The sequence below is a fragment of the Buteo buteo genome, chromosome Z (assembly GCF_964188355.1).
Source record: "Buteo buteo chromosome Z, bButBut1.hap1.1, whole genome shotgun sequence".
Taxonomy (NCBI): Eukaryota; Metazoa; Chordata; class Aves; order Accipitriformes; family Accipitridae; genus Buteo; species Buteo buteo.
In genome coordinates this window covers 47,342,672-47,414,760 of record NC_134204.1, presented here as the reverse complement: position 1 = coordinate 47,414,760, position 72,089 = coordinate 47,342,672, and the positions used below count along the sequence as shown (strand labels likewise).

The window sequence follows — 72,089 nt, the reverse complement described above, 5'->3', positions numbered from 1 at the left end:
TTATAGCAAACAGCAATGCTTGCTCTCCAGCCTCATGCTAACTCTTTACAGGCCACTTCATCAAACATGGCACTTCCCAGCAAAATAGGCATCTGTTGCCACAAGTTCACGCATGTGCCCTCTCTATAGGCGGCCACATTCGGGCAGCGGGAAGTCCCTCAATGAGAAATACTTATCAAATGTCTCACAGGCCCCAGAGCCATTAGAGCTTTCTCTCCTCACAGTTGACTCCAAAACTAAAACAAATGGTGCAACCCATGACTTGCCTCCGTGGCTTCACCCCTGCAATCACTCCAGCCTCCAGCACTCCTTGGGGCATGCTCCTGATAAGGACCCCAGGTCGGGGGAGCAGCGTGGCAGTGGGGGGCTGCCTCCTCTGCAGCCAAGAGCCCCCGGAGCTGGAGCTCCACAGCCCAGCACAGGTCTGCAGGGGGATGCTGCCATCTGCCCTTAACACCCTTCCCTTTTAAACGAAGTGATTGTTTTTTGCACAAAAGGCATCTAGTGCACCAAGGTTTTCTCATACAAACCTGAAAAACTAACTTGCAGGCACCAGGTGCTGAAAAAGTGTCACTCATTCAGCTCTTTGAGTATCTGATGGTTATCTCTCAATGTGACTTTATTCCTAGCAAGGAAAGATGAATTTCTGTGGTCCCTGAGAAGTGTTAATCATGCCCATAGGTGCCAACAGCCTTCCCTCACCTATAACTGTGAAAAAGGCCTTTTTTTTCCCGCCAGCCAAAACAGAATCAGAAGTAATTTCCCACACTTGTTTATCCAGAGTTGTTTTTTTTAATTGGCATATTTAAGATTGCTAAGGTCTACCCACACACATTTCATTATTCATCTTTCATTTACTCTAACAGTGTGTCAGCAGGCTATGTGTCTGGATCATTACACCCACCAGTTTCATGTGCCTAAGCAAGTGTATAGCAACTTTATATTTTGGTTTCCATTTATTGGAAGGGTGATATAGTACAGCAGGCTGGCTCATGTACTGAGCAGCCCTGTGAATTCCAAGTTATAGGCATATGTCTTGTGGAGGCCTATCTAGTCACTCTGCAATCATCACCTGTAATTCACTGCCTGTCTCACATTTTTACAACATAGTCATGTATGAGTGTGGGAGACTTAACGGCAACCAAGCAGCTGTATACTTGCACTCTGCAAAATTACCCAAGCATCATGAGTACTCCTTGTGATTGCAAAGCACGTTCTTGGTCAGAGAAGACATTCAAACACGTAATTCCCTCCACATTTGGCTGATTGACCTTGCCCTTGGCTGATGCTGCTGTGAGGGTGACTTCTTGTTAAGGGCATGAAGCTGCCATATGCCACTGGAATAAAACCAGATGCCTTCTGTATGCTGGGCCTAGCATTTTTCTTCAGGTACATGCTGGCACACCAATAGCTTTCATTAGCAGCTGTCTTCATCTACTGGAGCCCAACCACATCTTTACAAAACTACAATTTATAAACCAGCCTGCGACACTTCAGATATTATTTGTATGATAACGTCTGGGTGAAATGCTGGGAATGTACCACCAGGACAGAAGCACTGGTAAAGGCTCAAAAGCAAGTAGCCAGAAAGGCGTTGTCATTATAGTCCCACTAGTTAGAGAAGGCACATTTTCCTTGCTGACCCTCCTGGCAGCTGACCCTGTGGACTCAGAAGATCTTTTTCTGTCAGCTGAGATACTTCTATGATCTTCACACACTGTCGGGGGCATACCTGGTCACCTTTTACTAGGCACAGAGACTTGTGAGCAGAAACAGACGTGCAACCTATGAGGCCCCAGGTCATGAGACTGGGGCTGGCAGGACTATGGGAGACATCTTCAACCCATCCATACAGGGTTTTGTGTCATCAGACAGCACAACAGTGCTGACATTAACTTCCTTAATAGGCACGGCACATAATACCCTGCATCTCCTACCAGCAGCGTGTCTTTTGCCCCTTTTCTTCCATATGGTGCTTGTATCTACCCACTAAACAGAAAGCTTTATGTGACTCATCCTACTCATAAAGCATTTCAAAAGGTTTTAACTAAGAGGAAATCTCGTATATACACCAATGAAACAGACAGTTCTGTCTCCTGTACTGACAAAAATTGCCTAGTTAAATTCTAGAAAGTTTTGTGGGGAAAGTTGTGCTTCCTGTTTTTTTATTGCCAAGATTACATTTTTCCAAAAAGTATGGAAAGTAATACCATGAATAGTTTAATTAAAGATGAAGAAGTGGTACAATGCTGGAAAGACAATCTTTGCAAAAGCATCTTTAAACAGAACAAGCAGAGAGTCAGAATCAAAAAGAATAGGTGTCAAAGATCTTCCCAGCTGACTTTGTACATGAACTCTTCTGAAGACCATTTCTTTGACCAAAAACTTTTTTAAAAAAGGAATATTAACAGACTTGTCAAGTTCCATGCTTTAGACATCAGCCTTGTTCTTTCAGTCACAACATTATGTTCTGTTACCTCAAACCTGTGTAATGCAGCACCAGTAATGAAGCTGCTTCTTGTACAAGGAGGAAATCCCAGCTGGAAAACAAAGTGTCAGTAAACATTGAATTTAGCTTTGAAGGTAGATTGTGAAGGCTATGTAATGCTGAAAATGAATTGAGCTCTGTTTTCCTGTCTGCTATGTTAGTGTTGGTTTGTTAAATTTAGTCAATAGCATTTATGATGCATATTGGTAACACAGCTGGAAATTTCATATTGTTTTTAAAGTCAGTCTTCAGAGGAAACAAGAAATATAGGAGTGTGCTCCTCTCTCTGTGTCTCTCCCTTCCACTGTTCTTCACAGAGGCTGTACCCCAGCTCTGTCTATGGATATGTGAGTAGCAACTCAATGGAAAAAAAGACTTGTGTAGAGATGCTGTGCAGTACATCTCCAGCAGTGCAATAACATGCAACAAAAGTCAATTCAGTACATTCCTGTGCTGTTCTCCTTTTATCTGAGCACATCCTCTTAGTGACATGTCTGTCATGAGTGGTGCTAACCAAAAACAACTGCAAAAGTTCAACATCAGTGCTAAAATATACAAAGGCCAACCTCCAGTCCAACAGCTCCAACAGGGAATCATCTATGCAGGTAAAACTAGGTAGCAAATGCGAATTCCAGGTGCAAAATATATGCCCGATGGTGCAACTTTCTCAAGTATTTGGAGGTGATAACAAGACCAGAAAGACATGTGTCTACTGTCCCCTTTGTACTGGTATCAGGTACAGCCATGCTGTCAGCCAGGTACACTCACCCATCCAAAATTTTATTTTCTGGTTTTATTGGCCTAGTTTCCAGCAAGACCATCTTTACTGACACAGGGATGTGGCAGAGACATGTAGCAAAGGTGAAGGGGAGCCCACACTTAGACAAGCCAAAACCAGTTACATAATCACTGCTTTAATGCTAATAGCTTAGTTAGAAAGATTGTACGTCCTATTTTCAAAAGAAGACAGCAACCTGGAATGCAGAAGCAATGGAAAGAACTAAATGTCAATGGGCAGAAAATCTGCTCATGAATTCCCTTTTATAATGTGTAGGCAGTACAACTTCCCATGGGGACAAGAGAAAAATATAATTATGTATTTGGCAGTAGTGACACCATTCATGGAATGTTACATGCCACTTTGTCACCTTCATTTTGTAAAGGATATTGAAATTTGTAGAAGTTCCAGGAAAAAAAAGATATAGGTATCATTTAAGGTACAAAAATATACACTACAATGAAAAGTGTAGCAAGCTCAATCCATTATGAAGGCAAGAATAATCAATAACTTGATCCCCCACAAGATCACATGGGAAGATACTCAGTTGCATCACTTTCTTGACCAGAGTACTTTTTCACTGTTATACACAGAGGTCCCCCAATGCAGCCAGTATACCTTTCACCAGGAGAAAGGATGCCATTCATTACCAGCATTAAAAATGTAGATTCATCCAGTATTTGCAGAGAGGCTGCTTATTAAAAGTATATCAAGCCAATGAACTGGCACAGTTGCATGCACGTTGGTGTGTGCACGTACATGCCCAGTGACCGAAGGTAATTCTGGAGTAGGTTTTGATGCTGCAATCACTTGTTGCTACAAGTGAAGAAAGAGACAGCCCAAAGAAATGGAGCAAAGAAGATGAGACATTATTAGCAATCTGCGCACCGATTCATGCAAACAATAACATTAAAAGCCATGAACATGAATTGCAAGCAACATCATTATGTTAGAACGCTGCCATCTTATTAGTTGAGTGCCTGACCAAGATTGATATTTTGCTGTGCTAGGCACTGTACAAGTGCATAGGAAGAATGAACTGCCCTCAGCAACTGACAAAAACTGATGGATTATTTTCTGACAGTTAATAAGGTATCTGTCACCACAGAGTCTGGCTCCATACTCCAAGGCAAAACCTTCAGTGTGCACACACTGCTACTTCAGTCATGTTTTTATCAGCCCTGTTGGGTTTGCTGTTTATTATTCATTTTCTCTGTACTGCTCTTAGATCACAACACCAGCACAGGCACCACTCACCAGGAGATGGCATCATTAGAAGTTAATAACACTGACTCTTAACTTTGCAGTCAGATACAAGTGTGAGACTGAATATAGCACTAATGAATGACTTCCTGAGCCTCACACTACTGATAAAACCTAACATACCCAAAGCAAACCACAGCAACTATTTGAATGCAAGGTGTCAGGTTTTTAAATGTAATTTTCAAAAGATGAAGCTGCTATTATCAGCTACTTTGGCTACAAACCATGTATCTCCCTGTATGTACTAAGGCTGAGCATATTGTCAGCACTTAGAAAAGGCTATTCTTACATTTACTGTAGAATCAATGGGATAGTTTTTCCTAGGCAATTAAGAGAAAGAAAATCTCAGGCTGGTAAAAGGAGCATACAATTATATAAAGGGTATCACAGAACTAAAGCTATGGGCAATAATACATTATTTTCAAATCACCATTCCACTCACGTTAAATTAAACTTGCAGCAAGCGAATAAGCGTGATCCGGCCTACTGCAGGCATGCAGAGTGATTCTTGTATCACTGTGCGACGTCTTACAGAAAGTGAAATAATTACCTTTAATCTTACTCTTCTATCAAAGAGACCAAGGAATCCACTCGCTGGGTTAAGTGTGTCAGAAAGACAAATTATACCAGCCTTGCGTGCATGGATTCTGAGGTGCTGAATACTAATTTTAAAGGAGTTTTATCAGATAGCCAGATGAAAAGAAGTAACAGGGACTTGTTACTTTTCAAGTGTATATGCTCTGCCTGGTTGCTGGCAATTAAAGTTTGACAGCGTGCCAAGATACACATGCAAAATAGGCTTGAAAATATTTGTTTTCAAAAATCACTATTTCCTATAAATATTCAGGTCTTGGAACATTTTATGGAGTGGAGGTAGAAAATAGACTATTGTGTTTTGATAATATCATTTGGGGACACCATAAATAAGTACATGATGATAGGTTAATTAAAACACTCCACAGAACTCAGCCTTATAGATTGATGCTAAAGAGGAAAATGTGTCAGTGCGTGAAATAACATTCCCAAGAGATAAATTAGTTATCTACTGCATTTATTGTTTTTCCTTAACACTCTCATGCACTGACCTTGGTATTCTGCATATGTGATTATCTTAGCTACAGTAAAAATATTTCTTTAATAATTCAAAATATATTGAAACAGGTACTGTGGTATGTGCTGCCTGGTCTCCTTTACTGTAATATTATGCTCCTGAATACTGATAAGAACTGCTGCTAGGCAAACTAAAGGGTTGATTTAACCTTAGAAAAATCTATGGGTAAACAGGTCTGCCTGTGATAACGTTCTCAGGAATTAAGAATAGAAAGAGACTGGTACTTTAGTTATACCAGTGTACCCCAAATCACAGAAACATTAAGGTCAGGGAAAATTATATGGTCCTGTAGGCAGTGAACTGCCTTCTTCTAATGACTCGAGGAAAAGTCTATGCTGGATGCCTGTTTTCCAACTTTGTACAAAATCCTTGGAAGTACAGCTAGGCTAACACCACAGCTATGCTGCCATTAAACAAAAGGCAGTAGAAAACCACAGGTGTGTAACTCTTCTGCCAAGAGTCTTCCATGTAATGATATAATACTGTCTCACTACCTATTCATTCACTGCCAAAATCTACCTGCAAACCCGTATACATTCTGCAAGTGCTACCCCTTCATTTTCGATAGTCAGCTCATCCTCACTTTCAAAACATAAAAGTGTTTTCTGCACAAAACGCTTCCAGCTGGCACATACAGCACTCACGGAACTGTGGAGGACCGTCTCCCACAGAGCCCACCCTCTACTACAACTTCAGTTTAAACTCATAAGATCTGATTTCTACCCCTTCTGTAAAGAAAAGGCACCAAGAAAAGCCAAAGGAGCTGAGTTTCAGGAACAGCCTGAAGATAAAGTAGGCAAAGATCAGCTCTGATAGCCAGCTGACCAAACAAGAAATTAGAGTAACTTTTCTTTTAAGGGCAGGTCTAAGCTGCTATCTAGGAATGAAGAAATGCAGGAGCAGTAACATACTTCAAAGCCTGGTAAATGCTACTCCTTGTCCTTAATCTCAGCAACAGAAACATAACATAACAGGAAGGGATTTTTCAGCTATGGCTGATTATTGCAAGAGATGATTCCAGAAGATGGATCTGGAAAGGAAAGGCCAGTTTCCCCATAGTAAATGATGAACTAACTCCTGGAGCATCCCTTCCTGTTGGTTAGTGAGGTTCAAGAATGCTGTGATATGTACAAAACACAGGAACATATCATGGGGATAGATGTGAAGTCACAGGGTATAGGGCATGTGTGACTTGAAGAAGGAGTCATTAACATGAATGTTATACCCGCACATTTCATATAACCTTACATGTTTTGCCTTGGTCCATCCAGTCACCTAGTGCAGGTAGTTTTAGAGGAACACCTCAAGGATCCAGCTTCACACAGCTGTTAGTAGATAACTTCAGCATCAGCTAATGGGGAAACCATGGCAGAAAAGGAGGAAGTGGTCATATAAGAGCAATCACTTTCCAGGGACATAATAGGACCTCACCAGTATGAAGGGAAGGTACCTCCCATAAAATTCCCCTAGAAGTTTCATTGTCCTTGAAAATAAATGGTCAACTCCCTCAAAGTCTTCAAAAAATCAATTTAGAATAGTGTCAGGACCACTGGAAGACACCTGCAAAAGATGAACATCAACAAGATCTATTTTTGTGATGAGAATCACATATGTCTCTCAACTGCCTACACAAGATCGTGAATATGAAGTCAAATGGGGGAGTTACAAGGGATTCAAGCTGCATTCTCAGTACTGGCAGCCTTCTTGCCAGGATCAGAGGAGCCATTGATACTGATTTCATGGGGCTTACATTATATTGAAGGAGGTTACTATTTCAGGCCTATTTCTTTTATAGGGCCTTTGCTTTACATAGTTACCTTAACACTGGCACGTAAGAGGGAGTTTTTGCACTCCCTGCATCAACAGTCTCCTTTGTCCATGTGGCTTTTCATTTTCAGAGGTGCTAAGCACTCGTGACTCATCAAAGTGTGTTCTGGCTGCCGACCCCAAGGTCTGAGGAATATCTACATGACTTGTGGCACAGTTTGAAAAAAGAGCAGATGCTCAGGCCAAGATAACAGGAGGACAACCCAATTAAGGACTTCTCAGAGATTTCCACACTTTCAGGTCTTCACCCTACTAGTCCAAAGCACTCAAATTAATGCACTTCCACTAGGAACTTCCACAGTCATCCAATGCCCTCCTCCATGAGGCACCTCCCTGACAAGAAAGTCAGAGACTGATTTATCTCTGAGATCTTGAAATTCAAAATATATAGCATTAATTGTATTCAAAGCCAGAAGGCAACTGATATATAGTACAGTCCAACTAGGGCCAGGTTCTCTTGTCACATTACAATAGGTAGCTTCCCCAAAGAGATTGAAATGGTAGATTTCTATGTATATGTACAACATAATGGCCAGAAACTTTGAGCAGGTAGCCTATAGAGAGGGCTGGAAAGAGAGGGAGAAACAAAAAAACTTGCTTTGAACATGAAGCAGAGAAGGAAACATCTTCTTTGCTGAGTGGTGAAGCCCCATGGGTAATGTGTTGTCCTGATCAGAGGTGACAATGACATGAACACTGACAAGAATAGTCTTCCCTTCAAGACAAGCAATTTCTAAACACAGGTGGAAAGTAATAAGTATATTGCCTCCTGCTGTTTACATATCTTGTTTCAGACATAAATAATCTTTCTGTACTTGGAAGTTTCTGATTTTGCTGGTTTCTTTAGTGAAGTTATTAATTCTTCTGCAAACCTAGCAGAAGAAAGTTGTCCTTATCTTCCATTATCAGATGGAATCATAGACTCACAGAATACTTTGGGTTAGAAGGGACCTTTAAAGGTCATCTAGTCCAACCCCCCTGCAACAAGCAGAGACATCTTCAGCTAGATCAGGTTGCTCAGGGCCCCATCCAACCTGACCTTGAGTGTTTCCAGGGATGGGGCATCTACCACCTCTCTGGACAACCTGTTCCAGTGCTTCACCACCCTCATCATAAAAAATTTCTTCCTTATATCTAGTCTAAATCTACCCTCTTCTAGTTTAAAACCATTACCCCTTGTCCTATCACTACAGGCCCTACTAAGAAGTGCCCCATCTTTCTTATAAACCCCCTTTAAGTATTGAAAGGCTGCAACAAGGTCTTCCCAGAGCCTTCTCCTCTCCAGGCTAAACAACCCCAACTCTCTCAGCCTTTCCTCATAAGAGAGGTGTTCCAGCCCTTTGATCATTTTGTGGCCCTCCTCTGGACCTGCTCCAACAGGTCCATGTTTTTCCTGTACTGAGGACTCCAGATCTGGATGCAGTACTCCAGCTGGGGACACATCAGAGCAGAGGAGAGGGGCAGAATCACCTCCCTCGATCTGCTGCACACACTTCTTTTGATGCAGCTGAAGACACGGTTGGCTTTCTGGGCTGCGAGCACACATTGCTGGGTCATGTCCAATTTTCATTCACCAGTACCCCCAAGTCCTTCTCTGCAGGGCTGCTCTCAACCCCTTCATGCCCCAGCCTGTATTGATACCCAGGTTGCCCTGACCCATGTGCAGGACCTTGCACTTGGCCTTGTTGAATCTCATGAGGTTCACATGACCCCACCTCTTGAGCTTGTCCAGGTCCTTCTGGATAGCATCCCATCCCTCAGGTGTGTCAACCGCACCACTCAGCTTGGTGTCATCTGCAAATTCACTGAGGGTTCACTCGATCGCACCATGTCATTGATGAAGATATGAAACAGTACTGCTCCCAGTATGGTCCCCTAAGGGAGACCACTCGTCACTGATCTCCATCCGGACATTGAGCTGTTGACCAATACTCTCTGGAAGCAACCACCCAGCCAAGTCCTAATCCATCAAACTGTCCATCCATCAAATCCATATCTCGCCAGTTTAGAGAGAACGGTGTTGTGGGGGACCATGTCAAAGGCCTTACAGAAATCCAGATAGATGACATCTGTAGCCCTTCCCTTGACCACTGATGTAGTCACTCCATCACAGAAGGCCACTAGGTTGGTCAGGCAAGACTTGCCCTTGGTGAAGCCATGCTGGCTGTCTCCAATCACCTCCCTGTCCTCCATGTGCCTTAGCATAGCTTCTAGGATAATCTGTTCCATGATCTTCCCAGGCACAGGGGTGAGGCTGACAGGTTGGTAGTTCCCAGGGTCCTCCTTTCTACCTTTTTAAAAACAGGTGCAATGTTTCCCTTTTTCCAGTCACTGGGGACTTCACCTGACTGCCATGACTTTTCAACTACCATGGAGAGTGTCTTGGCAACTACATTAGCCAATTCCCTCAGGACTCTGGAATGCATCTCGTCAGGTCCCATAGATTTATGTATGGTGAGGTTCCTCAGGTGGTCACAAACCTGATCTTCTCTTACAGTGAGAGGAACTTTGTTCCCCCAGTGCCTGTCTTGCAGTCCATCCACTTGAGAGGTGTGGAAAGAGAGGCTGCCAGTGAAGACTGAGGCAAAGTTGTTGAGTACCTCAGCCTTCTCCTCATCCATTGTTACCAGTTTGCCAGTTGTGTTCATCAGGAATGAACACTGAGATGGGATCCATCCAGAGTTGTAGCTAGACTAATAAATGACAAATAATGGCTAAATAATGACTGGTCTCTTCTGTCAAAGGTATTCTTGGCCCATCTCCTGGCAGCTTTCCCCTGTATCTGAACTGTGTGTTTCATACATCAAAACTTAATCTCCACTATGCAGACAGCAAGGTGATCAGCTGCAGAGTAGCATCACAGGAGGGAAACAAACACAGGCCAGGAGCAGGGCATTTAGTGACCACTACACATACCTCTCCCCTAACACTTCTGTGTAGACAATGAACAGGAAGGAAGATGATAGTCCAGGAAGCAGAGCTCAAACGAGTGCAGTGATGTTCTTTGAGAACACCCCTACATGCTGACATGGTTGTGAAGAATTTTCTGAGCCTATTCAATCTTGTATTCAATTTCCTGCAAAGAGAGATTTTAAATGCCTGGTTTTGAAGAATTTTCTGAGCCTATTCAATCTTGTATTCTATTTCCTGCAAAGAGAGATTTTAAATGCCTGCTCAGCTAAGATTATTTTCTGGATAATTCAACTCCAGAGCAAGTTTAGCATAGGTCAAACTTATACTGAAGAACTTTTGCCTTCGAGTTAAAGACATTGGATAATACATTTTGTGAAGGTTATTTTGATACTTGCTAGGCATATAATGGGTCCTTACATGAATTCAACTGATATGTTTGACACATTAAACATTTTAAAATTTCATCAGCAATCCATGTGTACACAACAGGCAAGGAAAGAATTCATTCTGCTCCTGTTCAGAAAAATATTCTTAGCCAATGCAGCATATCATTTCCTTTTTTTATTCCATTTGAATTCACTGTGGTCCTCTTTCAACAACTGTGGGCAAAAGTTTCAACTCTCAGACATATTATTAGGCATTTAAATCCATACTTAGGAAGTGGTCTAAGTGGTCTAATTGGACATAGCACTCACGCTTAAAACTATTTATCATTGATACTAATTTGCATTAGCTATATGCACTAATGCAAAGGAAAAGGAACAGCAAAACATTTCTATTTGCTTTCATCCCTCCTTCAATTTTGGCTGTTTCACAGCTGACAGATCTGTGTCTCCAAACTACTCACATAGCAGGTCCTGCAACTAAAGGAGCAGAGATTTTGCAGTGCTCGGGATGCCTATATCTGCTCCTATGTAATGGCCCCAGCCACTCCCTGCTCTCTTGTAAATACATGATCTTAATCTGCCATGACTTAAATTTTACTTAACACATACCTGGTACCTTTGTAATCTTACTAGCAATCTTTGCTTACTGAGAATTGTTTCAGTCAGAGACTTTTACAATGGCAGCTTCTAAGAGCTAATGGTTAGTTTGGATCTCGGTGTTTACAGGAAACTTGTTGGTGGCAACCTTTCACATCCGACATTACTTTTCATTATTGCATTGAGTGCAAGAGTTAAAATCAGATTTCTTTCCAGGAAGCACACATAAGAGGCAGAATGGCCCCTCAGATCTCACATTCATGCTCTCCTAAGTCTCAAGCCAGCCAAAATAAAGTCTGAGCTGTGTTTTTAATGCTAACTGATAAAATATTAACAGGAGCCAAGAAGCAGCAAAACAGTCTGCTTCTCAGTTCAGTTAATTGGCCATAGTAAAGCACTGTAGGGCAGCACAGAGGTGCTCTGAGATGTAACACAGCCACATCCCTTGCCTCTGATACACAGGTAGAAGGAAAGTGAGTACATCTAAGTATGTCTATTCTCGGTACTAAGTTGAGTTGTAGTTGAGTTAAAACTGGGGTTCAGCTGGGCTACAGCAGGAGTGCATCTACACCACCCCTGAGGTATTTACATAGGGACTCAAACCACAGATTTTGTCACAACCATGAATTTTACTGTTAAAAGCAAATAGGGATGTACAGAGGCCTTAATCATCCTTCTTCTTACCTTACCTTCTTCCCAAGTAAAATTGTTCAAACTCATCCAAAGATGATCTTGGGAAAGACTTGAGCTTCCATAAAGAAAAGAGTGAAGTAGTATTTGACTCTGTCACAGGTGCAGAAGAGTCAGACACTTTAAGTTCTCGTAAATATTAAAAGAAGATAAAATGAAATTAATGAAATTAATATGCTGCCTTAACTCTCTACTTCTCTATCACCGAAGTATCTGACATCATCCCATGGAAATTAATATCAATAGCAAAGTCTCTGTGGACCTTCATTAACTTTCTAGCAGGAAGTTTGAAGTCTCCAAAGCTCCAGTTAACCCCATTTAACTTTATCTAACTGAAGGACCTGAAATTTGGCTATATAGGAAGTATAATGCTATAAAAAGACACAAAAGACTGTATCACCCCACTGAGATACAGTTCTTTTTCCATGGTTTGTATGGGGGTAGAACAGCTGCAACCCCAGCTCAAATAGCATGTGAACTGGAGCAGGTTCTGCACAGGCTGATTTTAACAGAGGATCAAAAACCTCTTTCCTACACTCATTAAACTGATGTCTGAGGTTGTCTAGAGCAATTGAGTTCCCGCCTCCAGTGCCATAGTAAGATGGAAAAACATCCAGGCCAAATTTGCAGGCAAATTCCACACATCATCATAGAAGCCTTTCTGGATAGGTGCTTATAGAAGTTCATTTGATGTGGACATGAAGGTAGTTTCAAACACAGGGAAATGTTGAGAGAGAGCAGGTGACACCAGCAGCCTTTTCATTTGTAGCAGAATTCCCCCCTGCAGCGTAAGGAGCCATGCTAATTACACTTCGATGGGAATGCATCTGTGTATCTAGCAGCTCCACTGGGTAAATGTCAGCTTGATGCAATTTAAACTGCTTGAAAACTTTACATTCCTGGAAAAATAGAATCACAAAAAAAGCTGCAGGCAGGCAACTAACAAGAGAATTACCAAAAGGTACTAGTGGAGCTCACATATCTAATTTTTCTGGTCTATGTCACAAAGGCAATACCACGATTGCAATAAACACTAAACGACCTCTATAAATGTTTCAGATGTCATGTAAGTGGTGTCAATAAGACGTTTCATTCAGCTAATAAAACATGTCAGCTCTTCAATCTGCTGCTTTACTGACCTTGAGATTGTCCTATAAGAGGTATTACAAAGAAAACAATTGTGTGTCATAGGCATGGATGATGTGATGTATGCATCATCCAGAATGCACTCAGAGGAAAAATCTAGTAGGTAAAAGTTATTCTTGTGCGTAAAGTGGAATTCCAGTTCCTACTTAACCCTGGGTTTTTTCTGTTATTTAAAGAATTCCCTGTTGCTTTCTCACTGCCCAATCCAAGGCTCAGCACAATAGAGGAAGAGTGGTTTTGAAAAACTCAGTGAAATTAATTGACCCGTTCAGTTGTCCAGTCACAATTTTTCCCATATACTTTAATCCAACACTCAGTGTCATATCCAGCAGGCAGGGCTAGAAACTACTAAGCAGACTTGTCTTCTCCAGATGCACTTTCAGAGGTGCCAACACAGCATAGCAGGGTTCAAATCAATGCGTGTGCAGCAGGAAAGCAGAGAAACACTGGCCCTCCACACAGACGCACTGCATCAGCTGCAGGACAGTCCACTGAGGAACTTCCTGCCTGCTGTCTCATTCTGGAGTACTAGGCCCATGAAAAGACCCAGTCTGATGATTATCAAAGGCAGATTTTAAAAACCTCACACTGTAAATATTTACAGAAGCATCAAAACCAGTTAACAACTCACTTGCATGGGAATCTAGACACCTAAACTGATCAGGCCCTTACGTACCATCTGAGTCATCTGCTTCATTCTGGAACTTGTGAAGCTTGGAGAGTGCTGCTAAAACTGCTGTGACCTGTGCTGCTCCTGGACCAGTGAGGACAAGGTCCAGTAGTGATAGAAATCCCTCCTCACAATTTGCTGAGTGCCATAGCATCAATCAAGAATGAGAAGGATGTGAATACCAGATGCATGATGAATACAGAAGAAAGCCATGGCAACAATGTGATGCAATATCTGCTTTAAAAACTTACCTCTCTGGATTTTAGTTTCTCTAGCATCAAAGAGAAAAGAGGCGTGAGATGTTTACTTAATTAGCAAGTTCTTGTAGATTTTGTATAAAATCTTCTCCTTTCGCTTCCTCCTTTTTAGCATCAGGTCTAAGGACACACACAGAGTGAAGGGGGCAGACTGACAAAATATCGACAAAACGTACCAGCATTACTTGTGTAAGTGCAAGAGCTGAATGCTACTTTCATTTCCAACTCTTCCTCACAAGAACCACAGCACACAGTTGTAACACCAAGGCAGAATTTGATTGCTGCAGATAAGTAACACCTCAGGCCCTCCAAAGGTTTGCACTTTGTCAGTCATTTTACAGATTCTTCTGTGATCCCATCCAATGACATTAAGCAAGTGTTTACAAGAATTTTTGCAAACTATAGATGAATGCTGTCATTCAAGCAGGTTATGGTAAGCAGTTCTGAACTTTGCTTATGAAGTAAAAAAAGGCTGAGGTGTACAAATAACCTAAATAATTTTCATTACATACAAGCTTACTTGACAGCTGCGCTGCTTTTGAGAGAGAACTATGTGTTTCCAATCACCTGTCACATGACTCTTTCTTCAGCTACGGGTAGCCTAGAAGGGTACTGCTTCTGTCCAGGATTCCGGGATGCTGCATATCCATTGATCTTGCATAAGAGGCTACTATGAATGCATAGATGAATTGCTCATTGTAAATACAGTCAGTGTGTATCATGCAAGATGTATCTAATCTACTGCAGATGACCAGAGTGCATGCAATGTCTATCACATTTTGGCTATGCTTTACACAGGGCATCTAATCTGCACAAATGCAGAAATGTCAATGCATCTAGAGCATATCAGACCAGAAATACATGTTCTGGTCTGATGAAGCCTGAACATTGAAGTCCCCTCCTGAAACTAGATGTTTGCAAATGTTTAAAGAAGGTATTGCCTACATTATAACATTAAAAAAAACCCAAAACTGATTTATTGTAAATTCAGCCAGCTGTGTTTAGGGAGAAGGGGAAATTACTCAAGCTCTGAGTCAAATGGCAAGGAAGCAGTTATGCTGTTCTGCAGCATTATAGGGTTAGCACCACTGCTGTATCAAGCCTGGGCACCAACCTGTCTTGATAATACTGTATTATTTGAATATTTACCCAGCAGATTGTATTTGCTTGCGATTTCCAAAGCCAGCCAGAGTTTGATCTGATTTTCCAAAATAGAGCAATGATCTGGTTTTCCAAAAATAGAGCAATCAACTTTACCTATGATACGGGTTTTTTCAATGCCATGCATGTATCTAGAATGAAAAGCTCTGAAACATTACCTTTGTTATTATCATTTGTGTAGAGGGAAGAGTTGATTTCTATGGTTTCATATGATATGAGGTGGAACAACACATTGAAGAAAGTTAGTATCTTAATAAACTGACCATTATTTGGAAAGAATTTAAATTTTGCTTTACAGAGAAGGCTGCAGCTGGTAGGTTTTGCTCAAGATTTGCTGCTGTAAAGCTGACTGCAGAAAAAAAAAAGTACATATGAACTACAGAAAGCATCCATTTAATGGCTGCTGCTTTTGCTACTTGTGGTCTGAAAAATTACAACAAAGGAAGGTTAAAATAATCAGCAGTGGTATAAATACTACTTAAGCCAGCAGTCACATATGGTATATTAGCAATGTAGACAGATTTAATGAAAACTGAGATCAGCACATGCATCTGTCATCAACCAAACCTACAAAATATTTTCCTCAGAAAATGAAATGTAATGATATAAGTGCTCATCTGTAATAGAGTTATAACAACTCCAAATGGTAAAACTAGTGCTGGTTTAATGCATTTTGTCAGCTAATGTTAACCAAACAGACAGATTCCTATGACGATTGCCTTGAAGAGAACAGATTGTGTGATAGGTCATAATCAAGCACACATCCTTAGATTAACAGCTCCAAAGTACTGCATACTTCTGTAAGTCACCCTGTAATGCAAAACCAAGTGTGATTTGTCACACCATTTCAGCCTCCATTACAGCTAAGATAGTAGTGTGGAATTTTTCAAGCTTCACAGGAGGAATATTAAAATGGATAATACTAGCATGCATTTTAAAGAAAATTCTCAGCACTTTGCCAAGTCATGCTCTCTGAGGTATCTGCCAGTGTGGGAGGGATGCACGCTCTCAAGGGGGTCTGTGTTTCATGGTCATCTCAGGCAGGGGGCTGCAAAGTTCATTAAATGATCTTATCTCGCTGATGGTTCTGTTCAAAATAGCCTTGATATGATGAAGGATTTATGTTACCCCCACTTCAAATAAAAAGTACCGAGGGATGCATTTCATTACTGCCCTGTGACACTGGAGAAGCCAGGGCTGCAGTGGTAATATTCCTCATTTGTTTGTGTCACAGAGAGGATTTATTTGCAGGGAGAGTCCAACTCCAAAGGTAAGTAAGTGTTTGGGTTTTGTAGTGAGCTTTTCGTAATAATGTCAAAAAGAAATGTGTTTGTTCTCTAACTTTAATTCTCATAAAAGTATATTCTAGGAAAGATGAGAGTGTGAGGAAAATGCCAGGGAAGGGTGCCCACTTTAGCAGCATTCTAAGGAAGCTGAGTGGCATTGATACAGAAAAAATATTTATGGGCAATTTCCATGCCACAACCCTGGATAAAACACCAGGAGATGTGGCTGTACATTCTCAACTGATGGGCTAAACGGTAGCCAAGGTTACACACACACTCCTCTCGCAAAGATTTTTTAACAGCGATCTGCTGCCGAGTGGCTTTTTAATTTAATGTTAGACACCTTCCCATGAATCGGGATCATTTTCTCTTGCATGTTTTGTCAGAACTGGATGATCTAATGAAGAACATGAGCCCTGTGCAGGATTTATATTCTTTGACCCTGGACCATCAAGTCATCCTGTACTCAAAAATCAAACAGCAAATCAAAACATGTTTAAGATCCTTGACTAATAAATATTAATTTATGCTATATACTTGATCTTAGGAATTCAGCAGTTCAGAGGATCAGGCTTCAAATATATCTGGCAGTGGGGAAAATCAAGTGATCAGAAGCAATATTTGATCATGCAAGCAAATTACATCTTCTTTCAATATGCCTTAGATGTTGAAAATTAAAAGCCAGTAAGAGTTGGACAAATCTATGGCAAGCTCAAGAAAGGCATTTGGACATTCTGTATGGCACGATGCTTATGAACACCTGTTCACTTGATGCTTGCTTCTTTCTGTGTGACTGCCACCACAGTCCTGTGTTTTATGTGCCAGTGGCAGGATGTGTGGGAACGCAGGCAGTCGCTACAGAGAGCCAGGTGCAGGGAGTGGGAGAAGCTGGGGAGCAGAGGGGCACTGACAAGATGGTCCAGGGAAAGTTTGGTGAGATCAGCAGGAGAAATGCAGCTCCAGCAAGACATGGAAGGTGATTTGCCAGAAGGAACAACAGACCTGGGGAAATCAGCCTGAAAGATGTCTGAAAGCGGAGGTGTGAGTCAGGCAGGTTAGGCTGGCAGGCTGGCATAGGAGGTGAAGAGGGCAGGAAGAGAAGCTCAACAGACACGAAGGCAGAGAAGGAAAAAGCAAAGGGACCTCTCGTGGAAGCCCTTGGCTGTGGGCTGAGGGAGAAGAGTCAGTGAGAACCACAGAGTGGAAGAGAGCAAGTTGCTAAATAAATAAATAGGCACAGGAGCAGATCTAGGACAGTAAATGAACCGATGACCTGGAAGGAAATGAAACTGTTGATTCCTCAAGTGTTTTGCCCAAAAGGTTTTAAGAATTTTAACCATCAGCTGGAGGACTGCTGAGCCCTCTTGTACAGAAAGGCAAGGCAGAGAATCTGTTCCCTCTAGTTCAATAACTCAATCATTCAGGTGCCTGGTATCCAGGGAAGAGTGAAAGCAGATAAAGAGAACTGCGGGCGAACAGATGAGTAGGACAGAAGAAAACACAGTGTGTGGTGTTCAAAGGCATTGGTACTGCCACTGTAGCAGTATGAGATGCAAAAACCATATAGCTGACACGAGTCTTGCCTTAATATGTTTCTTTGTCATAAAGGTATCATATGAGAAAAGGTCCAAATTTTGTAACAGTTCAAGCATTTCAAGAATAGCTATTTTCCAGATCAGAAAAATAGACTCAGAGCCATCAGCTTTTCACAGAAAAGTTATAATGGACTTTGGGAATTAGGAACAAGGAGAATGGTTGAACAGTGAGACTGTTGCACGGTGCCTGAGTGCAAACATTTTAACTTGCGTGTTAAAATTGCTTAACTTGCATGTTAGAATTGATTTGCTAGATGCACACCTGTAACTCTTGCACACAGGTAACTCCTACTAGTATTACTCAGTCATATGTCAGTATGGTTGTCATTTTCATACCCAGAAAATTCCCACTGTGTGGAAAAGTCCAATTAATTTGATTGTAGTTTATACCCAGAGAATGACCTCATGACAGAGCACAAATCCTGGTAAGAGCATGTACTTTAAATTCTGCCAAACTAGGAAATACTGTTAGCAGAATAAATCACTTGTCTAGAATTCCCTTACTTCATTGCAAAATCCAGACAACACTGTTTACAAAAGAAAAGCATAAATTGATATTCTGTAATGCGCAAGTGCAAATGGAAAGAGAACAGTACAGTATACATGCAAAGCTACGCATCTTTGCTGGTAAGATACACCAGTGAACCTTATAAAGAGACCAGCACAGTGTTAGGGACCTGAGTGCACCAGAAGACCATTCCAGCCTTCCCCCATCCCCAGGCTGGTGCTCCAGGTCAGCTCCAAGAGGTGCAGCTCTGTAACTGGGCACCAGTGAGGCAGTCAGAAAGAGCTGTGAGAAACTTCACCCCATGTCACTCACGAGCAGCACAGAGGCTCAGGCCACTCATGAGATAGACTGCACTATGTGACCTGCCACACAAACAGAAGGGTACAGGCGATTAAACTAAAGTGCTTTCTTCTGCCCCAAGTTTTGCCCAGGGTCTGAAGACCTAAGTTAGACTTGAAACTGGTATACTTCCCCAGACAGGATCTCGAAGCAAACCTCAATCAGCCCTTTGAGATTTGCTGCCAACTGCAGAAGTAGAAGATAAATGACGTATCCAAGATCCAAGGAAAAAGAGGTAAATCATGGCTGCAATTACTAGTCCCATTTTCTAAAATCAGAGCAGATTTCTTATTGGTTTAAAGTGAAACATCAGCATTAGCATAGATAGTCTACTCTCCTATACATCATGCAATTTTTTTGTTAATCCAATGCATATATATAACACAGTCACCAAGCAAGGTCCATGAAAAGGTAGAATAAAATATTGTATTATTTCTAGGAAGATGCATAACACCCTGAAAACTCTGACTGATTGTGCTACACAAGAAGAACAAGAAGGGGAAAAAATAGCTTGCCTGACTCATGTAGATGCTTTGCAAATTTTAAAAACCATTTAAAATAACAATTTGTGTTCTGCTACAGGAAAAAAACACACACGTTTCTTTACATACCATTTTCTAGCTCAGAAACTTGGGACTTCCAATTCTCTCTCTTGTGGTAATGGTTTTTTATAGAACCAGTGAGTTCCAGCCTCAAACTATTGATTTTTTACTTAGAGAAAAGTCAAGATGTCACATCGAATTGATCTTACATACCTCTTTTGGTTTTCCAACATAATTTTTCAGTTCCGGGTAACAGTGCCAGTGTCACAACTTCCCTACCTTTGTAAGATCTCCTTTAGCAAATTGAGTCTAAATAATATCAACCTGCTCTGAAACTATTAAATCTAAAAATAAACAATCATCTTCATCTTGTGTAGGATAAAGCCTTCCTAGAGTTTAGCCAGCTATTCCTTTCATTTGAGAGCAGCTACGTTTTTTCACCAGCTTGCAACCAGGGCTCTGTCAAAGATGATTACCAGAAAGAGGCTCTCGTTATTGTCTTCTTGAAGGATTGTCACTACAGGCTTAAATAAAGCTTCATTTAGTCCTAGCTGTTGCAGGGTAGTTTAAGTCAGACCTAACTGCAAGATCTATAAAAGTGCTATTACAACTGCCTATATGCTTTAACAGTACCTTTCTGGCCACCTGTTCTATCATACACAGAAATTATTTGTTCAGGCTGCTTTGGAGGCTGTTTCCTTGAAGTCTTTTCCATTCTTCTCCTTCCCTATTAAATGAGATCCCTTTTGCTAATGACTTACTTCGAGGTTCTAAAGCGTGAAAATAAACTGTACCCTGCTGCAAAGCCACAATACAGGCTGTCCTCTGAAAAAAGCTGAAGCAGGAGGGGAAAACAAAGAGTTTCCATCACTGAGAAGATTTTAGCACAGAAATTTTATCTTTGGGCAAATGAAATACTGATACACTAGGTTTGATACCCCTGATTGCCCACACAACCCTGAAAGTTTATGGCAACAGTTTTGAAATGGATGGCAGGACAGAGGTGAATTCAAACATCTATGCACATGATGCATGTAGGCAAAGAAAACCAGGTGGGTTCTATTTTAGCAGAGTTATTGTGCAGTTCCTACAATCACCATGTGAATAGGCTAAAACAGAGGGTTTGAAGTAAAAGGTAGTTTAGGGTAGGATGATTCTACAGTTCAGGGAAGCAAATGCTCGACCACTGACACACTGGTGTTTATCAAGGATGTACAAGGATCAGTAAAATAGTGATGCAGAAATTTTTTCAGTTGCTTTGATACATATTTGAGTGTCCTCCATTATTGGGGGGGGGGGGAGAAAAGAAGGAGGAGTATAAAGGACTGAGTAAGAGAAAACTCAACATCAAGATATCCATATGTTAACACAAAGTAAAAGGTTAGGAAAGGACAGGCTTGGGCAATGCTCTAAGTGGGCCTGAGCAAGCACACACAAAGAAAAATTCTCAGATAATAGACAGAGAAAAGCACTAATTCCTGCCCTCACCGCCCCCAAAAAACCAACACCCAAACCTGTAATGTGTAGTACTCTACACACTTTGTAGTCTCAACAGGGTTCTAACATTGTTCTAAATATGGCCAGCATCAGGTGTAAGGTGAACAACAATGAAAACTAATTCTGAACTTCTCTTTTAGTGGGTTTAAAAATTTTCCTTGGGATTTTTTGCTGTGGGGAGGGGTGTTGGAGAGACACATCTATAAAATACATTCAAGCCAGCACCAAGAATATATGCAATCAACTCGGGAGGCAGAGCATTTAAAACCAGTAAAAGATGTGTGTATTGTGAAAGCATACACTTGGGCTCAGTTATACCTTGTGGCAAGGAGTTCCACAAGTTTACCTTATTTAAAAGAGATATTCACGCTCATATATACAGAAAATACACATTCACAGTATAGTAAACAGGAATTCATAATCATTCAGAAGGATTAAGTTATTATGCTTTGGGATCACTTCTGATTAAAGAAACGAGGAGACATTATTTGCTGGCAGTTTATATTGGAGCCTCAGGGATATCTGGGAATTTTGCTTGCTGCTCTTCAGAAACGTTGTTATTCTCAGAGATTTTTTCCTGGAGTAGAAAGTTCATTAGTCTGATCCAGATGGCTGTTACCATATCTTTTCATACATTTCTAGATTACTCCTGGTACACAAAAAGTTAAGAGGGGTAGTAACTGCTACCTGGGAAGAGAGATTTGAGTTGGCATTGATATATATGTGGATATTTATAGGCTACCTATATTTTACGAAAACACATACTTGTATTAAGAGAACTTTTTGACCTGGAATTGGTTATCCCCTAGCACAGCTGGAGGTGTGCAGCTGTACTTGCAATTCACATTACAGACTGATGCCAACATATACACATCCAGCTATAATTTGCTCAGAACCTGAAAAAATGCGAAGTAAATTTCTTCTGCAATAGTCAGGGTCAAATACTGTGCTGCTATCGTTTGGAGGCCATGAGTTGATACATGGAGGTTTTACAGGGAACCACAGGAGACTCACAGGGAAATCCCAACAGAAAAGGGACCTCTTCAAAAGGGCTACTTTTGTTCTCTGCTCATTGAGTCTTTTTAATGTGTCTCACAGTTTTTCACAAAACAGCCAAATCTCCAAATGAAATTATGTAAAGATTACCAGTTCCCAATTTTGCTTTTCTTACAGTGCCTGGCAGGGGAATGGCAGCAGTTTCTTCAAGCTTTTCCAAGCTAGCCTTGAGGGGCTTGTTTACTAGCTTTCTATGGCTCTGATTAAAATAAATTACAAATAATTGCCATGAATTCAAATAACGCATGAGAGAGCCCTAAATACTTGTTAAAAAAATTAAATGTTCTGGAAAACACCATAATGGCATGTTCATGCAAAACCACACAGCAATTTGGAAGGCAGCATGGATATACTCATTCCATATTTAATGAAGTTTTGAAAGTAATTATATGATTTTCTGGCTGTAATGTGAGATACAGGGGCTTGACTGTTAGCCCACGAAGAGTCATCCTGAGACAGATATTCTTTTCCTAGGATAAGATTGACTCCAAAATTTATTTTTAAGATGACATTAAATGAAGGCGGAAGTACAGAATGGGCAGAGATATATAAATTCATTCAATGAATTTGCTCTGTTTTGAACATTGCAGAAGAGGGAGATATTTTTAATAAGCAAGGTGGCTTTTGCAAGTCAGCATCTTATAAAATTATGTACATACTTTTATACATATAAATTTTCTCCATTCCCAAACAAAGCTAAGATAAATGTTATAATGATTAACAGCAAATCACTAGAGCTATTTTTTCTTCATTGTTAATTTTAATCTACAATGGTCACTTTATCATTTTATAGACAAGAAAACAGTGAGAAAAATACCCACTAGATCTGGCAATTTTCATATTTCCTTTCCATTTATGAGTACCATAAAAGATATCTTAATCATTAAGCTAGAGAATGAAATAGAACTGTCCTGCATTGTGAGCTTAAAGGTCACAGGCAGATGGAGGTGAGAGATATTTGAGGTGAACAAGTAAAAATTCAAATCATTGCAAACAGCTTATCTTCAAGTGTCAGAGCTAGGAACTAAAACTTTAAATAGTGAGTCATGCACACTGTTATCCTGATCCTACCAAAAAAAAAAAAAAAAAAAGACTGTGTGACCCTAACGCTGTGAAAATCCAAAACAGCGAGAGTGTGTTTAGCCATGAAAACAGATGAGGAAGTAATAACTTGTCATATGGTTGTTTCAAATTTCTCCTTTAGAGAAAATGAATAGCCAGTACATACGTCATGAAGTGCGGGGATGCGAAACTAGCAACCTGAGGAACTTCTGGGAAAAGGCTATTGAACAACAAACTCGGTATCTGCAAAATGAAAAAGAACGTCAACGAAGAAGTGCTCTGACAAAGTGGGTAGTTTGCATCCAGAAAGATTATTTGAGTTTGTGTTGTACTTCTTTTTTAAAGAAAAGTGATACCTATATTTAAGTCATGCAATGAAAGCTGAAAATATTTTTCTTACATTTTTTAGAAAATAATAAAGCTTCCCAAATTGGCATGTTAAGGTGTCTAAGTTATGGCTTCACAGGATAAGAGAATAATTCACTCTTGTTCCATAAATTAGTCCAAAGTGTGGAACTTTCTGATGTTATCAGGACAACATCTGGCAGTGCAGGCTTGTCTTGAACATCAAGGCATATGTTCACACCAGAGCTAGCACAGAAGTGTACCTGGCACACCTTCTTTCTCTGTGGCCTTGTTTTCACAAGAATATAGTTTGAATTAATTAAGATCGCTTAATTTGCATAAGGTAAATTGGTAATAAAGCAGACGGTCCAAGTGTACTAACTGACCAAGGCAACTGTCATCCATAGCCATATTTACCTCAATCAGTCATATTTACCTTAATCAGCCACAATGAGAAAGACGAGTCTGTGGCAACATCAGTACAGTTTTACTTCACATGAATTCTCCATAAGTTGAAGGCACATGCAAAGATGGCTATTTTGGCTTGAGACCATTCAATGAGAAAGCATTTTTTCCAAAATCTCCCTCATACCTCTCTTTGGATTGAAGCTTGAAAAAATATGAGCAAGGATGGACTTGCATTAATAAACCTGATGAAGGAACACTGGAATCAGTCTCTAGCATGTTTTATCCATTTGTAACTAACCTAATTTCAACATCTCAACTCTTCAGCTGTGAAATTCCTGTCTTTTCTATTTGAGGCAGTCTTTCTGTGGTACATAGATACTACCAAAAAGAAAACAAAGTGCCACCTATCACCTAAAGCTCTCCGCTATGGGTCTAACAGAAGTTTCAACATGCACAGTGTTTCCAAGCCAAATACCGCTCAGAAACCTCTATGCAGGACTTTTGTAAATGCACTTCTGGGGAGGAGGGGGACTGGGCACACGTTGGATGATGCTACCCAGCAGGTGGCAGCAGGCAATCTCCAGTGGAGATGAGAAGTCACTCCGGCAGACAGAGGCACTTAAGAGGGGGCATACTGGAGGTGAAGATGAACCACAAAGCTCAGGTGAGCCCTCGTCAGGATTTAACAGCTAGTCCTGAAGTGCCATTCAGCAAAGCACTCTAAAGGGGCAGGACAGTTTGCATGACAACTGGGAAAAAGCACCAAAGGATGGCACTGGTGGGAAACATGAACAGTATAAATCTGTTCCCTGTAAAAATACGGGGACAAGCTGATCCATGTTTCTGTCCTTAGGCTCAGAAATGAATGGATGGAGAGGCTGGAAAAACGGATAAAGATGTTGAGGACTCATCCTGAAGACCCATCTAGCTGAAGATGCCACACTCATTACATGTTTTGAGGAAAAAGAAAATTGTTTTGTAGGAAAGCATGATGGTGTGATGCAAAAGCTTAAGTCAACTTTACTTTGTGCCTTAAATGAGCTATAATTAATTACCTGTCATTGTTAGAAGTTTCATATGTGAAATGTCTATTGCTGCTTTTAATATTATGCATCCATCCCTTCATTTGATAAACAGAGATTGAAGTACTCGGAAGTCTTCAGAGGAAAATCTTCATGGTTCACTGAGCTGTAGATGCCTGGAAAAAGAGTTGAGTTACACAGCTAGTGCTCAGCAAAAGCATTTCCTCAGTTATTTTCTTTCAAAATTGTTAATGAATAGTTGAGATTTTTTTTTTTTTGGTTGTTTTTGTTTGTTTGTTTTTAACACAGCAAAGCCCAGCTCAGACTAAGGAAGAGGGAACATGCACAATGTCACCACATCCTAGATCACCAGTGGAGCCAAACCTGGTGGCAGTGACAGGTTCTAGCTGGCATATTAAAATTTGTGAAGCTATTAATGTGTATCCTGAGAAATAGGCTCTGTGAGACACCGAGAGTTGCTTAATTTGTAACCCACATTACCTAACTTGAGATACTGTATCAGCAAAGACAAAAAACTTGGAGTTTTGAGGCTGCTTCTGGTACCCAACCTGGCTTGTCTAGAGCTGGACTGATAACTCTGTTTCACAGAGCAGGCTGATGCATTTTCACAGATGTCTGTCATTATGAGTGACAAGCACACCTAACACTTTTTCCCTCTAAGACCCAGTATATATTCCCTAGCAACCAGTACCTTCAGTAACATGGTAGATTTCCTCTCCCACATTTGCCATTAGTCAAAAATGTTTCTAGTTCCCTTTCTAATGCTTCATTAGGAACTGTGGCATTTCCTCCAACAGTATCAAAGCATTTCAATAGGCTGGTGTAATAAAATCACTTCCTTTTTAGGGTGACTGCCTTGTTGCCCCAGAATGCTTGGGGTAATGTACTGTAAAATGGGTTGTTTTGAGCATGCTAAAAATCTCTTCCCTCGATTGCTTAACCTTTTAGTGCCTTTTTATAAGACCATTTCAATACTTCTCTGGTAATTCATATTGTTTCAGAGTAAAGAAGATTTGAATTGTCAGTGGGGCGAGAAGAGAACAGTGGAAGTGTTTGGGGGTTTAAAATATTTAGAACATCTCTTCTTTTTAAAGCAAAACAAAAATTTGAAATGCTATTTTTTCTCTCTTTATTCTCAAAATTCACTTTTGTGTGTTCCAAGATCAAACCAAATCTATTATGGGAATTTAAAGATGTAAACAATGCTTGGGAGGCCTGAAAAATCTACGAAAGCATGAAAAAAAGATGACCTTGGAACAGGTACTCAAAAATCAAGACATCAGCAGGTATGTCACCAAACTTGAGAGCAGAGTTTGCCTGACAGCTGAAAAAAAGCTGCTAAACTCATATTCTTCAGTTGAGTCTTTTTCTTGAGCAATTTTTAAAGTAACGATTTTTAAAGTAACATCAGCTGGGAATATGCAAGATAGCAGTATACTTACAATATAGCTGTGTTTTAATAAACAATCACCAGGTAGACACACAACTTAATATTGGAGTTTAGTAAAAAATTAGATTTCTTTGAAAATGCCAGTTCACATACTCCAATTCTCCCACCCTATGTCTGTGCCTTGTGCTTACTGAAGCTCTATCTGAACTCCATTGTGAAAGAGCATTGATTTTTATACCTTTTGGCTGAAATTAGAGCTTGAACTGAGCTAAGGGAAACATTTTACATACCCTCATTCATTGTGTAAGTAATTGCACAAGGAGCAAAACAGAAGGAATCAGAGTTAGCATATTTTAAAAATGAAAGAGGTACCCCTGGAATAAGCCTTTCTTTGCATCTCATTTAGTTGATACCCTCCTTCTCTTCTCATAAAGTAAGTCAGAATGAGGAAAATCCATGGAAAGCCAGGAAAAGACATGCCAGGAAGTGACTCCCATCTGAGTCCTTCACCGTACATCTTATATGGTTATGTCACTTAAGAACGCTTTGGAATAGGTCCCTATCAAGATACAACACCCCAAAATCATCTTTTCAAAATGATAAAAAAGAACCATTTTTTTACAGACTGCATCTATTCCAGCCCAGGGAAAGGGGAGTTCTGAAAACATATTTCCAGAATTAAGCCACTTTTCTTCTGAGCTTTGCAATTTCACCTTTAGTGTCTAGATGAATTATTTCAGGCTTAGGTTCCACAGCATTACATTCAGGACTTTGGGCCATGTAATCTTTTTTTATCTAAGTGCTAGCAACATGTTTTGCTACAAACGCCACCACTTTTGCAGCGGTAATCTACCTAGGAGCTTTGTAAATTACCACCGAAAAAAGAATACATATCCAGAGAAATAAATATAATCTAGAGTCAATCAGCAAAAATAAAGAAGTGTGATAACATTAAAATTCAAATCCAAATGTCAAGAAACAATCTTAATCAGAAGCTGGAGCAGACTCATAGATGAAAATGGTTCCGGCAATTTGAAAACACAAAAATATAAAACTTTAATTTACCTTGAAGGTCTTAAGAGAAATTAAAAGGAGGCAAAAAAAAAAGTAAACTGCGATTTCTGTGAGACTCAGAAATGAGCCATAATGTTATAAAAAGGAGTAAAGAAACCTGACTGTAGGACTGGAAAACTCATCAGCTAAAAACTGATAAAGTCAGCTGGGTTTTATAAAATTATTATGGTTAGAAAGGATGCTTAGATGCTCTTCAGACTATTTTTCACCTATATGCAGTTTCAGAGGAGTGCAGTATTCAGACAAACAGGTTAAACTTAATAACTCAAATGTTTATAAAATAGCTCATTTCTCTTGATTTTCTTCTTTCCATATTTTCACATTGCTTTTGACTGTAAAAGCAAGAGATTTTGAGTTATGTCAATCTGATTTTATTAGTTTTGTAATTATAATGTGGCAGATACTTGCTTATTTTCCTAGCTTTCATTATTTTACCATTCCTTTGCTTCATCCTGACACTGAGTAGCAAGAAAATGCATGTCGCTTTCTCATTACAAATGCATGGTACAGAACTTTTTGAAGTTTTTGAAGCAAACACTGAACAATCTGGACCCAAGTTCTTTTAAATAGTATTTATGGGAAGTACACTGTGTGTTAGCACAAGGGTGACAGATACTCCATTTCAGCTGTATTAATGATCCTTCTAGCATATGGATAAGGGCTGACAGCTGTGAAGAATGATTCTGTCAGTAACTTAACAGACTTCTTAGCAATTTAGCCAGAACTGAGACAGCTTAAATACAGTTCTTTCCTCAGTAGTCCTTCCCAACCAATGTCCTTCCCTAACCAAGGAGCTCCTGTCTGGAGCTCTCTAATTAAGGAGCAAATAAGCATAACTCAGCCACTGCAGCCAGGTTTTGAATTTGAAAAACTAAAGCAAGTCAGGCAAAAGCAAGATGTCTTTCTGGCAAGATGGTAAGGACAAATCAGGGAGATGGTTCAGCTATGCCCAGCTGAAGGTCCCCAGCCCCATCACAGCAGAGTTTCTGCAGTGAAGCCTGTCCTGTGGCCAAGTACAGGATCACCCAGCAGACTTGTCTTCAGCATGACACTCAAAGGTGATGTGTTCCCCACTGCGCAGCCACCTCATGTAGGTGCACCTATGCCTCTTTGGGCTTCTGGCCACATTCACTGGAGGGGGGAGTGATCTATTGGCCAGTTCTGAGGTGCTTGAAGTTGTCAGCACTGAAATAAATTCACCATACAATACTGAGTTCCCTTACCATATTCTGGTTTTAGTGTACCATTAAGTAGAGATGAGTTATTTTGCACTATAGAAAAGCCTACAGGCTACCTCTGAGATTTTGGTCCCATGATACACAAGCAATATGAGAGAGAATCCCAGCCTCAGAGCTCACTGTGTAAACAGGACAGAAATAGTGGAGGGGGAGTGGAAAGGTGGGCCAGAGCCAGAGGTCAGGGAAATGCCATGGTACCTGGGTCAGGTACAAAGTCATGGTCCAATTGCTCCACACGGATAATGTGATCCATGTACACAGTAGCCAGTGCTCCACCTGGAGCTGAAATCCAAGGATAGTTTCATCTAATAAACAGGTCTGAAAAATAAAAACATCCTGAAACAATCCATGAAAGGTGCCATAGCTGTGGTAAAATACACCGCATGTCAAGGCAATCACTACTCATGTAACTGGATTCTCACCATAAAAGTTTGAGGAAAATTAAAAGTCAGATGCCACTGGGATGCCAGATTAAGACAACTGGGAGATCATTGAGTCTGGAGAAGCAGGATAGATGTCTCTGGGGAAGGAAGTTAAAGAAGATGAAGAGGAGGTCATGTCTTAAACTGAAATGATTTTGAAGAGATTCAGCTGAAGGTGTAACATTGATTACAGGTTTTACTGTTTTGAGCTCATACTTTCACATTTCCACATTACACATGGAACCTCTCCCAGACATCACTGCTGGTGCTAGCTTAGCCACATGCACTTTAACCACACATGATCTACAGCAACTGCTCAGTGGAAGTAACATTAGAGATATATCTGGACCCTAAGTCATGGTGTTGTGTGAGCCTTTCTATACTCAGATAAGACATTTCCCCATGCTAAAAGCTGCAGCCACCCTCTACTTGCATAAAGAGAACTCCATCTGGGTCAAACTGACTTACATCCTACAAGCAGGACTGGTAAGACAGTCCTGAACTTTCAAGGTTGATGACAAATGTTCACATCCATTACAAAGTATGTCAAAATATAGATAGCTTTTTGAATGGCTTCCAAAATTACAGGTCTGAATTTATCCCCCTTAGGCTGAGAATCCCATCCTGAGAGTGGCTGTGTGGGTCAGGGCAACCCCTAGTATCAGTACAGACTGAGGGATGAAGGGATTGAGACCAGCCCTGCAGAGAAGGACTTGGGGGTACTGGTGAATGAAAATTGGACATGACCCAGCAATGTGTGCTCGCAGCCCAGAAAGCCAACCGTATCCTGGGCTGCATCAAAAAGAGTGTGGGCAACAGGTCAAGGGAGGTGATTCTGCCCCTCTGGTCCACTCTTATGAGACCCCACCTGGAGTACTGCATCCAGATCTGGGGTCCCCAGTACAAGAAAGAGAAGGACCTGTTAGAGCAGATCTGGAGGAGGGCCACAAAAATGGTCAGAGAAATGGAAAATCTTTCCTATGAGGAAAGGCTGAGAGGTTTGGGGTTGTTCAGCATGGAGAAGAGAAGGCTCCAGGGAGACCTTATTGCAGCTTTTCAGTATATAAAGGGGGTTTATGAGAAAGATGGAGGGACACTTTCTACCAGGGCCTGATAGTGACAGGACAAGGGGTAAGAGTTTTAAACTGAAAGAGGGTAGATTTAGATTGGACATGAGGAGGAAATTTTTTACAATGAGGGTGGTGAGACACTGGAACAGATTTCCCAGAGAGGTTGTGGATGCCCCATCCCTGGAAGTGTTCAAGGCCAGGTTGGATGGGGCTTTGAGCAACCTGGTCTAGTGGAAGATGTCTTAGTGGGCATGGTTGACGGTTGGACTTGATCTTAAAGGTCTTTTCCAACCTAAACAATTCTATGATTCTATGTCCCTGCCTGTGGCAAGGAATTTGGACTAGATGATCTTTGAAGGTCCCTTCCAATCCAAACCATTCTGTAACTCTATGATTCTGTGATTTTCTGATTCGATAACTAGAGCAAGGACAGCACAATGCCTGCAGTAGGAAGGGAAAATCAAACCAGAGTGCCCAAACTGACATGTTCTGTCTGAGAGCCTCCAGAGAAGGCAGCTGTGATATACCTACCTCACAGCTCTTTACATCGATGCCTTACATTTGCAGGACACTGCTCTGTTGGCAACCTGCTGTCTGTAGCTGCTGGTAGCCATCTGGAGAGTTAGCCTGGTACAGGGACAGTTTATAAATTGCTGTCACAGGATACCCTACTTCTCTTAACTTACTCTTCTACCAGCACAATCTACTTTTTGCTAATGAGTAAATATGATATCCTCAACCTATCCTACACTTCTGCAATTCATCCTACTTTTAGGATAAATATTACTAATGCAAGAACCCCCAGAGCATTCCTCACAAAGAAAAAACTCCCTCAGCTCTTCATCCTCCTCTGCAACCATTTTCTTATTAGTGAGCACAGTGTGCAAGATCTTGGTTGCAGCTGCTTTAAAAGCACTGAACCTTTCCCAGAAGCTTGTTGTTATTCCCACCTCACTCCTTGCACATATCCCTTTTTATAATCTCACTACTCTTCTTTCCCAGAGGATTCAGTGCAGTAGCCCTGGTGTCAGAGGTCACTGGCAAAGTTTACTCTGAGATTTGAGTGCTTTGTATTTGTGACCCTTTGCCCCTTTTCTGCTTCAGGAAGGAGAAAGAACAAATCCACCAACCAGTCTAATAGCAACCTGCCAACATTCACTGTAGAAAATAGAGATGGTTTTGAATTGTAAAACTGGTAGAGAATTTTCAGGCACTAACTCTAACTGCTTTAAAATGCACATACTATCTCTAAAACCAGGGAGCAGTCACCAAGTGTTTAAATAGTTTTTCTTCTACTTATCCCAGGATGAGAGTTTAATACCAAATTCTATCCCAGAACAAATTTTTATGGGCAAGCAATAAAGTCCTTTGAAACTAGGGGATTATAATAGAAATGCTGACACAGCCTTACCCATGGACAGGAAAGAACAGTGCTGGTATAATTATTGAATACAACCTATAATCTTCATGGTGCTCTAAGTCAAAAGGAAAATGAGAGGCTTTGCATAATGCTGAAAATCTATGAGGGCTTTGATGTTGCTCTAATCCTACACTACCTAACAGTTCATTTAATGTCCAAGCAATGTGAGTGAAACTTCATGTGGCATTTAAGATTATTGTCATTAGAAAGGTTAAAGCAGAAACCAACTGGAAAAAAGAATTGTTCTCTGTTTGACTTGATTTACCGAGATTAAATGCTGTTGTCAGAATATCTAAGCAGTATTTCATGTCTTATGCTATGTTTTAAAGGAAAGGTATGGGAAATTATCAGATAGTCTATTGAAAAAAGAAAAGCAAACAGAAATCAGCTCGTATGATCCTTGTATTGTTTGCAGGTTATTAATATGCAATGTTACACTGAAGGCCAAATCCTGGGACAGCCTTTTACTCATGGAGAGCAGCTTCAAAGCTGAGCATCAGCTGTACCAAAAGCAAGAGCAGTGGGACTCTGTAGCCTGCTGAAAGGTCCCATGAACGGTATCAGCTGCTACCCCAAAAGGAGCTCTGCAAATGGTTCCTCCGTGGTTACTAGAGCTACACATGCATAGATTTGCATACTGAAATGGTACCAAAATGGTACCACCCTTATTCAGCCCTCGTCATATAATGTAACAGCCCCAAAGCAGTCATATTAACAAGAACCAGCAAGTCAGAAACACTAAGGCTTTTTTTACAGCCCTTGGGGACATACTGACCTGTGGGAATAGAGAGACTCTCTAGCCCAGCTGATGCAGAGTGTAAAGAGAAGCAGCTGACCTCAGAAAAGGAGCTCTGCAGCCCAGCCCAGGACACCCTGCTTGCTCCACGCCCATCTCTCAGCCCCCCGCATCTGTTGTGTATTGCAGGATTCTAGAGGACAGCTTTCATTCCACTGAATGGAAATCCTGGAGGGCCAGGAGACAGGCCTTTTCCTGAAGATTCCTGAACACAACCTCGCAGGGTGGTCCATGGTCTGCAATTTAACAAATAAGTGAGCAGACAAACACTAGAAGCTCATAGCCCCACTCCTAGCCATGAGCTCTGCCCTCCCCTCTAGCCTCCCCATTTCCCTCCTTGTGCTCACAGAGCTGCTGGGGAGGCTGTGCAGTGAAGCAAGTCAGAGAACCCATCCAGCTGAAATAAACAGATATACACATATTTTTGCTTGGGTGGTTTTCGGCTAGATGCTCCCTGATCTTATTCTCTCCCTGCTCACGTACTTGTACAGGAGATGGAAGGGTGCCAGCAGCATGGCTCATGGAGAGCAGAGCTGTGCAGCACATCACTTATCCTGGCTATTTTAGACAGGTTCCATTCTGCCTATGTCCAAGCTATTTAACATGCTACCTCCCCAATCTGTTTGAATGCAAAAGCATTTCATTAATAGCTGCTCTAGATGGCTAAAAAAGAACATCCAAGCCACTGAATAGTAACCTATACCTAAAATTTAGACAGTTATTTTTGTTAATAGGTCCCAGAACACTTAAGATGAGAGTTATTACCTCATTTTTTCGCTGATAGGGAAAATAAGGCAGGAAACTGTTGTGTTTTAGGGCACATAACTGGCCAGTGCTGGAGCTTGGTTATGATCCCAGCTCTGTGTACCAGTCCAGACCCCTGTCTGCCAGGAGACATTGCCTATTTGCCAAACATAATCAAAATGCACCCAAACTGGCCAGAATATTGCAAACTTTCAGTATGTATGGGTTCATAAATTACATGTCCCAGTACTATGATTTACTCCATTCAACATTTTCCAGAAAGCAATACTCTATCATAATCACACAAATAGCAAACCTGTCCTGGACAAGTTCTTCAGTTCTCTTTAAAGCCATGTTTCATTCCCACGCTTAGGTGGGGGAGAAACACCCCAATCTAATCTTTGCAATCTCACACCTCCAGAGTTTTGGAGCAAAGCAACTAAAAAAGAAAAATCCAGCATGTATACCACATGCAGTTTAACAATCCTTTATGAAAATTGATCCAGGCTGAATTTTTTGAAGACTGTCTATGGAAATGCTTGTACAGAAGCTCTTAGTTTTGGACATCTTCTGTACAAAGCGTATGTTCACATTAAAATGGCTTATTCAAGAAAGCGGCCATGTCAGGTCAGAGACTATTATATTCAACTAAATAATCCTTCTTTACACATAATTATGAACACCACAAATTACTTTTATGATTATGATGACCTTGATCTCTTCTTTTATAATTTCCTTTAGCTCGAGAGCAATATTTTTTCAAGAAAATGGAAATAAAGCTCCTCAGCTTCACAGTACAAGTGACCTGAAAAAGACTTGACTCTACCTGGACAGAGTGGCTTTCAGGAGCAAAAGAGTGCCTCCTAGTGTAATATTGATGTAACGTTTCTCTACTGTCACACCCTGTGAAGAATGAGACAACACATAGCTAAGCTGGAAGAATGATTTAGCTAAGGTGCTACTAGTTTTTCTTTCAGAACATCAAACGTTAAAATTCATCTTGGACCACTTTCTTATTTAATTTGATCTTTTTCTTCCAAAGACTCAGGAGATACAGCATGCTGAAGCAAAAAGATCAGGTAAAGACATGTGAGATCAAAACACAGTAGCTGCATAGCTTTAAAGAAACTATTTCTAAAATCTCTCTCATTTTAGCCTAAATGTTCCCCCACATGCCCACAGCTCTGCTACAGGACTGCCCAGAGCTGTTCCAGCCTGAGCTGTTGGGCACTTCACTCATGCCTCACTCAGTCATGAAAATAGGCAAGGCAGCCAACAAGGCCTCTGACAGGACCAGTGTGGTTAGCATATTTCTCACATGTGCCAAGAAGACCATCTCTCCTGGACAGCATAGCAGAGACAGAATACCAGCTTGTACAGAAGGGATACAGAACAAATGGACAAAGAAAATCTGCCTAGCAATTAGGGCGTGTTCCCAGCAAGGAGGAGATACAGATTCTGCTCAGCCCCAACAAATTCCTAGCTGCATCTCTGTGAAAAAGACGCAGCTGTTTTATAGTATTTGAACTCAGTTGTGAAAAAACAAGTTGTCCTGGTTTCAGCTGGGATAGAGATAACTGTCTTCCTAGTAGCTGGTACAGTGCTATGTTTTGAGTTCAGTATGTGAAGAATGTTGATAACACTGATGTTTTCAGTTGTTGCTCAGTAGTGCTTAGTCTATAGTCAAGGATTTTTCAGCTTCTCATGCCCAGCCAGGGCACCTGACCCAAACTGGCCAACAGTGTATTCCATACCATGTAACGTCCCATCTAGTTTAGGAACTGGGAAGGGGGGGACAGGGAATCGCCGCTCGGGGACTGGCTGGGTGTCGGTCGGCGGGTGGTGAGCAATTGCCCTGAGCATCATTTGGACATTACAATCCTTTTATTACTACTGTTGTCATTTTATTAGTGTTATCATTATCATTTTTACTTTCTTCTTTTCTGTTCTATTAAACCATTCTTATCTCAACCCAGGAGTTTTACTTCTTTTCCCGATTTTCTCCCCCATCCCACTGGATGGGGGGGGAGTGAGTGAGCGGCTGCGTGGTGCTTAGTTGCTGGCTGGGGTTAAACCACGACACAAGTTCACTGGTGTGCAGCTGAGCATGTATATATATAAGCAACATGTGAAAGCAAAACAGCTTCCCTGAACCTATAAGTGCATACAAAATCTTTGCATCAGTATAATATATATACTAGGAAGCTGAAGAAAGAGGACCTCCAGGATCTCCAACAAGTCTTACAGCTTCATTTTGAAATAGGGCATGGCAGCCTTACATCCCTTACTGGCACAAAGCCACCCTACCCGTCTGCCCTTCCAACCACAATCCTGTTGAAGGTGATATGACAAAAGCCCAAACAGAGGCTCAAGCTGTTCGAGAGGTCCAGGCTGAGATCACAAAGTATTAGTATTAACAATTTACGGTATTTCAGAGGTCATTTTCCTCACTTTCATTTTATTCCCTTTTCATAAAAGCTGCCAGATCACCTATAACAGCTGATTTTCATTAATGGGTAAACAGCAACTTTTAATCAAATAATGAATGCACTATTCCCCATGGTAGTTTAGTAATAAGGATGGTGACACAGTGTAATGTTGTGACATAATCTGCCTTCTTAGAAGAGTCTAATCCCCATTAATTGCCATTTTAAACATGACTCGGAACTCACTCTAGAAGGCAATTAGTAAAGCACACCACAAATGAATGACTAGAAGCTTCCTAGTATTACAACCCAAATTACACCACCTCCAGATGTCAGTCTCCGAGAGAGGACCTGCGACACCTGCATCCACTTTCTGATGTATGTTGAAATGGAACTGGCTAAACTGAACATAATCCTGATTAGTACAAGAGCAAGACAGAGAAGAGTAATTGTAGCTCGTTCATGCATTTCAGTTGTTGAGGCTGTTAGACAGTTTCTGTAGAAGGCAATCAATGTTGCTCTTTCTGTCAGTCTCTGCACAGTTGTCTCCCTCCGGGACTCCAAGGCATTTACCTAGTTCAATTTTAGCAGGCAGCTACTCTGCTCTCCTCACCAAATTACAGTCCCTCTCTTCTGACCTTCATTAGGGGGCACTGACAGACTCCCACTTTCCAGCAGGTCTTTGAACTATGACCTTCTAAATTTGGGAGGAAAATCAGGCACCAGTAAGTTAGCTGAACTCCTTGCCAAGGGCAAACTCATCCTGCCTTAGTATTTCAGTGGTTATCAGGGTCCTCTCTCCTTTACATTTCTGAATGTTTCTACCATGTAGGAACAGCATGATGATTTACAAACCTGTTTGGTATTAAGACAGTGTCAGTAAGGCCACGTCTCCATGGCAATATTACATTAATCTACTTTCCTCACTTGCAGGAAAGAACAGAATGGTTAAGCATAGCAACATCCACCACACCTTATCTTACCATACATAGTTTTCCTGGTAAATCCTTTGCCTCTGCAGTTCTACCTTTGTTCATATTAACTGGTTTGTACTATGGGCAGATGTCTCAGGATGGGAAAGCTGTCTCTTGCCATTTCTCTCCTCATGATTGTAGCATATCTACGAGAAACTATAAAAATTATATGAGAAGTAAAACTAACACATTCCTCTGATGATCTTCTTGGCATTCGTTATTTTTCCAGTGCCACTTCTGAACAGCTTCTCTAGCAGCAAAGACTCAGTTCTGAATAATGTGAATTTGACAGCCCTTAATAAGAAACAGATGGCATGTGTATTTGCAGTGATGCAGGTGGCTGGATTTGACTCTGCTGTTTCGTAGGGATGCAGATGTCACTCTGACTCAACTAATGCAGAAGAGGAGGAGGAGGGGATTTAAATTTAAAGTTTACTTTGGCGGACTATGTATCTGGACCAATCTGACTTGGGAAGTGCCGCTTCAGGATGTTGTCATCTAGAACCAATTTACAGGAAAGAGTAGTGATGCAGAGCCAGAAGACCTGCAGAAATAGAACTTCTAGGTCACAAAGGCCAAATGGAAATTTACATCAGGCTCAGCCCGGAGATGTAGGAGCAGAACACTAATCTCTCCTTAAATGAAACAGGTACAAGGACAACTCTCTGCCTATGAGCCGAAGTTGTACAAACTGGCTGCAGCTACACTACAGAGAGCTTAGCCCCATGTCATGTCCTGACAGCCTTAAGACATAATAATTATTGTGAGGTGGAGATCGATAGAGGGGGAGAGATTGAGCTCCTGGTTTCTCTGCTAATGTGAGGGCTGGTTTGCAGCCAATTGCAAGGAATTTTTCTTCACTTGGCGGAGGTGGTGTCTTTGCATGCCTGGGTAAGGCATGAGAGTAGTGTGGGAGTATCTGGAGATACAAAGTCCTCGGTGACAGTGTTGGAAAATCTTAAGGTAGAAAGAGCCAAATCTACAGCCACCTTGTCCAACCACTGAAAACTCCTCAAGACAGATAACACTGGCCTGGAACAGGATTGTGTCCCCTCAGTATGAGTCAGAGGAGCAAAAGAAATAATGGCTGCATGACCAACCCCAAAGAAAATGGTTTCCCTTGAACAGCTGTGGAAATATAGAGCATTACCTGTAATTTCAGCATTAATAAACAGAGTTCTTTGATTATTGTTCCAAGTTGAAAATCTCTGTAAGGATATTGACTTGAGAAATGTTTTTCATGGGATCTCAGCTGCTGTAAAGTTTCTGTGCATTAGCGATATTTGGGGCCAGGGTACTTTTAAATTTATTTTAAATTTTATTTTAAGAAATTTCTCTTATGCTTATTCTTTAAACAGAAGGCCAAGAGATGTATTTCATTGTCAGATGCACTGATACCTGCTAATACATTTCCTGAACATGATACAAGGGGAGTCAAAAGAATCTCAGTAGACATAATAAAGGGGGATGAAAGATGATGTTTAGCGCTTACATTGTTGAAATTAGCTGAGGTAGAGACAATCCTTGATAAGAAGAGCTGGTCCCAAGAACCAGCCAATGAGGCAGAGACAGTTCCTGATAAGAAGCAGGAGCTGGGCCCAAGAGCCAGCCAAGACTGGTCTTGCGGCTTGGGTGGATACCAAGAAATCACTGAGCCAGCGCAAGAAAAGAGGTTACTAGCAGTGATGAAGAGGAGTCATCTATCTTCATCTCTGCGACCACCAGAAGACCACCGTAAAGAGGCACTGCGCAGGCGCAGTTGAGAGGAGACTATGGAAATGACCTCTTGGAGCTAATTTTAATATGAAGCGAGGATAGGTCATGCATATGTACAGGCGTATTGTGAATATGTAATACCTGACTGTATAAACTTGAGGCGAACTGCCGAGTCAGGCGCACGCGACTGTGGTGGGACTACCCCCTGTGCTGCCCAGCGCTGAATGAACATGCCTACTTTACAATCTCACTGATTGTGGAGTCTGTTTTCCGCACGTCAAACAAATGTGGGCAGGTATGCAGTGCATGGGCTGGAGGCACTGGAGCAGGTAAGACAAGAAAGAGCAAGCAAAGCCATAAGTATAAACAAGGTGAAGTTGATATACCAGGGAAATAGGCATAAACCTCCAAGCCAACAGTGGAGATACTATGTTCATCACTGAGGTTTAAACAGTGAGTATTCAGACAAATGTTCTTACCTCTGTCTCTTACAGCAGTGTATAATTAATCCCTGAAGGAAATACTGAAAACCTCAATTACAGTTGTACTGTAACATTGCACAAAACACTTGAAGAAAAAAATTCACTCTGTGACATTTTCACACTGGCTATTAGTGAGCTCTCCTCCACACTGTTTTCATTCAGACTATGTAGAAGATTTTTGTGGGTGGCCAGCATGTCACATCCTACAGCCCTGGAGAGATGTATTTGCACAATTCCCCCAGTCAGCCTCACACATACAGGTGAAGGCAGTGGCTTATAAAAGACATGTGGATACTCTCCTGTCTTCTCTTGGCCTGACTGTTAATTTGTGAGACAAGACACTGCTTAGGGTGACAAAGACTATGCACAGAGGTACCAGGAGGAGTCACTCCAGGTATGGAGCTGCAGAGTGTGGGACAGTACATGGACCTTTTGTGAATCCTTCAACAGCATCTTGCAACAAATAAACTCCTTTGAGAAATATTCTTGTCCTGAAGATGATTGGTGCAACTTCATTCTGGAGTTAACACCGTATCTTGGCTCTTAGCCTTGTGTCACAGCTCTTTGCACATTCAGATTACCAATACAAATATTTGTGGGGTCAAATTGTAACATAGATCACAGAAGTAACCTGTGTTAAAACAACTCAAAAAAGTCCTTTTATCTACACTTCAAATACCAGATGATTTATTTCAGAAACAGCACGTGTGAGCCCAAAAGACTTTAAAAAGAGGAACACACTGACATTTCTGTGATAAAACATGACTGGGTAGGAAAAAAACCTAAACTGATGTGCTCTTCTCCAGTCATCTGCTTCTGCAGAGACATAATTGAGCCCTAAAGCTATTGTCCTTTTGACATCTTTAACTCATTAACAAGAAATTAACTCTCACTTTATTTGTGTTAGTACCATGCATGACCTCTCCTTGAAACAGGCATCTCTTGAAAAGCAAGGCATTATATTCTCATTGTGAACTTGACTGGGAAATGGATTTTCTAAACACCAATTAGTAAGTTTCAATTTATATTTGTTTGACTGGACAATGTCAATAACAGATTAAGACACATCTACTGATAGCGTGGTACACTGTAACAAAACACATGAGGTTTACCTGCATTTAAAACAGAGATACTCCTAGAAGAAAACATATTAGCACCCATGCTCAGTCTTATAAAGTGAGGCCTCATACAGATTGAATATACTAGTTCTTTTCATCAGATGACTTGTTTGTTCTCATCACAAAGAAAATCTTATTGGTTCAAAGAATCACAATGTCTAAGCAGCACCAACAGACATCTGCAGTATGAGCCAATCCTGAAAAAAGTGAGATTCCTAAGTATGCACAGAGAATCTTTCCCTAATTAACCCCACTGAAAGGAGATTTTTCCAATTCCCCTAAAAGTTTTGTCAACAGGAAGAATCATAAGGATATATTTAAAGTATTAGCATTATTTCCATATACGGTTTTTCTGCCAATTTTGGTTTGTTTGTTTGTTTGTTTTCTTTTGCTTACCTTGACCATGGACTTACCTTGCACAAAGAACCTACATTTAGACAACTCCAGCCTCTTAAAATTCCCTCTTCTTCTGCCCTTTAACCGCGAATGCCTCAAGCATCCAAGGAGCCTTCATTTCCTCCAAAAAACACATGCAGAAATGCCTATGTAATGGTGCCACTGGGCTGCAAAAAATGTGCAGGTGAGTCTGTAAATTATCTCTGCCCAAATGTAGACTATGAAATCGATATTTGACAACAGTGACCCCAGGTAAAATTTCCATAAGCTTATGGAGAAGAGAGTTATACATCATCTTTACAAGATTCAGACAGCTGCATTTTCCTGGTATAATATGTGTATGAAAAAGATGAAAACCATAATCTTAGTAACTGTTTTGAAAATGGTTTTAACCATTAGATAGGCAGGCCCATTATCCTGAAGCCATTTATGACACTACTTTCTCAGCAATATGTTTATGAACATCTTTAGGTAACTCATCGGGTTTATGAATGAATATAGGCTTATAATGCTCTTCTGATGCAAGGGAAAACTTTCATCTGTGTTTTATAAATGGGGAACTGAACCACAGAGATATGAAACAACATGTAGGTAAGGGAACATTAGCACTTTCTGGAGGATGTCTTTGGAAGAGATGTGATTTACCAGCTTTACTCACCTTACTCATGCTAAGTTATGGTAAGAATAAGAATGCAGCTAAGGGGTTTCAATCACTACTGTGCCACAGGAATATTGGATTTGATCATACCCTTGGCATAAATACACACCAACAGGAGAGAAACTCCAAACCTCATGTCAGGACTAAGCAAGTTAAGGAAATCTGTAATTTATATTGATAGAACTGAAAAAAAATTAATGAGTTTACTATTATGGTCTAGTGTTCTTGAGATTTAATCTGTGCTTCTGAGAAACGACACCGGTTTTACAGACTCAGGCAAAGGGCAGCATGATGATGAGACCCAACACTGACAAACTTGAACAGGCTTTGTGTTAACTGCCTTGCTATTTCGATGCCTTCCACCCTGCCACACACACTCCCACCCCAAGAGCCGCTGGATTTTAAAAATCTTCTAAGTTTTTTGGCACCTACCCAAAAGCACTACCTTTCAAATTTGACTTGCAGAAAAATCTAAAAGAAATCACAAGAGAAAGTAGGAAATATTTATTTTTATTTTAACAAGAAAGCATCAAAAAAGAAGTTTATCTCTGAGGTTTATTGCTACCTTTTGTTTACTAAAAAGAAAAGAAGTTTAAAAGAGAGGTTAGTGTTTCAAAACAATCTTCAATAAGACGATTTTACATGAAGATTTCTAAGAAAATGTTCAGTCAAGATAGATACCCTACTAATAAGCCTTAGCAAAAATCAAACTTTAAAGAAATGACAGGATAGTAGACAAAATAAATAGGCTTTGATTCAAATAGTGTAGCAAGGACTCTGAAATCCCTAGTAATGGCTGGTAACTAAGCAAGATCATTTTGCACTCAGTATTCCTGTGGTAATCCTAGACTCCTCAGGGCTCACTACAGCAACTGCATATTTAACCTAATTTTTAATTAATTATAATTTTTAAAATAGATAGATGTTGTAAAGAATCAAAAAGGAAATGTTAGGGGTTTAAATTATTTATCTATCATGTGTGCCGTCAGAATTTTCATCCTGAGAGGCTAAATGGTGAAACAGTAATTCACACAAGACAAATGTGATAGAGTACACTGAATCACTTCCAGTGGGATTATTCAAGGCATACAAAAGTTTAAGCCATGCTTAAGGCCCTAGATTTCAGCCACAAATCCTGCTCATTTGCCTTGGAATGAGTGGAACTGTTCATCTAAATGACCTACATGTGCTGTAAATCACTAAGGAGCTTTCAATGACAAGGTGTTTAAATATCAACTACTAATTATTATTTACAATCATTAACCTAAATCAAAGCTGATAGAAATGACCACCACTTCAATTTGCAAGTCTTATTCTCCTTAAATTGTCCCAGGATGCTGGGGATTGTTTCAAAGTGTTTCCTATGTGTGTATACAGAAGGTATGGTGGGAAGAGATAGCATCAGTTTTGGGGAGTAAATCATTAGCAGAGCAATGAATTGCTTTGGGAGATCAGTCCAATAGAGCAAAGCTACTCCTTGCTCATTATGCCTCTTAAATAGGCACTCTTTTTCCTGATTGAACTCCAAGGGCAATGCCAAACAAGCACCAAGACTGTTACGCTGGCTCCATCTCTGATCGAATTTCCAGGGTCCAGCAAATAAACCTGAAAAGTATTTCCTGTAGGTAAAGCCCATGTATCTTCTTCTTGGTATGTCGATCTATTGTTAATCTAAACTCCTGGTACCACACAGTCGTGTGACACTCCTGGTCTTCATTGAGTAGAAATTCAGTGACTGGTCTGTAAGTGCAGAGCAATCTTTGGAAAAGTGAAGCCAGAAAGTAAAAGCACTATCAAGAAACAGAATGCAAAATAAGTGAAGCCAAGAGGCTCAGGCCTAACTCAGCTGTTTGAAGAAAGTTTTGTGGTGAGGCCAACCAGTTATTCCGAAAAGGCAGAGGTTTTACATTACTGCAAATGACACATGAAAGACATGCTCTCTGAGGCATGCAAATGTCCAAGAGGGTAATAGGTTCCATTGCGACTGTTTCCATGCAAACTTGCACTGGTTTAGTGACATTTGTTTAGTTAAAGCGAGGCAAATTCTGGTAGATAATGTCTTTTTGGTTTAGATTAGGTAACAACAGAATAGGTTCAAAATTCTTTTTCTCACCTCCGAGGACAGCAAAATTGTCCTCCAAGACCCTAATACTGTCAAGCTAAAATAAACCAATCTTGAAAATACTGCGTGTAATACTCAGCCATACAGAACATAGAAATTATTAAAATAGAATCAAGACTAAAATATTACCTTCCAGATCAATTTCTGATTTATTCTAGGGATTATAGTAAGTTGACCATATAGCTCTACATTTGTGTCATTAACCAGACCTGAGTCATAGCTATTATATTACATTTTAAGACAAGACAAAAAAGAAAAAGAGGCCTTCATATAGGAAATTCAATTTACCTTTAGCTCTGTTGCCCCCAGAGACTGCTTAAGAGCAGGTCCTGTGATAAATCCACCACCCAATGCTATTGCAAATTGCTGGGTTAATGAAGAGAGGTCAAGCAGGGAAATGGGAGGCGAGAGTAGAAAGGTGTTGATCGTCTGTAAATGACTTGCTGCAGGGAGTACACTGTTAAAGCTCAGAGAGTGACGTACACCAATTTTTTTCTCGGTTGATAAGCAGAGGATTGGCTTTACTTTCATTTCTATATTTCACCAAAACTTCCCTGTCAAACTAATTCTGTGTACCTAGCAGTGTAAAGTTATAGCAGAGGAATTTCATGTGCAAGGAAAGGAGTGAAATACAGGCAGACTAGAGAGAAAAAATATGAAGCTTTTTAGGTAAGAAAATGTATTTTTATATATATATATATAAATATATATATAAAATAGAAGTGTAGTCTTAAAAATGTTCGCTACTTCTTACAGGAAAAAATCTATTAATTTTGTTTGGTAAATTCTTCTATTTTGTACGTTTCACACTTCTTTTTCTAGTAGTTACTTAAAACTGGGGGGATCGCTTCTCCCATAAAAATTGTGTTGTACCTAGACAATGGCTTACTTCCCTTCCCCTTATATGTTCAAAAATTATAGTTATAATTAGGTTTCACTAACTCCATGCTGTTATTTAATAAGTTTTTTGTTAATTCATTATTCACATACCTTTTTTTTTGCATTGCATATTTCTTTTAAGTATGTCACTACCTTTGCAAGTGCTCCAGTTTGAAACTGGTAAGACATAAACTTTATTTCTTGGGGTTTATTTAATGGGCTGTGGTTCTATTAAGCAAAGAAAGTACTGAAGACCATTCCCTCCCCCTCCTGTAAATAACTAGTGTTAAAATAACTATTGTCTTATAGTCTCAGCTTTCAGATATCCTAATGCATGAACGGGGTTACTCTTGTGAGTGACATTACCCTCATATTTGTAGGTTTAATATTTTCCGCAATGTTGCTCTCTTTGATTTCTTCAGTGAGCCAGGCTCTGTTGCACGATGAAGGATGCAGGACAACCACATGGAGTTTCAAAGTGAGCAAATTCTGGTTACAGGGTCTATCTGTTGCTTGTTCAGGACCCACAGTATGTGCCCTGATCCCTTGTTACTCTTCATGTAAATAACAAAATTAACATTTCAAACATGCCAATGTTTTTTTATTTTAGCATTCCACCACCTCTTGAACCCATGTAATAACACTGGATTGAACTGTGAATTAGAAAGAGAAATAACTAACGTAAGATATAAAACACGCATCAGGTTCTCTATCACTTTCTAAAATTACAGCTTTGATGATCATTACTTTCATAAGAAATAATTTCATGCAGTAAATTTTTCTAAGTAGTGTCATACATTAATTCTGTGGTTTAGTTGCTCCCCAAGAATGTCACTGTCCTTCCTTAATTTATGTTTAAAGGGTGTGAAGGGAAAAACTTTAACAATTCCCGAAACCAGGAAAATCATGGCACGTCTTTAAACACTTTTAAGGAAATTAATAACTTCAGTTCCAAGAAGAAAAGGAGACACTTTCCTGGTGTCTTACCTTTCATTGGTTTAACACATGGTAAGTTGTTCATCACATGAGGATATAACGGATTTTCATGTCCAGTGTGAAGGTGTCTCTAGAGGGGGAAAAAGGGTATGCAAGTCACATAATAGTCCGTTTTCCAAAGGATACTTTCTGTTACCATCTTTTAAATACACAGTCAAATGCACAAAAGGCATTGGTATATACTGATAGCTATATTAGTTAAAAACAAATGACAAACAAAAGCCCTACATGTTAATGAAAACATGCAGAGTCTGTGCAAAAGACCTTTACACCACAGCGTGGTTTCTTTAGCAAATAGCAGGGAGTCCTTGAATCTCTGAAGCCTTGTAAGTATGCAGGCAGCCATCGCCAACACAGTTAGCAAGCCCTTTCATGAACACAAATGCAATCTTCTGCGCTCCTGAAGACATCACAAATGCCTGCTAAAATATCCATCAAAGTACTTGAAATATGTTGGTCTTATGGAGAAATGGGAAGTGTTGCATCATAATTTCGTTACTTTTGTTGATTTGTGCAGAAAGCTAGAAGGGACTGATGATTTTGTTTAAAAAAAGGAAGCAGATGTAAGTTCAGAAGCTTGTGCCAAATACTCCCCCTTGCAGAGGTGATGCAACAACTTCAGGTTGTACAGCCAGTTAAACATGGGATAGTACATGATCAGAAAAAAACACTTTTTACCTCGTGCTCCCGATTTTGAGATGTGAGGGCAGTTTCAAACTCAGGAAGACAGTGTGTAAAGAACAGCTCTCTGTGTTTCATACACAGAGCCTCGAATGCCAATCTCAGACCCCCTGGTCAGTGCCTTGGGACATGCATCAGCAGCACTGGTATTGCCACCTGTAAATTCTCTTCTTCCCTTCCTCTGGGGAGAAGAGAATTTCTAAAATTCTAAATTGTTAACTCTAAATTTCTACAGGAAAAAAGGAAATGGCAGTAATGGAGATTCCTCCCTTAGCCTACTCTCAGTGCTGTTAACAGAGTTGGAGCACTTTATTTGCCATGGGAACATGAAGAGATCCATACTGAAAGCTATTTCCCTCATTCACAGAGCGTTATTTCCTTTTATGTTTCCTAACATTTCCCCCAGCTCCCATGAAGAGTATAAAAAACTGATACTTTTACACTTGATGTAAGATGTGTGTTACCCGCTTCAACTGCAGCTGTATGTGCAGTGCCTACTCACTAGATATATATGACATTTGTCTCTCTTTGCTACCTGGAAGCATCTTCCAAAACATCTCTGAAAATACACACTAGTGAAGACGGTTTTCTTGGTGCTACCTTCCTACCCACTCCCTTTTATTAAGAATCCAGACCTGTCTAGCCCAGATATAGTCTAATTGAGAGTTGTAGTTGTCTGTTCAGACACCAGGGTTTGAATGTATTTTCCAGACTTGGTAGCCAGAAAACTGAATCAAAGAAAGTAACTCCTCCTATGTTTTTAAAGAATATATGAAAAGTCAGGGCCTTGACTGAGTGTCTCTACAAACTTTCTTCTCTGGTTAAGCACAGGAACAAAAACAAGAGCCTGAAGGCAAATGTATCTGTTACTGAAAGAGTAATTAAAACTTATGAGGATGCTGCTTAATTTAGTCTTTGACCTTTTGAATCCTCTAACAAGTGGGGATAACTGTGTACAGTCTTCGCAATATGCAAACAAAGCAAATTTTAAAAGCATCAGGCTTAAACTGGTGGCCCGGCTGTCTGCAGCTAAAGTCAGTGCCTTATTTTCTCAACAAATTTCCTTCAATAACTTCTTATTTCTGACTGTAGCCCGTGAGCTGAACAGGAACTGCTGCCAAAATGGAGGAACCTGTTTCCTGGGGACTTTCTGCATATGTCCAAAGTATTTCACTGGTAGACGTTGTGAACATGATAAAAGCATCAGGTGAGCAAAATGTGGAGTGGAATTTTTTTCCCAGAAATAGTAGCAAGCTTACTTTCAAGACACGTAAATCCACTTCTGGGGGGCTGGGGGGGGGGGGGGGTATTATTGCTGTTATTTCCTAACATCACAGATTCTGTGGCACAGTGAGACATGGGGAGTGGGCCAAGGACAGCTGCCTGCTCTACCAGTGTGTCCTTGGGGTCCTTCACTGTTTTCCTCGTGGTCTGAGAGACAGCTGTGGTAAGAGACACAGAACACCCTGTCTGATGGGACTCCTTAAACCAGCACCCAGCTGTCCATTCCTGTTATTCATGCCACTGAGTACCACTGAATCAATTCACCTGCCTAAAACAATGGCAAACTGTTTGTGGAGATCCCTTTCAGCTGCATCAAATCGTTAAATGCACTTAGGCATCTAGTGATACTTCCCCCGACCATAACCAGGTCCTGATGACCCTGACCACCAATGTGATGGAAAGTCGTAACTGCTAAAAAAGTGGCACTTACCTCTCCCCACAGAAAAGAGGGTGGATGTGGCTTAGGGCAAATTGGAGGGGGACAAATGGGGTTTGGGATTGTTGGGTCTGGGTGGCAGAAAGCTTCTCTGGGGTGTGAGGACAGGCTCTGCTAGCCACCATCAGTGCCATTAGACACCAGCCTGTCACTAGTTACCTTAGGTTTTACCAGTTGCCAAATCTTTTCTACATTAGGGACAACGACAATTGATCCATCACAGTAGTGGAGAGAGTGTTGAAAAACAAGTGTAGTCTCTTCTGCCCTACAATGACTGCTTTAGATACAAATTTAAGGCACATCCAGGGCACTGCTTATATAGTCACTATTTATGGTATTAGCTTCAGAAAGAAGTAGAGGGTTGGGGGTTTGTTAGTGGGTTGTTTGGGGGTTTTTTTCACATTAAATTCAATGTGAAGCTTTAAAGTTTGGATAAATAATATCTGGAGTTTGTAGGTTTCTCTAAAGTGTGAAATTTACCCTTTTGGGGAAAGTAAATGTAGAACACTTTTCTTACTTTCAGTGGTGAGTGGCTTTAATTTATCCACCTACCAGAAACTTAAGATCTGATGAGCACCTGTGTGTGTGCATGCATACACATATACACATTTAAAAAAAAAGTACACATGCAGAGATATGAATACACATTTATATTTATATTTATCTATGTACATAGTGTATATATACACACAATATAATAAAATACAAAACCACCAGCTTTCTATATCCAAACTAGGTGATGTTGATCAAATTTGATTCATGAGCAACTATGATGAACTTCTTTCAGAGACTCTTCAATTTAAACAAAAGTCTTCTAAATGCATGAACTTATCTATGTTGTGTGTGACAAAAAAAGAGGGCTCTTCTTTGTTAAACATTTACCATGTTAAGCTATTAATGCTAGAATTAAGCAAACAAAAAGGGCAACACTCTGATTACCAAATTTGCTAATTTAGTTAATGATTTTACCAGGTTAATTGGATTTTGTTAATCTCTTTAGAATTTTTTTATCCATGTTCCCTTGAGGACTTTCTTTGCAAAGGAAGAAAAAGCCTGAGAGCTTTAGTACTCTGACATTTTTGTTTCACATTAAAACAAATTTCTGAGTCTCTAGAGGGAACATTACCTCCAGCTACTTACTACATATGCACTTGCAAAGAAAAATATGGCAGTACTTAAAAAGCAACATTCTGGTGAATATCTGAGATTTACATATGAATACTGAGATATATTCTCTCCTAAGCACCATAAAATCTCATCAGTCATTTCTTAAACGTTCTGAGTGCTGCTGTTTGCTGCTCGTTCAAAACTGTGAACGCTGTCTTTAAGGACCCTCCATCACTGCCTGTTCAGCTGAAGTAGCTTCTGAGAAGGCTGAAAGGAAGTAGTTTAGAGCAATAAAGAACCTGAAACAACCCAGGCAAATCATTCTTGTTTCTGCTTAATTTAAACCTATTCAAATGTAAGGTTTTTGTTTGTTCAGGTCTCACAGAAGAAAATCTGCCTGACTGGATGCAGGTTGGACCCAGGTCTGAAGGACTTGAGTCTCCAGCATAAAGCCTACCTCCTTAGTGCGCCAACCCTGCTCCCACTGCTTTGGCAGCTTCTCTAAGGAGCGACAGAAAGAAAAAAAACAGTGGTAGCCTGACTGACAAAACAGTTCGTACATGGAGGTTCAGGTGGCTGGCAGCTTCAGACCTGACTGTGATTATCTGCCTGTGGTGTGAGGATCGCAGGGCACTTGCATGTCACCTTCCCCACACCTGCACGAACGAAAGGGCTACAGCACTAGAGGGATGGAAACTGGAAGAAAGATGCAAAGAACCCCACTTGTCTGCATCTTGAAATGGCCTTATTACATCCAACAATTCGCATATTGTTTAGTATTGAAAGATCAATTCCTCCAGTGGGAGGAAAAAAACCTTCATATACTTTGTTATCTATTTTTATAATTTATTGTTAATTGTTTGCCTATTTCAGCTACTGAAAAGATAAAACTGTTTTCATAGTGATACTTGTAAAGTTGCTGGGGGAGGGTGTTGGTTTTGTGGAGTTTTTTGGATTCGGGTTTTTTTTCAAGAGAAACTTTTCTCTTGAATCATGGGTTTAGAAGTTTGCTTGCTGGGTTTTTAGGTGTGTATTTCACCTTTCTGGTTACTATTGCCATGTGCAAATAAATTCTTGTTTCAAAACTAATACAAACATTGAGCATGTTCCATTTCTTAAAAATGATAAGCGTACAGTACTAATGCTTGTCAGAATTTTGAGACTGCATTTCCAACATATAAATTATGTAGAAAACATGTTGTTTAACCAGGTAATACAGAGTAGAGAAATTCTGAGATATCAAATCTTCATTTCAAAAACAAAAATAACATTATTGGTTTTCTTTCCTTTAACATTTTTATCTTGGATTCTCTTCTCAGTTATACTTTTTTATTTCAGCAGAGCTGGAAAATTCACATGAGAAGTATTAACACCTTAAAATAAAGATGTCTTTATTTCAGTGTGCACACTCGGAACCTTTTCCGTTCTGCTAAGTAACAGACTGATAAAGTTGTTTACTTTCTACTTTAAAGAGTTTCATTTGAAACTAAAAATGGGGCAGGAAGAATCACAAAATTCAATCTCATTTCCACTTTTCCTGTTTTTTTCCTCTGGGACTATTGCAAAGCAGATTTATACCTATGCCCATCAAACAGAGCTAGCACATCATTAAAGCCAAATGCTAAAATATATGTTCAATAATGGTTTATTGTCATTTATTTATTAAGCCTGCTTTAATACTAGCACCAATTGGATGAAAAACTCATCTTTCTATCAAACTTAGGAAGCTGCTTATGATACATATATCACTGCAGTAGGATTCATCATATTAATATTTATCTAGAGCACACACAAAATCCTTGGATCCTGGTTATTTCATTAATTCTCAATGTATTCAGTGATTGATTTCTTTACTCCCGAGAGCAAAATTTTTTAAATTTTTTTTTCCCAGGGGAGAATCAAAGGAATAATAAGAGGTCTTTGCCTATTCTAACACAGGAAGTTCAAGGTAACCTTATATGGTACCATATGTCACAGTACAGTTCTACACACAAAAGAGCTCCATGTTTGCCAGCCTGTATACAGTCATTGAGATAGGTGTATGAAAAACAATGTATGTTCATACCCAGGTGGGATATGTTGCTCAGGCAATAGTTTCTTTTTCATAACTCTTTCCTATGTTGGGAATTTTAGTCACATAACTGCTTTTTTACAGACCACCAGTAACTTAGAAATTGCCTACAGCAGGGAAAAGGGATTCAGGTACAGATATATCTAGCACAACAGTAGACATTTTACTTCTAACATGGACTACAGAAATCATGCTTAAAAACATGTTAGCTGATCATGATGTAGCTGATGTAATGGAAGGAGGTCAAAAATGTCTTAACCAGCATTTTCTTCAAAGATTGTCTGTTTCACTATAGGGCCTAAGAGTTTTTGTCTTTTCCTCCATTAGGGAAAATTATTATAATACTTTCATTCTTTCAAGAAAAGACAAAGAAGTCATCAAGAGTTCAGAAATGGATTTTTTCCCACGGAGCCTAATCTGGAACAAATATGTTCTACGTATACGTGGGACAAGTTCTGTTTTCAGCCAGCTTTTCAGAATCAATGTATACAGATGCACTCAATTAAGTCTGCCAACAATATCTGTCTCTATGCTTCCCATCCCCACCTACACAAACATGTAGCAATATCCCAATCTAATTGACCTAATAACTGATTGGCATTGCTCAAGGCTAAAAAACACCACCCCATAAGGCATCCCATAAAACCCTAGCTGGCCATCCAGGTCTTACCATGTTGTAAGACAGTAAACACTGACATGTAGTTAAGATAATAGCAGAAAGTAGTGTTAATCCTTTTTAACCCCCAATTATTTTTTTCTAGTAAGGTGTAAGCACTTAAGGGGATACATTTTATGTACATTTTTTCTTACCCATGTACAAATAAACCAAAATGAGAAAGCAGCTAGAGTACTAATTCTCCATGCGGTGTTCGTTAGATGTAAATGTGGGAAGAGCAGTTTAGTTGAGTCCAGTTTAATTCTGATACCTCTCTCCTCACAAAAGGAGAATCAGAGCTACCAAGGAGAAAAAAATGCTACTTACCTTAATCGCAATTAAATTAGATCACACACATTACCTCACTGTACACATTATCCCATTGTGGAAATGATCATTAGTTTTTATTAGGCAACAGAAAGGGATGGGACAGGAATGCACAAGATGGGGAAGTATCAGTCAAAAGACAGCAAATATTTGTACTTCTGCTTTTCTGAGGAAATCCGTTCATTACAACTGGTACTCATTAACAATTCAATTACCCAGGTGACTTTTCTTATTCTTTCAAAACACAGCTTTTTTCTATTCATTACCTTACTTTAAGTATTAGTTATATTGAAATACAGAGGAGTTTTTAATTTCTCTTATCCTTATTTTTTTTCTCTCTGCACTCCTTTATGGAACTGTGAGAAAAGGCAAATTTCACTACAACAGTCATAATTAAAGGCTTGTCTCCTCAGCTGGAAACAAATGGCCCCAGTCTTTTTCTCTCTCAAGCAAGTACTGAGTCCATTTTGCCTGTGCAGCTTGTCGTGCTCCTGCACAGGGCTAGACAAACAACAGGCTTAGATCTGGATTCGGATCACAAATACATCTGTGTGTGCCTTGTGAACAACCCAGATGTGTGCCAGCTCCTGCATTCTCCAGAGGAGCTGTTGCAGCATGTTACCACAATTCTCGGCCACAAAGGTATCCCAAAGCACCTAGTTTGTTCAGTGAGGCTGGAACAGACACAACACTAAATTGATCTTGGTAAAATTACAGTCTTTGGGAGACACTAAATAGCCCTGCTCAGAGTCTTACCTGCTGAGACAGCATCAGAGACACAGTCTCTGGTGAGGACAGCAGTGTTGGCAGCTATACACAAGGTCTGTGTGCTGTTAGTGTACATAGAGTTTCTCTCTCCTGGAGGGACATAGGAACAGCTGCCAGGAAACCCAAGGAAGCCACAAATGACCTGAATAGGGACCAAGTCTTTCTGGCCGGCTCTGGCCCTTCTCATGATGTTATAAAAATATGTTTTTGTATGAGAATATACGTTAGAGGGGTCACCAAAAAAGCTATGAAGATAATGTTTCTCTTACCTGACATACCAGGAAATAGCGGAAATTTCAACAAAAAAATAGTGTCACGACAGGATAAAATCTGTGGCACTTTGTTCTGTGAAAGGGGGTTGTGAACTACCAGGTCTTTGGTTTCCTGATGTCCTTTATGAACTTAACATTAAAAGCAACCTGTGAAAGTCACAGGCTGAGACGCCACACTTAGAAGTGAGTTCTCCTATCAGACTTTTATTGTGCACCAGTTAACAGCTGCCAAGTGTTGCAGCCCATCACGTTTCAAACCCCCGTGTTTTGCAAAGTCCAGCTATGAAGAGGACAGCTAATTCCCCGTGCCGGGATATACTAACTCTTTGTGTTTCCCTTTGTGTAGCTACATGTCTGATTTCAGGCTGTACTTGCACATTGTCGCAGTGAAGGTCAAGCAGGATATTTATTTTTATGATCAGTCTAAAATCACAGCCCAGCCTCACAAAATTTCCATGTTCAAAACTCTATGTCCTTCAACAGGACTTTTGCAAAACACACAGTTGCAGGTTTAGACCCCAGTAAATGGTACTGTCGTTATTATTTATACCATATCTGCACTGTTGGACACTGTGATAGCCAAAATGAACAGATGCTCAGGAAATTGTTCAGTGGCATATGGTTGACCTTGCCATCTCATAGAAGGTTTTGAAACATTGCTTATATTTCTTTTTTATATAATTACAGAAAACGATTTCATGTTTGCTTACACTTGCTGAGAATAAGGAGGGCAATAAATTACAGAGGAATCTGAGTACAGCTCACAGCAACAGTACGGTTTAAATGGAATGTCTTATCATTTGACTTGAAATTACAATATTGTAACATTTCAGAGGCTTGAGTGAGCAATTATAGAAGTAATATTTCTGTAGCACTACAGAAACACAAGTTCTTTCAGAAAAGTAAAACAAAAACAAAACAGAAGATTGTTCCTGAAAATATTCCCCTGAAATTATTGCATGTGTTTTCAAACACCTCATAAAATCTGCTATTTCTTATGCCCAAATTGAGCCTCAAGGATCATCTTACATAATACAGCAAGTTTGACTGGACGAGAAAACAAATACAGCTTTAAACATGGACATCAATACTGAATAAAAATTACAAAATGTAGTACAAAAATCTGTTCAGAGAAATGGTATTAACCTATGCCAGTGACATGCAGTTTTTTGACACCCATCTTATGTCTTCATGGATGTATGACGATGGATTACTTCTCAATCATAGAAATGCCACTATTTGTATACCAATTATCTTTGACTGATGGTCATTATTGTTAGCCATTCATCATTTTTTCTGCTCTCCTGTCATGCTTTGGTCACTCATTTAAACAAGTAGATAGGGAGTTGTGGGACTTAGATCCCTAGTCATCCAAGAATAATTAACAAATTGAAACTAATAACAGTAATATTTCATATGTAATGTAACATTTATTCACATAAACTCTGTGGATCTCTTCTTAAAAACTAGCAGCAGAGTTGGCCACTTTTTCTTAGTCTTATTATTTCTGTCTGAAAACTAGTACATCCTGAGATGGTGATGAGTGAATATGAAATGTAAAGGTTGCCAACTGTAGTGAGATCAAAGACCTTTTTCCCTGCCTGTAAATTGCCACCAGAAATTTACTGTCACACTCAACAATGCTGCAAGACATGTGTTGGCATTTCTCTGGTCAAGAAATTATATAACCTCATATTGGTTTTCAACACCTGCACTATTTACAAGCATTTGAGTCCTCGCCCTCTCAGTCCCTGAGGACTGCGATGTAGTCTTATGATCTGTTAACCATGAAGATTCATTTCTGTTGTCGTGGTTTACTATAATTAAACTGCCTGTTCAGTCATTTATAGTAAGTCTGAAAACCCAGCTCAAAACCGAGGACCAGGGAATGTAGACTTTCCAAGCCACGCATGGGCTACTCAGGGTACACAAATAAAGCACTCACTTCACTTTTTCCACTTTCATAGTTTTGTTTTCCCCCATCTCCTTGTTCCCATCCTCTTCCATCCCCATCACTCAGATAACTTCCAGCATGTAGAGCTTTCTACCTTTGCTTCCAAATCCTAGAAACATCTCTTCTGAAGAAAAGAAGGATGAGTATCTCCTGCCTATGGTGGGAGGTGATAGAGGATTTGGACTGGTCCAGGAAATCCACAAGAGATGGTTTCCCATTTTTTAAAACAAACATTCAGACCAAATTCATTGACATGTTCAGATAGTACCATGCCATTGAATTAGGACTGAACCAGGAATTTCAATCATAATAAAATATGATGTTGGGTCCAGCTAGTCCTACAGATTTAGGGCTCCGTCTTGAAGAAACCCTTGCTTGCTTAGGAGAGGCCTGGTGGAGATATATTTACAAAGAAATCTAAGAAAAACAAAAAAAAAATGTAGACAAGATGAGCTGTAGACTTGTGGACATCAGACAGATAAATAAACTGTTACAAAACAAATGCAAAATGTGCAGATTTTGTCTAGAATTAAGTCAGGTCTCAGCAGGAATTTAACAGATTAAGTGAATGTCTTTCACTGGGTTATTTGGATTAAGGTCTTGAACACTCTCTGGAAATAAAGGACAGCAAGAAAAAGGACAGAGTATGAATGTGAGAACACGCTAAGAAAAAAATACAGAGCAAGCCAGTAACTTATCAAGGTATGTTTGTAGGAGATATAGAGTGGTAATAATATGTCAGTTCTTTTATGCCCTGACTTCCCATGATAGAGCAGAAATAAGGTGGCTTTCATAACACACATGGGCGTTCTCTAAAATACACATTAAAAGCTGTGAAGACTGTCAAATACTATGTTGAGAGTATTTTTTTCCCCTCTCCCTTTAAAATAGGTTATCAAAGTCTGATTATGGCAATTCAGAAAATAGTAGGCTGAATGAGATTAAAAGATAGAAGAAACAGAGAGAAAAGTTGTTACTCACTGGTGACACAGCCACATTAGCCTTATTTACAGGGCTACGGAGCTTCTGTGGCAAAAGCAGAATATGAAAGATTTCTGACACTTCCTGATTTTTCCTGCATTAAAAACATCACAACAACAGATTTTATCCCAGCACTTGTTCATGCCCAAGAGTGGCCAAAGAAAGCACATTAAGATGAAAAAGGAGATGTGGAGAAAGTGAATAACACAGCAAAAGTTTCTCTCTGAATCTTCAGTGTAAGTATGGGATAGGGCAGGTTTGCTGCAGTTTTTTAATAAATGGATTCCTTGATCTGCTATAGTTGCTTTGAACAAATCACTTTACTCCACAAAGTCTCATTCTTCCTATCCATAAAATGAAAACATTAACACTTAAATTCCAAATAAAATGCTGCAATGTCTGTAAGTAAAAAGCTCTGTACATAAGCAGGGCATTACTCATGCTTCCACTACTGATAGCTGTGCCACCCTTGCTTTCTCCAAATTTCTGAAAAAAAAGTCACATCTCTGATATCACCTCTGCAGTGTTAGCTTATCACTCTTCCTAGGTTTATTGCTTGAGATTGGAATGTAAGGGGCAAGTTTTGATTTGATGTATAGTACTGTGCTTTCCAGGTCAGCTGGTTATATGTGTTCAACATTTTACTTTCAACACTGACAATTTGACAGGAGGATTTTGGTGAATTTGTTCATGTACAGCATGCAAATTATTAAGCAGTCTGGTAATCATGCTCCTAACAATGGAATAAAATGACAATAAGCACTACATCAATGCCAAGTTTTCTCCACTAAAACTCATAATTATTATTTTTCAATAAAATAAGTGTGTGCCATACATACCATTTCATAAAAAAACACAAGTCCAGTGCTTTTCCAATAGGAGCAGAAGGTGATTTTACTTCTTTTTGTGCTCAAGAAGTCCTTATTTATAGCCTTCAGAAACTGACATCCAACAGGAAACATTTCAAGACACAGCTTGACTGGAAGAAACACAACAGCTGAGAAATTGCATGATGCTCTATATGATTTTACTATTGAAGAAACAAAAGAGAAAAAAGGAGTCTCTTTTGCTGTCAAAAGAAACCTAGTGTAATTTTTTTTTTTAATCCAAGTAAAGAAATTATATCTTTCCTATATAATGCTTGAAGAAAACCTTCATTTGTGTCTGCTTAGATATGAGAGGAGATGTCTCTCTGTCTTATACCGGGGTAACTCTTCACTGACTCAGCACAGTTATCTCTGATTTATGCTGGTTTCACCAAGATTAAAATTTGACCTCTTTTCTTGTATTTGTTTATATAAGACATGAAAAATGACATGTTCTTCAAGCAATTAGTAACCAAGAGACCAAACTAACAATAAAAAGCTTGTAAATTAAAATGTCAAGCAGGCTAATGCAACTTTTGATAAATGACTATGTTGTTTCTGAGGATTACATTTTAATGTCATTCTAATAGCTTGATTATAAAGGACAATTACTGCATTTAAAGTAGGCTGGGCAGAACATAACTAGATTCAGATCTAATTTTAAACTAACCTGGATGTAACATCTCAACAGAAATATATTTTTTAACCAAACAAAAGTGCACTAAATTATTAGAATGGGGGGTTGTCCTCTTTTTTCCCCAATATATCCATTAATTTAATTTCCTTTGATATTGTTTCTTTTTTCTATCTATGCTTTCCAAAATACTTGGAACCTTTCCCTTCTGGGACAGTTTACAAATTGCTTGACCACCTCTAAGGAAATTAGTTTTAAAAACTGACATTCATTGCCACCTGAGGAGCTCTTACACTGTGGAACAGGAGACCCTAAAGTCCACATCCCTGCCCACAATCTTGCACTCATAGCATACTCCAAAGGCATAGAAAAGGATTAAAAGTGAGATGAAGGTAGAAAAGGCCAAAATTTAGAATGCCTTGTTTGTGGGAAATGTTTTTTCTAAAAAATCTCTTCTAAAAAAGATTTCTCCTCTTTTGCTGCAAGTTTATTCCCACAATGGAAGTTTAAGAAAATAGATTCTTTAAAATGGCCATAGGGTATCCATAACAAAACATTGGTTTTAGGACCCAGGAGCAAATGAATAAGACTGGCAAAGTTGAAGTAATTTTCACTCACCGGCTGGCAGACTGAAGGAAGCTCATCAGGCTGACTGTCCAGGGCCCAGGACCCTGGAGTTTCCAAAGTCTAAGGCCAGCATTGATTTTTATTTCTATAGTTGCCAAAATATTTTTATTTCTCATCTGTCCTATAGTCATGAAGACATAACTTCTTAGTAGCAATCTGTGCCTTGAAAGAGAATCAGTGGATGGTAACACTTAAATGTGTTGTTAGACATCATCTGTACCTTTTGGGAAGCATGTCCAACTGTGACAGAACTGATTTCATCTTTATTCTCAGCCTGTAGGCTATCACTTAATTTATATTAAAGATGCTTTGGCAACAGGGTGCTCACTGCCTTATCCATATTTGCACAAAACCCAGTGTAGCAAATGCTCTCAGCCATAGCCTTTTCCCCACCTAGAAACATCCATCACTATGATGGACATTTGTTCTTTTTGAGTATTTGTGACTGGTTTATTTCTGCTGCCTTCAGTCAATGTTTTGCTTATATAAAAATACTTGTTACTTTTACCATTTCTTCCTAGATTCCTGGAGTTAAGTATTGTTCTAAAGTTAATTATAACAGGGACAAAACCCAAACAATATTTGAATAGAGAAACCTGGCATGTAGTTCATCAGTGTGACCAGAGAGAGCAAATAAGAGCATTAGGAAAACACAGACTTATGTTGTCCTTCATGTCTGAGATAACGCAGGCTGGTACAAGTGGGTTTTAGCTGCAGTGAACTGGCCCTGTGACAGTCCTCAGCATTCCTCTCTTCAACCCGCCAGCTGAGCTTCTCATGAGATCTCACCCCAAACCAATTCCATCAAAATATTAGTGTGAGCAGGGACCTGCTCTTAAGACTCTCTAAACCTCCAGGCTGCACAGGGGCTCCCTTTCAGCCTTGCAGCTGGCAGAGCAGGCGTGGAGGTAGCTGCTAGCATGGGGGAGGTGATGAGCAGCTGAGGCAGGATGGTGGTGGCCATTGCCTCAGCCTGTGCAGCTGCATCCATGGTGTGGAGGTGTTGAACGTGCATAACGGGGTGTCAGTAGCACATCTGACATTGATAGATAGTGTTAAATAAAATCACAAAGGAGAAACAATACAATAAAAATGAAGCCTAAGAACTCTTGAATATGTTCAGAGGAAGCTCCAGAATGAAACATTTTAAGATTTTAAGGTGAGCCAAAACAGAGGCATGGCACAAAAGTCAACAAATCATCTGCTGGCAGCAAACTGCTTTTCAGCTCAAGACATCTACTGCTTATTTAGAGAGGGATAGAAGCTTTTGGTATGTTGAGATGCTTACATGGTAGCCAAAACTAAGAGTTCCCACTGTGATATGCCTACTTTTAGCCTTACTGTAGAGGAAGAAGGGATTCTTGTCACTTATAGCTGGCCAGAAAATGAGCTTTGTTGCCACCAGATTCAATATTGCCAGTGTCTGTGTTTAAAATATTTAGGACCCAGGTACCCAGACAATGTCAGCTAAGATGGGTCTCCTTTTCAAGAAGAAGTATTAGCTGGGTCTCATAAAGAAACTATGCAAATTATGGGAACTGGCACAGTAACTGTAAAGCTGTACAATACCATTATAGAAAGTATAGGAGGTTTGCCTAGGAGGGCTGCTTTTTGATAGTGGCACATTTTCCCCAGACTCAGGCATTTCAGAGTCTTCGTTTGTTTACGATTGGTCTTACTGCTGCCAGACTCATCATTTCAGGTCAGAGCTTTCCTTCATCAAATCTCATACCAAGCTTCAAGAACAAAAAAAAAAACAACCCAAAACCCAAACGTATTACACCTGTCCAATTGTGAAATGCTGAACAAGGTAAAAAAAAACCAAACTCCTGACCCTTCCATTATTGAGTTTTGTGCCTCATTGTCCTGCTTTTGGCTGGGGTAGAGTTAATTTTCTTTCTCGTAGTTGGTATAGTGGTATATTTTGGATTTAGTATGGGAATAATGTTGATAACCCACTGCTGTGGGTTTTAGCTGTTGCTAAGTATATACTAAGTCAATGATTTTCAGTTTCTCATGCCCAGCCAGCAAGAAGGCTGGAGGAGCACAAGAAGTTGGGAGGGGACACAGCCAGGACAGATGACCCAAACTGGCCAAAGGGGTATTCCATACCATGGGATGCCATGTCTAGTATATAAATTGGGGGGAGTTGGCTGGGAGGGGTGGATTGCTGCTTAGGCATCCATCAGTGGGTGGTGAGCAATTGCATTGTGCATCACTTGTTTTGTATATTCCAATTCTTTTATTATTAGTGCACCCAACGTGGGGCTCAAACACACCAAACTGAGAATGAATTTTGCCTCCATAACTTTAGCCTATCGGTCACCAAAAAAAAAAAAAAAAAAAAGTAAAAGCAAGAAAATATATAGGGATAAAGAACCATAAAAATCATAAATGGAAAAGACCTATAAGGTCATTTAATCCACTTCCCTGCCATTTTACTCTGACTCCTCAGTGCACTTGGCAGTGCTTTGCCCAGTCTAACTTAAAATGTCTGAGATAATGGGGTTTTGGTCCTAGGTTTCCCTTGCAAAAAGAAATATGAACTGTAAGTCAGAAGACTATATTCTTGCATAATTCATGTTCTGATATATTTCCATGTGAATTAGCTCAGTTTAGTATTTAAAAAAAAAAAAAGGAAATAAAGGACCTCAACAGCTTGGATAGATAAACATATTGCTAGAGGAAGTAAGTTACTATACATCATCTGATTCATGTTAATTCTGTGGATCCACTTTCTTAGCCTGTAACAAACAGTAATTCAAATATACTTCTGTTGTTTATACTTTCGTACTGGTGCTTGAAACCAAAGGGCACTTTCAAAGTCAATTCCCCAGCTGCCCCCACTTCCCAGGCTTTGGTTCACTTCTCAGATCACAAAAAAAAATATCTTTCAGGTAAGGCTAAACCAAAACATATGCCCCAGGAGCCCACCCGGTACACATCAACCAACTGCTAACAGAATTTCAGACCAGAGTAGAGCTAGTCTGTAATAGAGATGTGAGCCTGCACAGTCTGTGGACTTCAGGGTCTCGCCACTAATTGTTTTACCCTAATGATGCTTTTTTGTTATGCACTACTTGCTATTGTAGAGATTGACTTAGACTGACCTTTGCACATTAAGCAACCTCAAGGCTCTTCACGTTTTCTGCCACCTAAAATAACATATAGAAAAAGGTACCAGAGATCATGGGTGATCTGCCTGTGTATTTAAGCCCTCAGGTATTTCTAGACAACAGTCAAAGATTTAAAAGCAGATTAATATTTAAGTGCTATTAAAAATAAATAAAACTTATTAACAGAAATATTGTTTATTTGTATTACAATAGAATATCAAGGACCAAGCAGCCCATTAGGACGATGGACTAATTATGCTAAATTCTGTGATGTAAAAGATGGTTTGCATCCTGAACATGTTGCTGCGCCGATGAGATAGGATATGATAAATCGTTAAAGGAACAATTAAAGGAATGGCTCAGTACAATAAGTAAGACAGAATTGGGAATAGCTCACTCATTTATTAGAAAGTATTTAAAATGTAAATGTTCATGTCCATAAAGGGATTTCCTGAAATGTTATCAGAACATGAAAAGATTGCAAATACCACAAAGCAGTTGGCTTAAAATTCAATGGAGTACTAACAGAAACTCTTTTTTGTAGATGAACTAATTAATTAAAAAACCAAAGAAACCACCGCACTACTTCCTTAACAAGTTAAAGTGTAATTAGTAGATCTGAACATGTTAATATGAATAAAACATCAGCTTGGGAAATAGCAGTGCTTATACAATTCCTTTCTCACTGTCAGCTGAACTACAAGTTCATCTACACTGGCTATTTTTCCAGATTTTACAGGTATAATACTCTGTCCACTGCTTCTCTACATTGGAGAGCTATTAAGTTACTAAGAATGTATTTTGACAAATTGGGTACATTGATACAGCCTCTTAGGCAAGCATTTCTAAGCCACTTCTCCTTGCAATAGTGAAGCCAGCTTTTCAGTTCCAGTAATACAATTCCACAGTGCAAAGCACTGACCAACTGTAAACTCAGATTGCAAAATCAGATTCATTCAAAATATTTTGACAGGTTGATTTTGCACTGGTAGATTTTGTGTTGGTCCCCTGATGTCTGTTTGTGCCAAATTTCCATTGGACTTTTCACAAATATTTCTTTTTTGGTATTACATGCTTTCTGTTCCTCTCTGGACCCAACAACATCCTTCGCACAGGGCCCCTGTGCTGTCTGGACATTTTCTGTATTTAACTTTTGCTTCACATTAATGAGTCCTTCAAATCTTCCTTTAAGCTGTAGATCAAGGTAGTATTACCACATGTGCTAGTTCTCAAGATATCAGGCTTCTCCAATTGTTTTTCTTGTCCAATAATTTTACATTTCTTCAGTTAGCTTATGCAGGACTAGCTGACTTTGTTGGAGAAATATGCTTGCCAACCTGGAGCAATACAGATGGAATAATGTCACATCGTCCAGCGCAATGTCCACCTACGTGGGCTCAGACATATCATTCATAGGGCCAATACACTGCACTGTTTTCACCTTATCCCCTACTTTTGCACTCTCTCTGGCATGTTTCTCCCAGGAACCGTCCATGCTAGGTCTGCCTTTCTCGTGCACACAGAGAGCATCCAAGTAAACCCTACCACTAGCAGCATTGTCCTCTGACACAGAAGGGAAGATGGTAATAAAAACCCTTAAATCCTGTGGGCTATTTATCTGTCTAGTTGCAGAGAAAACATTCATCACCCTGATTTTCAAGCTTAAGGAAGCTTGACCCTGCTGGCCGAAGCCACACAACTGAAGAAACATCCATACAGCATAGGTGAAAGCTTGGGCATAAAGAAAAGGACATAAAGAAAAGCCAGACAAGATTCAGCAAATGAACACTACAGAGATGTCATGAATAAGTAGTTGGTGGCTGCATTTGCTGAGTAGCAAAGCAAGAAGAACAATGCTGAGACAATAAGAACTCTTTCCCAGGCCATGGAAAGACTGCAGTACCATCTACAGCTCATCAGCACCTCCCACGTTGTCCTGTTTCATGCATCTTGCATCCATAACATAGCCCCTTTATGAGGGAGCTTACAGCATGTACTGCAGGTCCTGCAAGCTGGGAGGAGTTTTGTGTTAGTAAAAAACAGAAATCAGCTGCTGTAGTGCAATTTAGTCTTCATCCTTTTCTTCGGTCCTCTTCCTGCTTCCCCTCATGTATGAAAATAATGTGCAATACACAAAAGACAAACATAGTCCTGATAAGGAAATGGAATTCAAACAGAAATCTGCGACTGGGCACTCTCCTCTTCAAGTAGTCAAGTGCGTATGACCAAGCATGACTGGGGAAAGACATAGGCATTTTGTAGCCTGCTGCACTACCCAGAGGCCACTGCAGTTAAGTGTCCACTAAAATCTTCAATAGCCTGTAAAAAATGAATTCTCTTCTTTTCAATGAAGGATAAGGCTTGGTTACCTAATACAAATAAGCATCTTATTTACAGCATCACCATAGCTAGAGAAGCCTATCTGTGTAAAGTTCACTATAAATCACTTGTGTAATTACAAATAACTTAGAAATAACTTGAGGCAGAGAAACTTATGATTACTCAAGTACTCCCTGGATCACCCCAGCAATTATTGTTTTCCAACCACAGTTTGAATGGCAACAGCTTGAGAAGAGTTACTGTTGTCAGACTGCAGTAGGAAGGGTAACTGTCATCTCCATGCTCTGTGGCACCGTGTGTTTCTTATTTGCATCAAATTAGCAATGGAGCTAATCTCCACAGATGCTACTTTCCCCAGCCTCAAGTTCTCCCCTCTCTGACAATCTTCGCACATTTCCAACATAATCCACGTGTTCTTGTCATGAACTCAGACACTGAAAGGAAATTTGCTTGGCTTTAGGAATCTGCTTTTAGGTACCTAGTTTAGATAAAGGTATCTACACAACTGACCACATGCAATATCAGAATCCACTAAGTGCTGGGGGAGTATTTTGTGTCCAGCTGTCCTCCACCTTCTTAATGTACTTGAAAATAATAAGGTATTCCTTCAGTCATTCAGGTGAAACAAAACTGTTCTGAGCCACTTATCTAAGGGCATCTCAAACACCAATGACAGCCATGGGAGATGGTTCATGGTTTCTCAGTGTGGGAGATGATTTAGTGACCGTCTGTAGGTATTAGTAGCACAGACTCCACAACAACAAGTAGAATGTAGTACTGCCAACACTAGTATTTTTGAGCATTTCTTACAAAATTGCACAGAGATTAGTGAGACCCCAACTGTAGGCAAGGCAGTCTTTTCTTACACACTCTTTCCTGGTTTTAATGATGGTATTCCACCGTCTTTGATGCACTTATATTGCTATCACCCATGAAGTTGCATCCATGGTAATGGTCAGATAGAAAAAAAAGCATGGCTGCCCCATGACAGGGGAATGAAGCAGGAGCCAAGTGCGACCCTAGCACAGGCAATGCCTTCGCCAAGAAGAAGTCATCCTCCTGTGGGATCTCAGAATGGCAGGCCAAGCAGGTTCCTACATCAGGTGATGGTAACAGCATCCATCAGCAGCCCCAAGAATGGTGAGGAGATGAAACAGGTCTAGGGTACATCCAGCATACAGGTCCAGAGACAAGATACCTATGACTCTGCTCTATGATGTAGGTCTGAGGCCTGTGCGGGGACAGGGTGAAGGACAGGGCTGGAGATGGGAATTTGTCTAGCAAAGCTCAGGCAGGAACCAGATTCCTGAGCCTGAGCTGAGATGGGGTGCCTGGGCAGGGGTGTGGGTCCCAGGTGAGACTGGGCAGGTCTGTGAAGGCCTGTTGAGGTCCTCCAGACCCTGACAGTAATACAGTAAAGAAACACTGCAAAATACACTGTTACAAACACCACAGTTCACAGCCATATTCTGCAACTGTTCACATAAAGCAAAAAAAGCCCCATATAAATGGGGATTTCTGTATCAACTAGCAAAAAAATACAAGGTGATGATAGGGTAACAAAGTGAATTACTACAATACAACATGCGAAACATGATCATTTATACCAAAGCTTATGTCAGTGCAAGACAACACCACATGAGACCTATTAACAGCTTTAAATCATTTCAAATGAGCAAAAGCAACTGTCAGAGCCATACCAGGAGAGGTACACTGTAGACTTGTCAACTTCTTAGGCGAAACTGTCAGGTCAGGCTATAAATCTCCAAATGTGTAGTGGTATCTACGTGCTTTTTAAAGTTGAAATAATTTACTCAAAATATTGATTTGTCTGGCAAGTCTATAGAGTAAATCTGTGCAACTTCTAAAGCCACATAATATACATGCAATTGACTCTCTACTACCAGAAGGCTGGAGTAGACTATATTGTTGATCTCTATGTAGTATCAGACTGAGTCTTGCATGTCAAGTCTCATCCACTTTAATTACAAAGATCAAAGAGCTCTGATTATTCCTCTGTATGGCTTGTAGTGGCCTAGTCCTCTGCCTAGAGTTTCTTATGCTTTCTTGCCACTAGGCACCACTGAAATTGCACAGCAGAACTGTGGGTGAGTTCTCAGACTTTCTGAACTTGGGCAGTTTCAAACACAAGGGCAGGATTTTGAGATCTGTTTTATGTCAGGGCTGCAGTGAAATCAAGATTTTTTCAAAATAAATTCCAAGTAACTCCCTTGCCATGAAAAAACATGCCTTAGAATACCTGGTAGCCAAAATGTAACGCAATCTATCCAATATGTGGGAAAGTGCAAAACACCCCTCTGAGTCATACAGGAGATTAAACAAGCATGCCGTTGACTCTGTCTTTCAAGCCCAGAGTATTGCATTATTTATATAAAGTGGAGCAGCTCCAAGAAGAGAAACTGTAAGAGTCTGACACCATCATCAGTGACTTGGGCATTTGCCTAGAGTCCAGGATCAGCCATGAGACAGAGCAGTCTGTCCTGGAGCAGTGAATTACCGACCTTATGTTACATTTCATGGCTGCCTTCCACTAACAGTAGTGGTGCTGAGTGTCTTATTGAATGATTATTGGAAAAATTAATTTTGCTGTTAATCTGAAGTAACTGTGAACTCAGTAGGGATACTTAATGACACATTACAATCTTCCTCTCTCTTCCTTTCTCCCCATCTGCTAACCACATCCAGCAAGTGACAGATAACCTGTTTCTCTTTATGGTAGGAGATAAGGTGAACTTATATTACCTCTCCTCTTCTATTTCTTACAGAGGAACCAACTTTTCTCCCTGATGGTCGCACTGAGGTTTATCTATTTAAACTTAGAACAATTGTTCCTAACTGATATTTAGCCTTGAAGTTTGCTGCTTCTATTTCAGACCTTGTGCATTTTTCCCTGTTTATACTAGCTGATCTAAGAAAAGATATTACCTCCACATATGAATCTCATCCAAACTTCAGGCATTGACAGAGAACTGGAATACAACCTACTGTGTTATAGGTGGAGCCATATGCTGTCACTTTTCAAATAGAGATATTGGTCTGACTTTACACCATTTAAGGCTTTCAGACAAACTTCAGAGGATTTAATAATTGAAGACCTGAAGGAAAATGAAATAAATACAAAGTGGGTTTGCCAAAGGCCAGCCATGGCACATTACTTCAGTACTTCTCTTCAACCAAGATAAATGTGGGCAGATGCATGCGGACCAGCTAAACTGTGAAGCTCTGTAAAATATTTAACATAGTGCCACAGGAAAAACATTCAATAAGCTGTAAAAAAAAAAAAAAAAAATCTCATACAAGACATTTAAGTGGATAAGGAGTGGCTAAAATCATATAACATCTTTTAGTGAAAGCTCCCTACCTGAATGAAGGTTAAAAAAGGAATTCCTCCAGAGCTGTCTTAGAAGCAGTCTTACTACTGTTTTGAGTGGTGACATTTGGCACAAAATGAAGCAGTGAGTTAAAGAAATTTTCCAGAGGACACAAAGGTTGTGATCAGCACAGGGGACTGAATTTCAAAGACAAAAGAAACAGATGACCTGAAGGACTGAAATAGAGAAAGTGGCACAAAAGGCAGGTCATGAACTTAGGATCTAATTAAAATTTCTATTGTAAGCTGGAGCTTATCAGTTGGAAAAAATAACAGGAGAACTAGGTGGGTGCATTAATCGATTAGAGAGTGTTTATGAGCATGGTACATTTCTGGAAAATATAAATGTGATTCTAGATTCAGATGGTTATATCCAAACAAAATAAGGAAACATATAAGGTATTAGTACTCATCTGGAATATGACATACAGTTCTCATTGCCTGCATTCAGTGAGACTGCAGAGAAAGGCCATAAGACTTATCTAGAGAACGAGTATGAGAAGAGTCCAAAGTCCTTGACTGATTTTCAAAACAAGGAAGGAGAGGGGAGGTGTTTTCTGCTGTACATACCATGGAGCCAAGGGAAGGGTAGCTTGTCTCTTGAATAAATTCAGCTTGCAAATTAGAAGAAAACGTACAGTACTTTGCACAGAAGAGTTCTGGAGCAACTTTTCACTGGAAATACCTGGAGTAAGAAACATAACTCATTTCAAGATGGAACTTGCCATATTGTCAGAGGAGTTACGCAGTCAGGTTGCCAATAATAGATGAGAGCAGGAGGTCCCTCTCAGTCTTCTCTTTCTTTGTCAGAGTAAGTAGCACCTTACTTCCCTGTGTTTTTCTGTTTACCCAGTGGTACCAGTGCAGGGAGGAAGAATCTGTCCAAGAAGTGGAAGTGCTAAATTCTGTAACAAATTATACACGCTATGATTCCAGCTCGCAGCTGGCTGAGTTCAGATTCCTGCGCTATTCAGAGTATTAACAGCTTAGCTGGAATCCTGTCATGTAGCCTACCAGGTGCTCTTACAGACCAACACTTCAAAAGGGGTGAAAAAGAAATCTGTTTATCTGTCAGTCACTCAGTAGCACAGTCCTGAGACAAGCTGTGTTATTCAACATGTTCTGTTCAGATCTATCCATTTTCTTGGAGGGGAGGGTACTGAATTCCTGCAAGTGATATGGAAGTTATGTTCCAGTGATCTGCACTTGTCAAAGAATAACTGTTTCTCCAGAGCCAAGTTATGACATCAGTGGCACCTGCCATAAATTATAGCACAGATCAAATGTGGCATTCAGAGTTTGTGCCCTGTAACTGTGTGGTCACTCTGCTTGGTGTGTTGCAGACTTCACAAAATGAGACTGTGGGTTTGGGTTTTTTCCCCCCCTGCCATTAAACTAATTCATAACAGCAGATGTCATCACTCCCAAATAAAAATGAGTGACAGATGAAAAGATTTAATCAGTTATTCCTGGCAGTAGGAGTCCTCTTGAAAAGGGGAACCCAGAGGTAAAACTGACACAATTCAGTAATCACTCAAGAAATCCATACTTTGACAGAAGAGGAAGCTACTATACAATCAAAGTAAGCACTTATATTCTTGTGTTTTGGCCAAAGTAAGATTTTCTTTTCCTATCTTGATTTTTAAACGCGCCTAGACATACATGCATATACATTTATTTTACTTTCTGTTAAATCATGTGAATTTGAATAATGCTTTCTTCTTCTTCCCTCCATGACCTTGAATTCTGTGTATTATGCTATACTTTATTGGAAGATGATCTCATCCTGTCTGATTTATAATATATCAGAGATATCCTGCCTCTACTTTGTTTTACTCTAATCTTAACTACAATTATTAACCTGTTATTTGTTCCTATGTCTGGTTTTGGTATTACTAGAACTTCTGTATTACACATACTTCATCTGAAAGGAAAACCACCACAAAATGAACACATAAGGGGATATTCATCCTAATGATTCATTCTATGAACATAATTTAAAACTTTTTAGAAAAAAAGCTTATTTTTTTCTTTTTAAAAACACCATAAACAGGCTTTCAACTTGTATACTGTACTGTAATAATCCTATGATGCTAGAAAATGTTCTATGCTTAGGCAGACAAAACCCAGTGAAGGGCAAAAGGAATAGGAGACTAATTAGTGGCCTGACAAAGATAAAATAGCTCATGGTCATGATATGACCCTAGGGACTGAGTCCAGTTGAAGTCAAAGATAATCTTTCCATTGTTTACAATGGTCTTCAAAAAACTCTGAAGTAACTGTGGAAATTCTTTCAGAAACATGTTCATGTTCAACATTAAAATTGGCTGAATCCTCAAATTCATTAAAAGTTTTAAAGTTAGCCCTATCTCCACCTTTTAGAAAAGAAACATTTTTTTAAGATATAAAACCCCAATCATTCTTGTTGAAGATTTTGTTCTTTCAGCAAACATTTTTGAAATAAAATTTAGAAAAGTTCAAACATTATTTTATCTTGCTGGCTAAAATATTTTCCAGTAAGAAAAAAAAAAAAAAAAGGTGGTTTCTTTTTATTAGACAAACCAACTGAATATGTTTGGTTAACAGCTTTACTGAATGCATTAAAATACTTCTCATTAAAAAGTAAAATATTTTCAGAGAATCTCATTGTATGCACAAGTATTTTCTCTATATATAAAATCCGGAATTTTTAAGACAATGGCTAGCTCAAGACATGTATTAAATAGAAAGACTGAAAAGGGGTAAAAAATGCCTCCCAAAGTTTCAGACAAGATGTTCTTCTTTTGCTTGTTTGTTTTAGATAAAGGTTACTAAAAATAGCACTTTTGTTCAAAATATCAAGAGCCATTTCTGAATCCAAAATTTTTCTGGCAAGAGTCCAAAGTAGAAATACAATTACAAAGTGGGTAGAAGAGAAATTCTTTGTGTTAGATATTTGTTCATACTCCTTTTCGTACCTCAGTGGAGGTTGTCTGAGATCACAGTAATTCAAAATGTGCAGACCAGGAAAGGGCTAAGACCAGGGCATTTGGAAACATACTGATTTAACACCTTTCCAAAACACATTCAGCCTGCAGATCAGATTAAAAGACAGAAGGTTGTACCACTGGCTGTTTCTGTATTAATTTTGTGTCAGTGAATAAAAGTTGTGCATATAATAACTTCCAGCTAGAAGCAAAATTTCTTCTCCCTTTCACTGGAGAGATCTGTTGAGGGAAAACTATTCATCATTCACACTTTGGACCCCCTTTAAACATGCTCTGGGATAGCAGCCTAAAGAGTTTAAACCAATGTATTGTATGTAGATGCTATCTGTGTTTCGTGAGTGATTGGCTGTCTTACAGATTGCTGCATGGCCATGTGATTTATGGTTTTATTATAAATGCAGCAGATTTTTCCTTTACAGTGTCGTTAATTTTATTTACTATTGCTTCTTCTTATGGACATTCTTTATAAATTAATAATTTGTTAACACATAGATTAATTCCCATAAATGACAAATGCCATTAAAAACTCTTTCCTACACACATACACATAATTCTGACAGTTGAGTTTCAGAGCTACCAAATACATAAGCCACATTAGCCAAGATCTAGTTATACCTTTATATTAATTTCATTTTATCAGCTTGGCTCCCCAAAAAAGCAGCCAACTATACTTCAAATGGGCAGATAGGACTGCACAACCGATACAAAAATAGTCCCTCCTTAACCATCCATTAGTTGAAGATTTAATAAAGGACTCTGCCTTTCAACAGTGTTATGCACATTTTAGTAATCCATCATAGGAAATGTACTGCAGAAAGTTTCACAACATAAATTTTCAGTTCATAAACCATACTTACACTGATCCAAGTCTCCTGAATGAAACATTTTGAACCTATGGAAGTGTTGTTTCTTATTTTACTTTCATATCAGTGAGAAAACATGTTAAAACAACCTCCTGTTAGTAGCCAGAAAGACTCTTCCTTGACTTTCCTTTAATTTCTCTCAAATAATACCTGGCAATCCAAAATGAAAATAAAGATGATAAAGAACCTCTTTTCCTTGCTCAGTTTCCACCCAGGCAGAACTGGTGGAGTCACTCTAAGAATGTGTGATTTTTTACTTACAGAGAAAATCTAACTCTCCTGCTAGTTTCCGAACCCTGGGGTATGTGATTGAAGGAATCAAGAACAAGTTCACCAGAATTAAGTCCAATTGTCAGTGTAACTCCAGTTTATGTTATTGGGACATCTAAAACGAAAGCAGAAAATCACTCAACAACAACAAAAGATGTTTTCTAGCATAATAATAAAGAATTCGTTTGACACGAAGAAAACAAACCTAGATAATTACTCAGAAATCCAAACCAAGCTCCTGAGTAGAACCTTTCAATTAGAAAAAAAGAAGGTATTACACAGTATACATGAACTCTAATCTCTATATATGGATGTTGTAATGCCAGACTCAAAGAAAGGATGCTTTCACACATCATAGTATGAGACATGCTGCCTAATAATGCCAGACAACACCATCTTCAAGTATCTTACATCAAGAATCTGTCTTAGCAAGGACCACATGTAATATTCACTGTCACTGACATTCCTAGGAACTATTATCAAGTCAAATGTTCTTGGCTTGCAAAAAGTCCCATAGACATACCAGACTAACATTTGCAGAAGTACCTCCATCTTTGGGGTACCTGTCTGGCCACAGCTTGTTCCTCTAAGTGGAGCAGCCAAGATTTAAGGCAGCCAAAATCCTCATGCACCCCCAAAAAATCTAACCAATTTAGACCTCAGATAAAGACTGGAGGCCCTCTTTGTACCACTTGAAGAACATCTACTAAAAGTTTAATAATGACATCTACTAGAAGTTTAATAATCACAAAAACTTAATCTCTAATGAAAGGTTAATGTGTTATGGCAGACTCTTACATGAGGCACAGTATAATAGGGTTTCGAGGGCAAACCTACTCAGACAGTTTGTCAGCAGCATGCACTTGGCTTCTGAGGCAACAGGATAATTATCTGAAGAGTGTCAAGTGGGCAGCTGCGACTGATAGAAGAGCCTTTAAGTGGTGCAAAGACCCAGGTGACCTGCTGGTCTAGGAATGATAAAATAATCATATTCCATCACTCACTGTAACAAGCTGTTACCAGAGCATTTATTCTAACACTGCTGAAAGCCTATAGAATTAAGGTACAGATAGGGCATGTTCCAGTGTGTCCGTGACATGCATACCTTTTTGCAAGATGAAGCCTTAAATAATACTGTTATTTTATGACCTCAGAGTGGGACAAAAGATCATCAAAAGATTACCCATATTCCCATTTAGACCACATCATTGATAAACAAAGCACATTTAGCAAAAGGTGGTAGTAGAACTGCTGTACCCACACTGATGTAACAACTCCTGCTGTATCCTGCTGTGTTACCACTACAGCATCCCCGATCCACAGCAAGAGAAACAGCAGAAAACTGCTGTTTGCCTCAGAGGAATATATCTCATTGTTTTGGTAATATTGCAGCTCCTGCTGACCTTGCTGTGAAGAGGACCAGTATCCTAACCACTCAAGCATGTCTGATACTCTGTCCCTTAAGTGATTATATTACATGGACTAACCAGTTCACATTTACTTGTCCAGTTGGACTGTGATGGTCTTTAAGCAACTGGACTTGTCTGTGAAAAAATACTGCATCTGGAAG

The 72,089-nt window shown here is 39.7% G+C and overlaps 2 protein-coding genes and 1 long non-coding RNA gene across 5 annotated transcripts in view; 2 read left to right on the top strand and 1 right to left on the bottom strand.

Moving 5' to 3' along the window:
- Positions 1-16,447: 16,447 nt before the first annotated feature.
- On the top strand, positions 16,448-26,695 carry LOC142026592 (protein FAM240B-like). 2 transcript variants are annotated; one of them, XM_075019760.1, is made up of 3 exons: positions 16,448-16,557; positions 23,315-23,459; positions 24,779-26,695. In XM_075019760.1, the coding sequence occupies exons 2-3, from the start codon at positions 23,320-23,322 to the stop codon at positions 24,855-24,857; spliced, it is 219 nt and encodes a 72-aa protein (XP_074875861.1). In that variant the 5' UTR covers positions 16,448-16,557; positions 23,315-23,319; the 3' UTR covers positions 24,858-26,695. The 2 variants fall into 2 exon arrangements, with proteins under 2 accessions (XP_074875861.1, XP_074875862.1); XM_075019761.1 differs by lacking the exon at positions 16,448-16,557 and adding an exon at positions 19,191-19,250.
- LOC142026593 (uncharacterized) lies at positions 21,544-24,246 on the bottom strand. The gene is made up of 3 exons (XR_012648870.1): positions 23,954-24,246; positions 23,339-23,415; positions 21,544-21,631 (listed from the first exon to the last, which is right to left on the bottom strand). It is a non-coding gene; the product is annotated as an uncharacterized LOC142026593 (long non-coding RNA).
- Positions 26,696-67,005: 40,310 nt separating the features above from the next.
- The window catches only part of LOC142026591 (protein FAM240A-like), a 10,839-nt gene continuing 5,755 nt past the window's right edge, over positions 67,006-72,089 (top strand). The window contains exon 1 of one of the 2 annotated variants that reach the window (XM_075019759.1): positions 67,006-67,210. The gene's annotated coding sequence lies outside the window, so the exon portion shown is untranslated. Of the gene's footprint in view, positions 67,211-67,758; positions 67,982-72,089 lie in introns of those variants that run through there. The other variant, XM_075019758.1, reaches the window with a different exon arrangement.

Coding starts and splice junctions, on each gene's coding strand:
- LOC142026592 (XM_075019760.1), top strand. CDS start 23,320: ATGAATAGCCAGTACATACGTCATGAAGTGCGGGGATGCGAAACTAGC. Junction 23,460..24,778: donor CGAAGAAGTGCTCTGACAAA/GTGGGTAGTTTG, acceptor TTCTGTCCTTAG/GCTCAGAAATGAATGGATGG.